This window comes from Lathyrus oleraceus, chromosome 5 (assembly GCF_024323335.1).
Source record: "Lathyrus oleraceus cultivar Zhongwan6 chromosome 5, CAAS_Psat_ZW6_1.0, whole genome shotgun sequence".
Classification (NCBI taxonomy): domain Eukaryota; kingdom Viridiplantae; phylum Streptophyta; class Magnoliopsida; order Fabales; family Fabaceae; genus Lathyrus; species Lathyrus oleraceus.
Window position 1 is genome coordinate 252,750,951 of NC_066583.1, and position 72,089 is coordinate 252,823,039.

Consider the following 72,089-nt stretch of genomic DNA (forward strand, 5'->3'; position numbering starts at 1 on the left):
AAGGGTATCGAAGTTGATCCTGCCAAGGTCAAAGCAATACAAGAGATGCTTGCGCCCAAAACTGAGAAGCAAGTCAGAGGTTTTCTCGGTCGCTTGAACTATATTTCAAGATTTATATCATGTATGACTGCCACATGTGCGCCTATATTCAAGCTCATTCAAAAAGATCAGTCTTGTGCTTGGATCGAGGATTGCCAAAAAGCTTTTGACAGTATCAAAGAATATCTGCTTGAGCCTCTGATTCTGTCTCTGCCTATTGAAGGAAGACCTTTGATCATGTATTTAACTGTGCTTGAAGACCATATGGGATGTATTCTTGGTCGGCAAGATGAATCTGGTAAGAAAGAATATGTCATTTACTACCTCAGTAAGAAGTTCACCAATTATGAGTCTCGGTATTCTATGCTTGAGAAGACATGGTGTGCTTTGGCTTGGGCTGCTAAGCGTCTGTGTTAGTATATGTTGAATCATACTACTTGATTGATATCCAAGATGGATCCAATCAAGTACATATTTGAAAAGCCTGTTTTAACTAAGAGGATTGCCCGTTGGCAGATGTTATCTGAGTATGATATTGAATACCGAGGTCAGAAAGAGATTAAAGGTAGTGTCTTGGTTGACCATTTGACTCACCAACCTATTGATGATTCTCAGTCAGTGCAATTTGATTTCCCTGGCGAAGAGATTTTGTATTTGAAGATGAAAGATTGTGATGAACCATTGCTTGAAGAAGGGCCAGAACCTAGTTCTCATTGGGGCATGGTATTTAATGGAGCTGTTAATTCTTATGGTAATGGCATTGGGGCAGTGATTATTACTCCTCAAGGCACTCATCTTCCATTTACAGCTAGAGTGACCTTCAAATTTACAAATAATATGACTGAGTATGAAGCTTGCATTATGGGGCTTGAAGAAGCCATTGATCTCAGAATCAAATATCTGACGTCTATGTAAATTTGAATTTGGTTGTTAATTAGATCAAAGATGAATGGGAGACGAATCAACTCGGTTTGATACCGTATAAAGATTATGCAAGGAGGATATCAACTTTCTTTACAAAGATTGAGTTTCATCATATCCCTCGAGATGAAAATCGGATGGCAGATGCTCTTGCAAAATTGGCTTCCATGATTGTGGTGAAGTTTTAGAATGAAGTTCCTAACCTGACTGTGATATGTCTTGATAGGCCAATTCATGTATTTATTGTTGAAGAAATAAAAGATGATAAGTCATGGTACCATGATATCAAATGTTTCCTCCAAAGTCAGATTTAGCCGCCTGAGACATCTTTGAAAGATAAGAAGATTTTCAGAAGATTAGCTGGCAACTTCTACCTGAATGGTCATGTGCTTTATAAGAGAAACTTCGATATGATTTTGCTCAGATGCGTGGATAAACACAGAGCATACTTATTGATGACAGAAGTCCATGAAAGTTCTTTGGTACTCATTCCAATGGACTTGCTATAACAAATAATATGTTGAGAGCGAGTTACTATTGGCTGACAATGGAATCTGACTGTTGCAAGTTTGTGAAGAAATGCCACAAATGTCAAATTTATGCGAGTAAGATTCATGTTCCTCCGACACTCTTGAATGTCATTTCCTTTCCATGACCCTTCTCCATGTGGGGAATTGATATGATCGGCATGATTGAGTCCAAAGCTTCGAACGAGCATCGTTTCATTTTGATGGCTATTGACTACTTTAATTCATAAATACACATCAAATCACCTTGAGAGAAGCGCTCCTTGAATCTGTCCAAACATCATCGGCATTTTCCATAAATATTATGAATTACACAATTGATTCAAAATTGAGTTGAAAATCCGAGAATGCACAAACATTTTAAAACGATTTGCACGATAAAGAAGATCAAATTCATCATAGGTAGGAGTAATAATTAATTTTAAAGACAAAATAAAATGAATATAAATATTTAAATCAATTTTACACAACTTAAGAATCAATTTTAATTGCTTTAAACACAAATAAACACTGTCTAAGTTCAGTGGATACAAATAGGGGCTAGGATAGACAATCAAGTTAAATTTTATTTACATAAATAGTTTTGATATGTCATCTACTATTATTTTTTAAGGTTTTGTCTTCTCTAGGTATGATCAGGTTTTTTGTTTCTACTTTTTTAAGGTTTTGTCTTGCCTGATATTTATGTGCTTGTTTGACACAATTGAGAGTAATTGCCCATCATGTCACTCCAACGAAAAAAAATACTCAAAATGCCACCCTTTGAAAAAAATTTCCCACAATGCCACCTTTTTTGTCCTGTAGTGACATTAATTTAATATTTTACAGGGTCCTCCATCCAAGATGGCGGACGCCCCCAGAGCTGCAGTTGGGGTCCTCCATCTGGGATGGAGTGTGCATTAAAAAATTATTTTTTTTGTTTTTTAATTTCAGAAAATATATTAAATGATTATAATAACTTTTTAATATTAAAAATTAATTAAAATATTATCTTTAATTAAAAATAAATAATTGTTTTTTTAAAAAAAATAATTTTTTTAAAACAAAAATTTACTACTTTTGATATATAATTTTTTTCATAATTAGTTATATTACCTTTTGCATATAATTTGTAATAAATATATAATACTAATTAAGAATCATTATTAATAATTATTAATTAAATCAAAAATTCGAAATTATATAATTTTTTTGTAATATTTATTATAAATATTTAATATTACGAAATATTTCGAAATTAATTGAGAAAAAGAAAAGTTTCAATTTTTTTAATAGAAAAATGAATAATTTTAATTATACTTACAATAAATTTTTTAAAAGTAAATTTATTAATATTTGTAATAAGTATATAATAATAATTAAAAATTAATATTTATAACAATTAATTAATTAATTAATTGTTTTAAAAGTAAATTGTTCTAAAATTAAAATAAATAATAAATAGTGAAGATTGAATATAATGAAGGAAATACACGAATTATAATGTTACGCTTCTAATAGAACTTGTTTTTGGAAAAAGGAAATACACGAAATATACTAAAACTTCAGACATAACTAAGTAGATTTAAAAACAATTAATTGCGACGTTGATTGGGATCTTCATCGACGAAATGACTACCAGTTCCACATCTTGCACGTACTCGAACGCGGTGACCACGACCTAATGGTTGTGTTGAGGTAGGTATAGTAGGGGCATTAGTTGATGAGGGAATGTCAGTGGTTTGAAGAATGGGTGGTTGCTCACGAAAAATTTCGAATGCCTCAAAATTTTCAAAATCCATACTAGGAGAAAAGTTATTTAATATTTGTGTGAATGAGGTTGGGTTTGGGTTTGAAGTTTCTATGGTTGCGTTGTAATAGTCGTTCACATCGGTGGTTGTTGATTGTTGATGTGTAGTAGAGTAATCAAAGTTAGGTGGTGGGATGGGTGTGTAGTTATGTGGGGGGCGTATGTATGGTTGTTGTTGGGTTTGAGAAGTGTAGTGTACTGGGTTTTGTGGTGTTTGGTATGGGTAGTTATTAGGTGTTTGTTGGGTTATTGTGTGGAAGTTTGGTTGTTGGTATGAAGTGTGTTGTGTTTGGGTTTGGTAGTTTGGTTGATGGTATTGGGTGTTTTGTGTTTGTTGTTGGTAGGGTTGTGTATATTGACCTTGTGGTTCATGTTGGGTGGAAGTTGAAGTTTGTGTATAATATTGGTTGGGAGGGATTCTTGTTCGGGGGTTTCTTAATGGTGGTCGTGGTGCAGTCGACATTTGTGATGTGTTACAATGTTGGCGGGGGTCAATAAGTAGTTGCTCAATTGACGCGTTTGTAATGGAAGATGTCGTAGCCAATTAATATATTCTTCGGTTGGCTTCATTTCTCCCTGAAACGTTACCCCAGTCAAACACAGTCGGTGTCTGTTTTCCCAAAGTTGTTGTTCGTTTCTATTCAACGTTGTGTAACTATAATCCCATGACTCTTGCATAGTCATGGTATGTTCTTCTTGTAGGCATTTAGGTGGATTGGGTATTTCTTGATAATACCCAAATTGCAATTTGACCCTATCTGATTGATGCATTTCAACGATCCAGAAGCACAAGATTGGTGTTGTTGCGCTCCAAATCAAATGATCATCATTCTCCAAGGGGGGGTATCCAAGATACGGCCTCCATATAAACTGTGATTGTATTAAAAGAAATACGTAAGTTTACCATTTATTGTTTGAGACATATTGTAATAAAAAAACTAGTCAAACCAAAATTACGTTTGTTGGCGACATGTGATCGAGCATGACACGATACCCATCAAGGTAGTGACGAGGATTTCTAGAACAATTTTTTTTCTTGTTGGTCGAAGCCCATCTAAAAAGTAGAGAAACATTAAATTGAAAGATTAACGTCTTATATGACACAGAGAACAGAAATGTAAAGAAATGGATTTTCATGGAAATATTAAGACTTACATTGATGCATATGGATGACTTGGAACTGCAGAAGTAATTGGTGCTATAAATGGTAATCGTGTAAATCCCCATGTTTGTAGTAGAATAACACACCCCCCCATACCATCAACATCAACGTCAACTGCTTTGCATATTTCCCTATATAGAAACGCTAACACAGCTGATCCCCAACTATATTCAGCACACTTACCCAAATCCTGAACAAATGGTATCCACATACTATGTACATCTTTTGCCGATTTATCAGGGAATAAAGTTAGGGAGATGCACAATATAATATAAATTCTTGTGTATATGATGAGTTCGTCATGGGAGGTATTTTCAGATATTAGAGTTTCTTCTAGTATTTGTTTTAACCAAGAGATACGAACACGTCTACCTTTAATGTGATTTTCTGGAGGTTGACGGCCCAAAAACGTGGTCCATGCACTTGCACTAATCTCGGATGGTCCTACGACGGCTCTCCCATTGACGCGTAGACCCAAAAGCATACTTACGTCTTCTAAGGTTATAGTGCACTCACCAATTGGGAAGTGAAAAGTATGAGTTTCGGGTCTCCATCGTTCAAGTAGAGCATATATGAAACTTGTATCAATAAATATATCCTTCAATTTTACGATGTTTCCAAAACCAGAGGTATCCAAAAAAGGTTGAATATAATGTGGGGCATCAATTAACTTATGATTTCGGGTTCTAAAAGCTCTTTCAGGTTCCACCTGATACACGTAGAGAAAAACAATAAACAAAATAACACATACATAATAATTTTTATTTGTTAAAAAAATAACAAAGCATATGTAAAACAATTATCAGAATGCTAAGTATCACTTACTAATGCTTGAATGTTATCACTAGTTCCCCTATGTTTATCACCCATCCAAAAAAAAGGAGTTTGAGACATATTGAGATTTGTGGTAAAAATGATAGAAGCAAGAGTTGTGGTAAAATTGAGATGATGATAGAGAAGTGAGTTGTGGTAAAAATGAAATCATGAAGGAGTATTTATAGATAACTTTTCATGATGTTTTCTACTTTTCACTTTTACATAATAATACAATTTCATCTGCAGTTCTACGAAGACTTACATACAGCTCTAATGGCCCTAAGTTAATGAAATTTAAATAATTGTCAAACATTTGACGTACATCTTCATCATTACAAATTCGAATTTCTTCATACAGTAGCATGCCATTTGAATTGATGTATGGTTTTCGATAGCGCAGAGCAACAATTTCTCTCTCAAACTCGGTAACACGAAGTATCTGAGTTTGGATGTCGTCAAAACCAAAGTTTTCCAATAATCTGATTGATATTGGATCAGAAATAACATTGTAAGAATCAACCGTTTTAGATGATTTTGGTTTAATAATGTATATTAAACCAATTAATAGAGCCATTTGGGTAGCTGATAGTATTAATTTTCTCAGGTAGAGATTCTATATTGTGTTTGATAAGACCAAACATGCAGTATATATACAAATTGGTGGACAAATGCAGAAGAAAATGCCACACGCCTAGGTCCTCCAACCAAGACGGAGGACACAAACTACACTGCACACACGCGCGCTGTCCCAGATGGAGGACCCTCACGCGCACGCCATTTGAGACGGATGACACCTTTACGTGCGCCATTCAAGACGGAGGGCACCTTCACGTGCGCCATTCAAGACGGAGGGCACATGCATGCACGCCTTTTGAAATGGCGGACCCCAATGCGCCTAGTGTCTTGTCACTTCGTCTCAAAAGCAATACTATTCATATGTAGTTTAGGTCCTCCATCTCAAATGGAGGACGCCAACTGCAGTCCAATTTCCAACCGGCTCTTATATATACATGAAGTTTTAATTTTGAGATTAAACCATACACACAATGGCTCAAAACAATATCACAGTTCAAATTCATTATAATGGTAGTATTTTTCCAGATGTTAATGTCGGGGTCATATTTCAAAACACCAACGTTCAGCAAATCAATATACACCCCAGATCCAATTACATGCGTCTAAAAGAAAGACTCGAAACCAAGCTCCAACAACAGATTACTGATATTTTTTATCGATATTCGTGTTTTAATGACGGTGTTAGCATCGTGACTTATACAACAACGAAAATAGAAGACGACAATGACGTTGGGTTAATGTTCCAGTGTCATTCAACGTATAATTTGTCAAATGTGATTGAGTTATACGTATGCTTAGTAGACAACGATGAGGGTGATCAATTAACGTATCCGACCCAAACTTCTCAATCTCATCAGTATCAAATGAGTCAAGAGACTATAATGTCGTTGCCACCAGTTCCAGAGACTATACTGTCGTTGACACCAGTTCCAGATGAGGATGTCGGGGATGATAGTGACTATGAAGAAGACAGGTACGTAGAAACGCAGAATCTTTTCAGTGGAGAAAGTGACAACTCAGACAACGATATCCCTGTGGTGCATCAAGATCAAGTGCAAGATCTGTACAATCCACCACTACACATGAGAAATCCAACATACTCACTTGACGAAGATGCATCAATTTTCGAAACCACGGAGCCACTACAGATAGAGGGGGGGTTGCTTGGCATGGAATTTAATAGCAAAGAGGAATGTGTATTCGCCATTCGCCAATTTCACATCAGAAACTGTCTTGATTATTCCGTTTATAAGTCTGATTCTAAACGACTCATAATCAAGTGTGTTAACGAAGAATGCACCTTCGCATGCAGAGCATATGTAGGGAAGGGGAGTGGTAATTGGTTGATCACTAAGGTTAGCGGTCCGCACACATGCATGTCTTCCACAATGTCTCAAGATCATACAAAACTTGACTCTAATCTAATATGTAACAGTATCAAGTCTCTAATCAACAGTGATGCCTCACTGAAAGTGAAACACATCATCGCTCATATTCGGGAGACATTCAACTACACAATCTCTTACAAAAAGGCATGGATTTCAAAGAATAAGGCTATCGCTGCTATTTATGGAAACTGGGAGACTTCATACAACGACCTGCCGCAATGGTTGTTGGTCATGAAAACATTTCTACCAGGTACTATAATAGAACTCGAGACCCTTCCTATATTTTCAAATGAAGGGACTCAAATCAGTGGTGCTAGAGTTTTTCACCGCCTTTTTTGGGCTTTCCAACCATGCATCAAGGGTTTTGCATTCTGCAAACCGGTGGTTCAAGTAGATGGCACATGGTTATATGGAAAGTACAGGGGAACTTTGTTAATGGCTGTGGCACAAGACGGAAATAGGAACATATTTCCAATAGCTTTTGCATTGGTAGAGGGTGAAACCGAAGAAGCATGGAGTTTTTTCTTGAGAAATCTTAGAATGCATGTGACACCACAACCCAACCTATGTTTGATATCAGATCGACATCAGTCAATAAAGAGTGCCTATAATAACCCGGATAATGGCTGGCAACACCCTCCATCCTCACACGTCTATTGCATCAGACACATAGCTCAAAATTTCATGAGGGAATTCCGAGACAAGGAACTTCGGAAAAAAATTATTAACATGGGTACCTTCCAAAAAATATCTTTGTTACCATATCTTAAATTAACTTCTACATACTAATTTAGTTTTCCTTTTCATTTTCAGGGTATGCACTAAATGAGGCAACATATGAATACTACAGGGGAGAGATACGTAAGGTTAACATAGAAGCGTTGCAATGGATAGACAATATTCCAAGAGAAAAATGGACAAGATCATTCGATGGAGGGAAACGTTGGGGTCATATGACTACCAACCTCGCAGAATCGATGAACTCAGTTTTAAAATCCACACGCAACCTACCTATTACCGCTTTGGTAAAATCAACATATTATCGAATGGGCACACTGTTTGGGAAAAGAGGACATGATTGGACTAAAATGTTGGGTTCTGGCAAACTGTTCACTGAAAACTGCATGAAGGGAATTGAGGAGGAAGTAATCAAATCAAATAGCCACACAGTCATGCAATTTGATCGTGAGAGATTCTGCTTCCTGGTCCAGGAGACTGTTCATCATAGTGACGGCAGACCGACTACCCATTACAACGTCGACCTTCAGAATCTTACGTGTGAGTGTGGAAGATTCCAAACGTTTCATGTCCCTTGCTCACATGTTATTGCAGCGTGTTCAAGCATAAGACAAGACTATTCTGTGCATATAGCTGACGTGTTCAAAGTTGTAAACGTATTTAAGGTCTACGAGGAAAGTTTCATCGGGATCCCGACCGAAACAAGTTGGCCACAATATGAAGGTGACACGCTATTCCACAACGACCGCATGCGGAGAAACAAGAAAGGTCGCCCAAACAGTTGTCGGATTAGAACTGAAATGGACAACGTTGAAAAAGAAAAAAGGAGGTGTGGTATTTGTCGAGAAATAGGACATATGCGCAGAAAATGTCCAACCAGGCCTGGCCCTTCTACTTAGTTATGTCTGAAGTTTTAGTATATTCAATCTTCATTATCTTTCGTGTATTTCCTTTTTCCGAAAATAAATGTTATAAATATTATTTGCTAATAATATGTCACTATTTATTATTTATTTTAATTTTAGAACAATTTACTTTTAAAACAATTAATTAATTAATTAATTGTTATAAATATTAATTTTTAATTATTATTATATACTTATTACAAATATTAGTAAATTTACTTTTAAAAAATTTATTGTAAGTATAATTAAAATTATTCATTTTTCTATTAAAAAAATTGAAACTTTTCTTTTTCTCAATTAATTTCGAAATATTTCGTAATATTAAATATTTATAATAAATATTACAAAAAAATTATATAATTTCGAATTTTTAATTAATTAATAATTATTAATAATGATTCTTAATTAGTATTATATATTTATTACAAATTATATGCAAAAGGTAATATAACTAATTAATATTAAATAATTATGAAAAAAATTATATATCAAAAGTAGTAAATTTTTGTTTTAAAAAAATTATTTTTTTTAAAAAAACAATTATTTATTTTTTAATTAAAGATAATATTTTAATTAATTTTTAATATTAAAAAGTTATTATAATCATTTAATATATTTTCTAAAATTAAAAAACAAAAAAAATAATTTTTTAATGCACACTCCATCCCAGATGGAGGACCCCAACTGCAGCTCTGGGGGCGTCCGCCATCTTGGATGGAGTACCCTGTAAAATATTAAATTAATGTCACTACAGGACAAAAAAGGTGGCATTGTGGGAATTTTTTTTCAAAGGGTGGCATTTTGAGTATTTTTTTTCGTTGGAGTGGCATGATGGGCAATTACTCCACAATTGAACCAAGTTTGGAAAAGTTCAAGTATAATATTTTTGTTATTTATATGATATAAACCTTTTTAAGATACAGCACAACTTGAGTAAAAAAAAGGCACAACACAACCTTTTCTATAAAGTTGGACAGGCATGAATAATGTTATTTTAACTCGCCATGTTTAAGTAGATAAGATGGTTGAATTATTGAAAACGTGAATCAGATATATATATTATTTTAATCACGTCACACAACATGTACATTATCTATTAAAATACTATATCTGAATAGGTCCTTTTGTTAGGAAATACTTTTTCCAGTGATCCATAACTTAGGCTTTTCTATTAAGTATACTTCAAAAAAGCATTAATCTTATCCCAATGAAGATCCTGTACATATCATATAACGAGCCTTTTGAAAGTTTTTACGCCGGTCAGATGTTTTACATCTTGCAAGCATTGTTGTCTTTGCACACTTCACCCTGTAAGAATGATTGAAAAGTGAAAAAGAACTCAAATCAGCACCAAAACTTATGTTGTGAGGCATATTAAAGTGAAATATGTTACTAACAATGGCCTGATAATGTATACCATATTTTTATATTTTGCTGTGAAACATTATTCTCTTTAAAAATTCAGATCAATCTCCAACTGAAATTCTTTTAGCGTTCGATTTTCATTGTCATCTTAATATCATTGAATTTATTCAATAGAAACATTCTATACTAAAATATGATTCTTTATGCAATTGAGTACGAGTACCTTCTTCTTTCGAGCTTCTAATATTTCTTCAATAGGCTGCCGTCCTGACCAAAATGGACAATCAAAGCATAAATTGAAAGAATATAAACATAATCATTTTGGTTAGCATAACCATAGAGGCAAGAAAGAACAACTAAAATATTAATACGTGGAAATTTTAGTGCGAAAATGTCATTTATCGGCTTTGCAGTTACCTGTAACTTGAAGACGGTACTTAGCCCAAAAACCATAAACAGAATCAGCAATTTTCCCAATCTGTGAATATTGTCAACCCCGTTAATAACATAATACAAGATGAACAAACATCGGAAAAATGTTTTGTACCACAACAGAACAAGTCCTTCAAAGTATGGTAGGAAGACTTACTGGTTCATATTTTGTAATGGCGTAAACCCAACCAAGACCAACTTGTTCATACAATCTTCTAAAGGCCTGCATAATGCCCCACAAGCACGTAACAGTTAACAAATGCATATATAAATGCAAACATTTGTCTAGCAAAGAAAAGTAAACATAGAATTTCATACTGGAGCAAAAAACATTTTCCACTCAACAGTCATATATTACTGAGATTTATCCCTTAATAGTCCTCTGCATTTAGGGATGTCTGTTTTTACTCATTCCCAACAATCAATTATTGAGGAACTAAAAATATTTCATAGATTCAGAGGCCATTGGGTTACTTTTTTTTTTTGGTTTTCACCATGAATAAATGGGATATCGCGGGTACAAATCCGCACTCCTGCATCTGATATCCCACACAGCTACCAACTGAGTTGCCTTAACGGGACTCAATATTGAATTTGAACATATACAAAAGCAATCACATCTAGATATTCATTAAGTGTCATCAATTATCATAGGTTAGTAAAGAAGACCAGGAAAGAAGCCATACTTCAACATCGGTGACAACAGTTCCATCGGATAGAATAGCATGAATTCTTCCCATAGCCTAAAAAGAAAAGGAAAATGTCATTCTACAGCATCGATAAACAAATGCAAGAGATTCTTGAAAACCTCACACATCCATGCCCCAATTAGTCCATTTCTTGTAAAGCAAGTTTTCAAATAATAAGAATCTCCATATGAAAATCACAACAGTTAACGATGTTCTTGAAAAATTAACGAACCAAAACCAAGAACAATTAGTCTTGTAAGGACAGACCGTTTGATAGTCGAGGCCGAGATTCTCCTGAGGAGAGTAATCATCTGAGCTTATATCAACAAAGTTGATGGTGCCGTAACTCTTATTCCTCTCTCGTAGCATATTCACCTAACATGAGAAAGAAAAAGAGTATTATATCAATGACATGAAACAAGGTTCAATAACTAGTGTTTACTACTATATGCATGCCAAAATATTTATTTATGAACAAAATTGGAAGAAAGATGAACCTCTCGCATGCATAGTGGACAATCTCCATCATATAGCATTTTAATCTTCCAATCTTTAGGCAACTGTTGTTCCTCCTCTTCTTTCTTAGAAATTGAGGATTCTACACTTGTTTCACTAATAGCTCGAATGTAACATTGAGACCCTGCAAAACAAAACAGAAAATTAAGCGGTTTTCAATCAGTGATAATAATAATAATAATAAGTTTGAAACCGATGATCTTCGATTGGGGATTATTACCAGGTTTACGAATAGGAAGGTGTGTCAGATGGAACTTGAGAGTGAGGTTGTGGAATGGAGCTGAAAAGAGTGGCGATGGTGGGGTGTAGGGTTTTACGAAACGGGATGCGGAAGTTGCAGCGATTCTGAAAGCCATTTCTTTGTGGAGTTGTTGTTGGAGAAGATGGAAGGTTTTTGCGTAAAGAAACGAGACTCGTATGTATGTTCGCGTTTCATTCTTAACCGCAACTGTTCGCAATACGTGGCAATTTTGGGGTCTCCCATAATCATGATACCCAGTTGGTTTTTCAGCTTTAGATTTCTGTTCTTTCACAAGGGCGAATTTGGAAATTGGACCCATTCATTTTCTTTTTTCTGTTCTTTTACCAGGGGTATAGAGCCACTCATTCCTTATTCTTCAAGTAAGTGTGATCAATTTATTTATTTTTAAATTAAAGGGCGGTAATTCATCTTTTAAAGGTGAAAAACATCTTTTAAAGATGAACACCAAAATCTTCTGGGATAGGATGCGCGTTCATATATCTCATGTCCTTGCACAATTATATTTGATGTCGGGATATGATACATAGGTTCAGGTACAAGTATCCACTACAGATACGAGCTAGGATAATTTTAGAAAAAATTAAGGTTAACGTGATTTTTTAATATTTCGAATAATATAATAGGAAGGGGTTATATCGTTAAAAAGAGGATGAAACCATATAAAAAAAGTATGACAAAATATTAAAGGCGACAAGTCTTATGAACATCCTCCTCTTTATATTCCGACTATTATTCAGTAATTATCATATTTAAGAGATATTTTTTAATCGTTTTCAACTTCTTAAACATAATAATAACCGAAACAATCCTTGTTTTAGAAATAGAAAAAGAATATCAAATGCACAAATTTTTTTTTTTAAATACACAAATTTTTTAAAGATTGCAAATACTTTAAAATTTTCCTTGTTGGTTTTTAAATACACAAATTTCTTTGTTCACAATAAATTTTTTAATATAAAAACTGTCTTCAGTAGTCGCAGATATCCGATTATACTCAAGATAAACATCTATTTTTTAGTGCACAAATACTTTTTAGAGCTAAATTCAATGTGTGCAGTACACATAATGTCCAAAAAATAAGAGGATGTGTTCCTTCAACAATCATACCAGCAACCTTGCAAACAGAGGCATTATCAATAATGATTTGAACAATATTTTCTACTCTAGCCTCATCAATTGTACGCAAAATTAGATCAGCAATATGATATTTATCTTTGTACTCACCTCCCCCATCAATAGCCTTCAAGAACATAGGCCATGAACTTGAAACTGCCATAAAGTTAATTAGTGGTCTTCTTTGGGCGTATGCAACTATGCTCACACCTTTTTCTGGCCAAGTATTTTTGATAGATTGAAGTAGCTTCATTATGTTGGCTTTCTCTCTTTGTAACATTGTAGTTCTTATGAAATTATAATTAGGAGTAAGATAGCCTGAGATACAAATGTTTACAGCATAAGGGAATGCATTAATAAAATAAGGAGTTCTAGCAACATTGAATGACAAACCAGTTGAATGAAATAGTCTAGCTATTTCATATGATAAATCATCGCTTTCCTCATTATTAAATGCATTTGCTAAAAGTCGGTCCGTTTTCTTTTCTTTTACTCATATCAATAGTCTGATTACTTGGAATGGTACTACAAGGTGTCACATCCTCGTTTGGTACCACCACCTCGGGGGGAGGTGAGACTGATTCTGATTCCTGTCTATGACGAAGGACCATCAGATCTGAGGCTAACATTCATTTCACATGAGTTGCATCGTTATTTACATTGTCACAAGGAAGAAGAGGATGGTGGTGATTTTGTTGAGGTCTTTTGAGCCCTGCGTGTAGCTCAGGGTGGACCGGTATCTCAGGGCGGACCAGTAATTAATGTGATGAATTATGAGACTTATGTACTATTCAGACTTATGTATTACTTTTTACTTCTGTATTATTTTTGACTTATCTATTATTTTTTTGACTTCTTTACTATTTTATGACTTATACAATATAATCCAAAATATAACATGAATTCAATATAATATGAAATCAATAGTCAATACAAACCAAAATATGACAATCACATTACAATTATAATCTAACATATTGCGACACTACAGGCGTAATGTGTTGCCATATCACCAAAATCGTTCTCCAACATCTGATTTAGTTTCCAATGTGCATACTCAACCCTAAAAAAATAACTTAAATCAATATATTTAATATTAAGATAAACAAACTATGGCTAATTTCAAACACTTTACCTATTAGTCGTGGTGTTGCCAAAATGCAACACTTGGTTGATCCAAGCTCCAACAAATATATGCATGTGAGGAGTCAACCATGTGTCTTTCACATAATTAAAAAATAGTCTAAAATACATACATGCCTGCTCAAGCTGTTGCATCTGTTGATGGTACTCCACCTCCTCATTAGCCCTTACAAGTTCATACCATAGTTTCTATATCGGCTCTCGAATATCATTCACAACATACTCCTTGCACTTTGCTTTCACATTTATGTTGATGCGAAATCAACAAACCAAATTAATTGTCCTTGGAAATACTATTTGAATTTCTTTTATCAAAGCAATGTCTCTATCAGTTAGAAGCACTTGTGGTCATAACCCTTGCTTAATAAACAACTGTTTCAACTTATCCATATCCAACCAAAATACTTTGTTTACTCCATTAATGTCATACCAACTACTTCAAACAAAGGTTGCTTGTAATTATTTGCCTTGTACGTATTATCCATAATCAACATACTAGAAAACATATTCAACAACTTCACTGATTCTGGGGCCCCAGAAGATATCTCTCATAACTTCAAACTCGTCTTTTTTCCTACTCCAATAAACATAATTTGAATCCTTCATCAGCTTAAACAAATGTTGCATTTGCGTTCTAGGACCCTTGATGTCTTTTTGCATATTACTCTTATGTTTATATATTTAGTTAATCCGAGTCACATTCTCTGGATCTCGTTCTTTCAATGACAACAATATGTGTCTTGGTGGAACATGACGGTTTGTCAAATCAACAATATGTTGTTGGTCATCGACATTAAGTCGACCTGCAAACGAATAACTTTCAAATATATAAGGTAAACCATGGTTGTGAAGTTCATATTTTACATCAATCTTCCAACCATAACCATCTTTTGACGGTGTTGACCTATTTTTGAATGGACAACCACATTTCTTGGTAGCACTTTGTGTTTCACTATCTCCTTCTTTGTATTTTCCGCCTCTATCACAACAAAATATAACTTTGTCACTTCTTCCTCTCTTGCTAGTTTTGGTGTCCGGACGGGTTATTATAACAAGTCACTCTATTGTTGATTCTAGCCTCTCTAGTCCACCTAGTCACCTATTCCCGTGTATTAAATTTTTCTGTAGTTGAGAATATCTTCATGGTATCTACACATGTCTGATTTTTATCGCATATCATCAAAGGCATATCCATACCTGCTAAATATAAATGTAACAAAAATTAATAAAATTTAAAAAGTAAATAAATAAAATGAGTTTCAGAACACTTCAAGGTATGATATTCGATTAAAAAAATACAACATCGGAACACTTACGGAGAAGTTATCCGGTTAATGAAAAAAAACTAAAAAAACACTTGTTAAAGTTATCAGGTTGAACATTATGAAGCGGATGACTATACAACAAGTTATTCGGTTTTGTTAACATAAAAATCAGAATGCTTCAAGTTTTCCAGTTTGATAAAAATACATACTGGATTTCGCCACTCAAGTTATCTGGTTCGCGCAACAGGGATTCTCAATTGTTGCTTTTGACTGACGTGAAAGAATAGTAAAAAAAAATTAAAGTAAAATTAACAAGGATAAATTTGGAATATTTCAAAAATTGTTGGGGGTAAGGAGATAAGTATGGAGATATATGGTAAAATTTTCCAAAAGATAGAGTGCAAGTGCCATGAATCGCCTAATTTACTAATTGTACAAACAAACAATGTTGTTTTACTCTAAGAATTTCATCTTTTAATTTCAACGTTAAGCAATGTACATATTAGCACCTACAATGGCTTCTATTGTGATTATATTGTGATTAGTTGTTTCCAAATTAGGGTTACAAACCAAATATGTGGACAAAAGCTTGGACGGGTTTTTATTAATTCTTTGTACAATTGGTGAGGCAATCAAAATGAGGTCCTATGAAGGATTTACTCACATAAAGCAATAATCTCTCTGAACTAGTATCTTTATACTTATGAATCTATTGCAAACTTTATATTATTTTATGTTTTATATTGTATATAGATTATTTTGTTGAAAAACGTTCGTAAAGTGGTATTGTGTTGAAAAACAAAATGACCCCAATAACCTAACTAAATCGTTTAAATTAACATGCGACTCAGCCAAATCCAACCCATCAAATCGTCTAAAAGAATCGGTAGAAATGGACTTACATAACTCAACCGTGGTTTGAATCCGATGACACTTTTTGACCCAAAACCACCAAACCCTGCCTGTTCTCATTTCCTAGGTAAGAATCCAGTGAAAAAATCTTGAAACTAAAAGAGTGATAATTGAGTAAACAACATTCAATTTCGATAAACTTTTTTTTAGATCTCAATGTTTTTGCAATTGCGTTTCCTTCCCTATGGTGACAACACAAAAGGGGAAAAAAAGCAAAAATTAGAACTAACATAAATTTTAACAATTGTTCCCATAGTTTTATAGATTCAAAGTATGGTAATACATTTGGTAGATTGAATCCATCCTTTAAATGCACCACACATTTGACAATTCTAAATAGACTCTCGAGGACAAATAGGTTTATTCGATAATGATTTTAGCTAAAATACAAAACATGTATGTTTTTCACATTATAAAGTTTTCGGTTTTAGAGGTTTTATTGAGTTTTTTAGACTAATCTCATATCGCTTTTGACCATATTGAGGCATAAACTTTTCAGATTTAGAGGTTTTATTGAGTTTCTTAGGCTAATCCATATCGCTTTTGACCATATTGAGGCACATAGAAGACATGGGATATTTTAAATATTATTTAAGGAAATCATGAATATGGGTTATGCAAAGAAACATGATGTGGTTAAAAATGACAGTTACATCAATATTGTCCGGTGGAGCGGAGAAAAACGGAGTTGATATGAATTACATGTTGGATTAATTTATTAATCCAAGAATTGTGACTTGTGTAATTAATGTTTTCCTTAAATAAATGATACTCTAATGTGATGATTATTTGGGTTGATGGATAATTAAATCAATGGAGTTTTATTTTAAAATTCAAAATTTAAATCCCTTTTCTCTCTCTTCATGGATATTGAGACATATCTCTTGAATGAAATGTGACTGATGGAGTAAGATGATTATAAATAGGGACCTTTAGGAAAGCAACATGACTTTTCTCATTTTTTCTTATAATTACACAAAAGTATTTTCATCATCAGAAATACACATAAGGAAGAAGGAAGAAAAGAGAGAACAATTGGAACATGTCATTCTCATTCTATATTGTATTCATTTTGATTTACCGTGATGTCGTGCGTATATAACTATTACACATAACTAAGTAGGAAGTATATATATATTTAGTATGCAAACGGTATTGTTCCAAAATGTGATATTATATTGTGATTCCAATATGATGTACAATAATAGTATATATATAGTGGTATTGGCATTACATTAACCTTAACATGATGCATGATGTAGTACCTGTTATACAGTAGCATAGCAGTGCATGATGGTAATATATATCTTTTAGTATATATGTTAATGTTTTAATAAATTTACGATATTGTTATTTACTGTGCTTAAACATATTAAAATATCAAAAGAAACTCAATATAAATGTGAATTGATTTATTATATTGATATTTTTTTTATATAATTTATTATTTTAGATTTATTATATCGGGAATTTGTTAATCACCAAAGTGGTCAAATTCATTAAAGTTTATAATTCTAAATTATGAAAAATGAATTTTGATTTGATGTTATATGAATAATATGTTTATGTTAAATGGTATTTATTATTATAAGACATATATTTATCATTCAAAGATGAATCATGACTTATAATTAATTGAAGTGTTTATTAACATACTTATTGCTTGTATATTCAAAGATAGACATGCATGTTATTTTGAGTATGATTAATTCTTTATTAAAGTATGTTCATTTAGCATCAATTTATTTTATAGAAATGTATTTATGCATCACCCAAAGGTGAATTTAGATACATGATTAAAGTTAAATTGGTTTGAATCCATGGAATTTATTCAAAGCATCAACGTATGGGCGTGTTTTTTAAATGTTTGTAGTTGCTACTAATATGTTTGCCTTGGGCAATGCAATGACAAAGTTCAATGGGTTGTACTATGCTAATTGGTTTGAAAAGATTCAGTTTCAACTGGGTGTTATGGACTTGGACATGGAATTGGTAATGTATGACAAGCCCGCAACCACCACAGAGGACAATACGGAAGATGAAAAATCTTTTTTTAGGCTTGGGAAAGGTTCAATAGGTTGTCTTTGAACTTGATTAGAATGACAATGGCTGAAAATGTTAAGCCATTTATACCCAACATTGAAAATGCAAGGGAATTTATGAAAAATGTGAAAGAGTATTCAAATTCTAAAATTACAGACAAATCTGTTGTGTGGAATTTGATGAGTGAGTTAACGACTAAAAAGTTTGAATGGTCTCAATCCATTCATGATCATGTGACTTAAATGGGAAATTTGGAAGCAAAGTTGAAGTCCTTAGGTATGGATGTGAATGAATCTTTTCTTGTACAGTTTATCATTAACTCGCTTTCTCTTCAGTTTGGACAGTTCCAAGTGAATTACAACACCATCAAAGAAGAATGGAACTTTCAAGAAATTAAGACCATGTTGGTTCAAGAAGAAGGAAGGCTAAAGAAAATGAAAGATCATTATATTCATCTCACGACTCTTGATGGAGCCAGTTGCAATAAGGTTAAACCCGACAAGAAGGACAAGAAAAAGGGCAAAGCTCCTTTAAAGGTTAATAAGGCGCGGAGTCCAAAAGGAGAAGAAATATTATTTCTGCAAGGAGAACAGACACTTCAAAAAGGATTGTCCTAAAAGGAAGACGTGGTTCGAAAAGAATGGTATGTTTTATGTTTCCATAAATTTTGAATCGCATCTTATTGAAGAACCAAATAATATTTTGTGACTTGATTCGGGTGTGACTACTCATGTGTCACATATTATACCGGGATTCCTTTTGATCCAAACCATAAAAGGAAGTGAAAAGTTTCTTTATATGTGAAACATAATGAATGCACAAATAGAGGGAATTGGGACGTATATATTGATCTTGGATATTGGTTATCATATAGATCTGAAAAGTTGTCTTTATGTACCTGGATGTGCTAGGAATTTAGTTTCTATTACAAAGTTGGATGGATTGAATTTGAATTTTAGGATTGGAAACATTGTATTTTCTTTATTTAAAGATTCATACTATTATGGTTATGGTATTTTTTAGTAGATGATTTATATCGTTTTAATATTGATGTTAATTTTAAAGAATCTTTGTTTAATATTGAACATGTTGTTGGTAGTAAGCGAAGTACAAATCATGAGAGTTCTGCTTATTTGTGGCATCAAATATTATGTCACATATCAACAAAAAAAAGAGTAACGAGGTTAATAAAAGATGAAATATTATCTCAATTGAATTTTTGTGATTGAAATATATGTTTGGATTACATTAAAAAAAACACCAAACAAATATCCAAGAGTTCATCTACAAGAAACAGTGAAATCCATGAATTGATATTTGTGATCCCTTCGTTATTCCTTCTTGGGGAGGAAAAAAGTATTTTATCACTTTTATTGATGACTTCTCACGTTATTGTTACTTGACATTAAGATTTGTTTCTTATTTTCGATAAGATTTTGATTATTCTTGTTTTCTAATTTGCATAATCTTGTTGCTGCTTGAAAGATCACTAATGTTTCTTTGTCTGATTAGTTTAGAACTTGCTCATTTTCTTTTGCTTGTTTAGAAAGCTGGTTTATCATCATAATATTATATTTTAACTATTGTGTGCTTGTCTATGCAACTTTACAATATGGAAGATTTTCTAGTCAAAACACAGAAGAAATGTTGATTATTACATAATATTTGAAACACTATTATAGTACTTTTCCTTTCCACAATAACTCTTCCTAATCATTTCTTCTGCAGTAGAATATAATGGCTTTCTCATAAACTATTTCAAAGAATCATGTCCTCAAGCAGAGGAAATCATCAGTAACATATACCTGTATGTGTTGTTCAGGTAAATAAAATATTAACTTTTCAATCCTTAAGTCCTTTAAGTTATTTTATTTCTTCATTTGAATTTAGAGTTGATTATTGGTTTTATGTTAACCAATAAAAATGTGTTTTTTTCTTCTTTCTGATAAATATTTTTTCTGATAAATTATTCTCTTATTTATGTGTGTTAGTGGATGATTTATGAGAATTTATGAGTTTTAATAACAGGAAATCAAATCAAATATTGATTATTTATTCAATACTAATTTATCATTAATAAAATTGTTTTTTTTTTACAAATTCATTGATATAATTGTTATTATTGTTACAATTTTGTTTAACTTTTGAATTTTATCATTAATATTGATTTGTTACTCTATTAATTTATCATTCATAGAATTGTTTTTTTTTTTGTCAAAACCATTAATTGAATTGTTTATTTTTTGTCAAAATAATTAATTGAATTGTTATTATTCTTACCATTCACATTTTATTTAACTTTTGAATTTGATTCATTATTGATATCTCTTTTATTAACTACTATCACTTGTTTAAATTTTTTATGAAAGGTATTGCTTACATAAATGAGTTGGAGGAAATATGGACTAGGTTAGAGGAAGTATGGACAAAACACACTATATCTCACGATATGATTGGATCCATATTTTAAAGTTCTTATAAGTTGTAATAATATTATAGAATTTGAAACAATATGGCTTGTCATGTTATTTTATTTATGAATTTGTAATCTCAAATTAGCCTTTTTTTTCAAATAGTTAGTACTTTTTTTAATCCAAATAATTAATAGTTATTTTTTATATAATAAAATAGTTAATTTTTCCATTTTTAAAATTAAAATAAGTTTTTATATTAGATTCTAATTGGGCATGCAATTTGAGTGACTTAATTACTAATTTGCTAATAATGATTTAAAAAAGTAAAAAAAAAAAATTGAATTTATTATTTGGGCTGGATTCTATATTGGCCCAACAATAAATGAAATCTGAAATAAACCGATTTAGTTACCCGAACCTATTTCAACCCGAACTGAAAAAATCGATGGTTAAATTGGTCGAAATTGGGTAATTATATGTCACACTGAGGGTTGGGCCGAATTGGGGTTTTGGGTTCGAACCCGAACCGATGCTCACCCCTAGACATTAATATCGCATCAACCCCATGTGAATTCGATAAATAAATACTTACTTTTAATGTTGATTATTGCAACCATCAACTACCTAGGGAAATAACCTTTATCTGATTCAAACTTGAATTCACATATGAGTATCAACGATAATATTTTCATAAGCCTTTTTCTATCTGTTGTGTTGCTGCGTACAAATTTTTCCTAGACAAGCTAAGTTGCTTGAGGACAAACAACAATTTTAATGCGGGGGAGTTTGATCACAAGTATTTTTACAGTTTTTATTTAGTTAATTTTCCTTATTGTCTGTGTGTTTTATCTGCATTCTACCATAAAATTGGGATAATTTCATTGTATTTCAGGTATACGGCAATTGGCATTGACTGAGGAAGAAAACATAAGAAGAAGCAAAGAAAAGCAAGAAATCAACTTCCATGATGGGCGAGTGGTTATCGACCATAATGTTTGGCATGGTCCCTTAGAGGAAACATGAATTAAGCGAAGAAGAATCCATGATTTTCTTTTCATGATAGACAGACTGTCATCAGGGATAACGCTTGTCATGACGTACAAACCTGCTCACATTGCAACAATTTCCAACATGTTTCTTTGTGGTTCTGCATGATTTATGGAGGTTTCAATTGCTGTTGGAGGGTGAACATAGCTATATATTTGTATTATAACTGATTAGAAAGTGATCCAAGCTTTATTTTGTACTAAAATTACTTTAAAATTCTGTTTTCAAGTTTATGGAAGTTTTCATTTTCACATAATTTAATCTGCTGCATTTTATATTGTTGATATTATACTCTTGGATCCAAATTCTTCTTTGGAGAATGCTTAATTTAAGAATCTTTTGTTTTATTTTAGGTCCCATTTTAGTGTTATTCATAATGCATGATATGCAGTTTTACTGTTAATTATGTCTGAGTAGATTTTGCATAGAGTCTGAGACATGAGAACCGTTATACCGATGGACCTCATATGAATTAGTTGAATACTAATTGTAATAGAATGATGTAATTGTTTTGTGATTTTTGTTTTAAAAAAGAAACATGTTTGCTATGAAAGTAGAAGCATAGAGATACCGTTTACGCGCTGAAAGGGTGAAAATGGTATCTGACTTAGAAATTCAAACGATAGATTCTAAGACTTGCGAAGCGGATCAAAATTGATTGAGCTACTACTTTTGCTTTATAAAAATATTTTTTAAATTAAAATTCATGCTGTAAAACTAGATGTTTTATGAGTTTTAAGGTCTGGTGACACGTCAACAAAAGTGGGCATTACCATTTATTTTAGTATTTTCTAAAAAAAAAAAGAATTCTTGTTACGATTAATATGATAATTCAGATGAGTAAAGTTAGGAGATAAAAGTCATACTCTTGATATCTTTTTTAATATTAAAGAAGTACAATATTTTGTGTTTTTCACGCAAACGAACTAGTTTTACATGAAGCCTTAGATACACGTAGAAACGATAGAAAATAGTACTTGATCGTTGGTCTCTTTGTATTTGATACTTTTTATACTAGTAGATTTAGCCGTATACTTGCAGATTATCTACTATTTACAAAAGCCAAAACTTCTAAAGTTAGACTAGTTAATGAGGTGCTCGAAGCTTTTTACAGAGCCTCTTGTATGGAGATTAATGTCCATAAATCTAAATTCCTCCCCTCTAAGAATTTATCTCGGACAATGGTAATGAAATTTGATGGCATGATTAACTTTTAGCATACCTTTAATAATGGTAAATATCTTGGATTTCCTTTGCTTTCTGGTAGGGTCACAAATGCGAATTTCTTGTTTATCATAGATAAAATTAATTCCTGTTTAGCTAGATGGAAAGGTAGGCTTCTTAGTAGGGTTGGGAGGGTGAATTTTGCCAAGTCTATGCATAGTTTTATTCCTATTTATACCGTGCATAATTTGTTGCTTCCATAAGGCATTTGTAGTAAGATTGATTATTGTATAAGATAGTTAGTTTATGAGGAAAATCTAGTCACTAAGTTAAACCAAAGTTTGGGAAAGTTAGACCTTCTACTAGAGTTGGTATTGGCATCACGAGAGCTCGATCTATTAATGCTTCCATGTTGGGTTAACATGTTTAAGAGTTTCTTCACAATCTTGACAGGTTATGGGTTCAGTTATTATCAGCTAGATATAATTATGTAGCCTGAATCCTAGAGGCGAATAATTACCATATAGCATAGTACACATGTCGTTCTATTACTAAAGCAGTTGAGGCTCTCAGGCCGGGTTTTATCACTAGAGTAGGGAGATGAGACATTTCTATATTGTATGATAAAAGACTCCCAATGTGACATAATTCCTTATCTGGATGAATAAGATACACACATATATATCATGGATATCTCCATATATGGTACTTAGAATTTTGGCAACATCTACATCAATCTTCCTCAGGACATAAAAATGGAGATGACTAATGTATTTACTAATTATGACTCATATGATATTTTTATTTGGGAACCTTCCGTATCAGATACGTATCCTTCCAAACTAACTTATTCTTGGTTAACTTTGGTGTCCAATCCACCTCATATACAGACAATAACTTGGTATTGGATTTGAAACCTGAAAATATTTGTCATTTTGTTTGGATCATCATGCATATGAAGTTACCTATCAACTATACATAGATCAATCATCACATGTCAATAAATGTCGCTTGTTATATATACAGTACAACTAATGAAACCATCTTACACACTCTTAAAGATTGCTCTAAGGCCATACAAGTTTAGAATAGTTTCAGTTTTCCATCTCACATTTATTTTAATGAGGGTGATATATATATATATATATATATATATATATATATATATATATATATATATATATATATATATATATATATATATATATATATATATATATATATATATATATATATATATATATATATATATATATATATATATATATATATATATATATATATATATATATATATATATATATATATATAGAGAGAGAGAGAGAGAGAGAGAGAGAGAGAGAGAGAGAGAGAGAGAGAGAGAGAGAGAGAGAGAGAGAGAGAGAGAGAGAGAGAGAGAGAGAGAGAGAGAGAGAGAGAGAGAGAGAGAGAGAGAGAGAGAGAGAGAGAGAGAGAGAGAGAGAGAGAGAGAGAGAGAGAGAGAGAGAGAGAGAGAGAGAGAGAGAGAGAGAGAGAGAGAGAGAGAGAGAGAGAGAGAGAGATGAAAATTAATGTGATCGTCAATCACAACCCTTTATTTCTCATTCGTTGTTGGGTGATTTGGAAATCTCGTAACGAAGAATCCATCAAGGACAACAGTCGCTCTCTCGGAAATATTTTTAGCCAAATAGTTACTCTTTCACAAACCCCTAGACCTATGTCTTAACACTCACCCCTAGAGAATGTGATAAAAGTCAATGTAAATGGTAGTTCTATTAGTAATTCAGGGCCATCCGAATTTGGTGGTCTTTTGAGAAACTCTTATGGAGGTTGGATCATATATTTTGCAGGAAGTTGTGGTTTCACCTCTAATATTAATATCAACCCTTAAACCATTTCTCATGGTCTTGATATTGTTTGGAATCATGGTTTTAGAAATGTGGTTTGCGAGTCTATCTCTCAAAAGCTTATGAGATTTATCCAAAAGGGTGTGCCTTCTACTAATCCTTATTCATAAAGAGTGATAACTTGTCCTTGTTCACACTTACGAGAAAAGAATACTAATGTTGATTGACTTGCTAAATTATGAGTCTCGTCCTTTCGGAAATTAAGAGTGTTTTCTGTTTATCTCTATTCTTTAATTAATATCTATTTAATCGGTTATATGAAAACTCAATTTTCAAGAACTTAATTTTTTTCTATTGATAAAAAAGTAAAAGAGTTAAGAGGTTAAAGGTGGTTCGCTGTTAATATAAAATAGTTTTACACCATCGTCCAATATAATTATAAAATTCAACCATATTATATCAGTATTTTAAAATTAAAAGTGTGATTTGAAAGAATTCACGTATTTTATTGCTTGACAATGTAAAAATATTTTACATTGTTAGTGTGTATTCTTTTTCTTAAGAGCTAATATATATATATATATATATATATATATATATATATATATATATATATATATATATATATATATATATATATATATATATATATATATATATATATATATATATATTATTTTTCCTTGATATTTTTTAGACAAACCAAAATAATTTATAATTTTTTTATTATTAATAAAATTATTCATCTTTTTCATCTATTTGTTTTCTAAAATAAATAATTAAAAATATAAACGTATATTGAAATTATTAGTACATTAGTTAAACAATTCTTATCTTTTTGTCAAGAATTATATTTTATAGGAAACTTATTTTTCTACCAAGACTGAAAAAAAAATGAAAAAAAAAGTATAAAGGAGAAAAAGTGTGATAAACCAAAATTCGCATGCTACGCACGTGTATCTTTCTTCCCAAAGCGCTCTGTTCTGAACTTGAGCAACATCATTTTCACATCAACAAACCATGGCATTCTTGTTGAACAAATCAACCCTAGCTTCTCATTTTCGATCCACATCTCAGGTATTCATTCTATTCAAATTACACATCGAATCCTAATCATTTCCATTTCATAATAACTTGGAATTTTGTTTTTTCATCTCTGATTCATTATTGTCTTAAATCGAAAGCAGAAAATCGAAGATCCCGTTTCCCTCTCGCGCCGTCAGTTCCATGTTGAACCCGGGACTCGTGAAAAAGCTGTAAGCTTCTACTTTTCCATTTTTTGTTTTTACCTAATTTTCTCTCGATTTAGGGCTTCTAGGTTACGGATTTCATTATAAATTACTTCGATTTAACCTTATATTAACCCAAATAATTTGTTGATTTTTTTATGTATATCACTTAGTAGGCATCATTTTTGTGATTTCTTTTATTTGCTGCAGCTCTTGGCAGAAGATTCAGCTCTCAAGCCATTCAAATCATATAAGCAGAGTGTAAAAAAGCTCCGGAAAATTGGGGATGTTTTAACTATTGTTGTTGTTGCAGGTATGCTATCTTCAATCCTTCTTTTGATAAAATAAATGCGGGTTTAGGGATTTGTAGCACGGATACCTCGAACACGACCCCGACACTGACACGGTGACACCAGTAATAATTTGAAAATTTGGATAAATTAAACTTAATCACAAGTGTCGGTGCAAGTGTTCCACACGGACACGAACACTGACACATCTTTTTCAGAGGTGTCGGTGCTACATAGGTGACAGAAAATTAGATGATTTTGATGTGAAGTGATGAAACCATGGCTTTGGTTTGTCATTAAAGTTTTCTAAAGGAGTCTGAAATCTGAAGCTAAAACATTTGAATGGGCCAAGGTTATTAATGGTGTATGGCATTTGATGGCCAAATAAGATGTTTGACATTAGCAAAATCCTTAGGAATTTGGAAATCCAGTATGCTTCTGTAGTTTAATTATTAATACAAGATTACTTCAAAAATAATTGGGGTTACCGAATCTCATAGATTATTAAAATTACACTATTTGGATATTTTTCTAAAAATAATGCATTGCGGGGGATGTGATTCTCTTTAATCCCGAGGGTGCATTCTTGATACATGATATTATCACAGCCAGTTTATGATTGAATCAATTGGTCATTTTTCTTACCAGTTATATGGTTCCTTTTTACATCAATAATTTCCTCATATTTTAGCAGCTTCATTAGTCACCAATATAATCACTTCCATAATTGTTGAAATTCTTAACTGTACATCTCGTTGGTTTTGAAGTTCTACAATTGGGGTACCCAGTCGAGTAGGAGGTACCCAGTAGTTCCTCATCGAGTAGTATGAGGTTCCAAGTCGAGTATTTAAGTGACGTAGTTCTTCCTCCCTGATAGCTAGCTTTTAAGTAAAGGTTTCCAAGTGCTTGGATACTTATCAGTTGGTATGAGAGCTGGTTCCCGGTGGTTCGGGAAGGGCTACTTTCAGAGAGGCTGACTGGAAAGGCAGAGTAATCAATGTAGAGTGCAGTCACCGAGATATCGGCGTTCCCAAGCATAGCTATAATAGGGACTTGGATATTATGGGGTCTCCAAGTCCCACGTATGAGATGTTCGGTGGAGCATTTTAGTAGTTTAGTTGTCCCCCCTTAAAAGTTAGCTGTTAAGGGAGGGTTCTCCAAGTGTTTGAATTGAATAAATGAGTCTATTCCTATAATAATCACTACATTGTTGACAAAATAACCTTGTATTTACTGCCAGTTAATATGTTTCAAATGTTTCTTACTTTTGTAAGGAAAGGTTTTGCTTAAAGTTGAATTCTCAGTTACTACACATTGATGGACACATTTCCCCGTCTTTGACATTGTCTACAACATAGTCAGTAATAGATGTTACTAATAACATTGAAACAGCGTTCTTGATTGACCTTATGGTGTAATTAATTTGATCCATATGTGTCGTCACTTTTATGAAGTAATAGTTAATACCTTTTTGTGTAATGTCACTTTTATGAAGTAATAGTTGATACCTTTTTGTGTTGGTCTAATATCACACATTTTAGTTCCTATCCGGTTGTATATTGCCAATTGTGCTTTGACTAGGAACTGCCTCTGTTTTTCTAGTTAATGCTAGACTCTGGCTTAAATATGATAAAATGGGTTAATTCAGATTTGATTTTACTTCCTGTGACTTATTGTGCCATACTTCTACTGTTTCACTTTTCAACATTGACTGATATTTTGTGATGTTTCAGGATGCTGTTATGAAATATATGTCAAGGCTTCTACGAGAGAAGAGGCTCGCAAACAGTAGTGTTCTGAAAGTGCAGAATGAGATGAACATTTGGATGTCAGTTTTTTTTACATTGTTTTTTTATGGCAACAATTTGGATGTTATGATAGCCATGTTAAAATAAACTGAAAGCACTAGAACCCTAATATTGCTTGTGCATGAGTAGTTTTTTCACCACTCAAGATGTGCGCGTTCTGATAATATTGATTGCCGGATCATAGTCGAGAGAGTAGTTGTGGAGTGTGTTATTTATTGTGATTCTGTAGTCAAGCTTTCACTTAAATGTTCTATGAATCTGGTGATCATATAGTAACTTACTGCTGAGCAAAGATCTTTTGCCAGTTTCTTTTATCTCGAATTTTTCATGTTTGGGAGCTAGATTTCCATTAGTCTGGCTATTCTTCATGAGAATGGTTAGTAAATGAACAATAGCCCTTGTTACACATTTAGTCTCTATACATATATTTACTGGGTTTTTTTACGGTATCAAGTTTACTGTTTTTTAAAATCGATTAAATATGACTTCGTTATGTGGCTCTATTAGTGTGAATAGCACACACAGGCTTGATTCAAATCTTGAAGGTTTTTGATTTGAATCATTAGAAAGCTTGATTTGAATAATTTTTGACAATCAATTTTTGGATTTTTGTTCTAGTTGTGTGATTCTAATCGTATTTCTTGACTCGAATTATGAAGTGCAAATTATGGGTTTTAAGTTCTTGATCTGTGTAGGAGTGTAATTGGTTTGGTTTGTATTGGTTTTTGGTTAAAAAATTGTCTTAATTGACAAGATTTTCATTGGTTTGGTTTTGGTTTTGGTTTGGTTTTTAGTGTTCTTTAAAATTAGATCCTCGGTTTGGTTTGGTTTGATTGATTAGTTTGCAATCCTTTTTTTCAGACATTATATTTATCTGTATATTCTCTGATATTATTTTTTAAGCGTATTTTATGTTATTATTTTTTCAAATAATATATTTTATATAATATATTTCATACTCTTCTTTTCAAATAATTTACAAGTTATTAATCCATACAAAATATTGATATGATTTTCATTTTATTATGAAATAAGTTCATTATCGAATATAAAAGTTGACACTTGGCATGAGAAGGTTGGGAAGAGAGTTGGAAGCTTAACACACAAATCAACATGTTTTACACTTTAAACACATATAAATACTATTTTGTAACAAGACTAGATGGAAATTCGTTGAATAAGAATAAATAAAAAAATGTTAAAAAAAAAATATAAAAATTAAAGAGAACTTGAACATGAATAAGACAACAATAATCTATAAGAATGTATGTGGTGAGAGAAATAGTGGCGGCAGACAACCATAATAGTAGTTTGGTGAGAGTAAGTATTGAAACGAAGGAAGTGTAAACAAAGATGGATAAGAATTGAACCGATACAAATTTTAGACTTAATATAGGACTAAATAAAAGATTAAGTAGGTGTTTATAGTCATTAGTCGCTTCATCGGCTTGATGATTCTTAAAAACTAAAATTGAGAATTGAACCAAACCACATTGATTTGATTTGATTTTTGAACCAAATAAAAAAACAATCATTTTTTTGTTTGATTTGAATTATTGATTTAATTGGTTTTTTCTAATCCACTTATACCCCTAAATATGTGCAGAATGTGAATTATCAATTAGATCTATTTCACTAAATCTCCCAAATCAAGACCTAAGTGATTGTTTCAAGCCATACATTGATTTTTTTTAAAAGACACACTTGTCTGTCCCCCTAAGCAACAAACCAGGCGGTTGCTCCATATACACCTTCTCTTATAAATAACTATGCAAGAAAGCATTCTTCACATCTAATTAAAACAAAAGCCATTGGTGCTTGGCGGTAAGAGATATAATAATACAAATAGATGAAAGTTTAGTCACAGGGAAAAAACATCAGTATAATCAACTCCATATGTTAAAACATATCTTTTAGCAACTACCTGTCCATTATCTGAATCATTATCTCATTCTACTCGAATTATTATTTTTGTTCCTGACTTGAATCTTAAGGTTATTTTTTTCCTTTTAATTTTTTGCATAATCTCAAGCACATATATAACCATAATTCTTTCTCTCTCTACACAAAATATTTCATTCATTACACATTTTCACACCTTTTGAAAAAACTTTGAGTTTTCTCATTCACACAAAACACCTTTTCTCAAATAAACTTAAAGAAAAACGTTTGCGCACATTATTTTCTTGGGCCTTTGGAGTTTGTTGTGAGATTGCATATGCAATTATTCATCTTCAACCACCAACATTCACCATTTTTGTTTGGTTTAGCTTCTCAACTCTTGGAGTGTGAGGTTTGTTAAGAGAAGGATTTAGGAGCTAACATATATGAAGTCTTGAGTTTTTTAGATTGACAAATCAAGTAGTGGTTGTATAGTTGGGTTTGACAATCCAGCTAGGAGAAAGAAGGTTTTCTTTTCTCCAAGAAATCTTTGGTAGAATTGAGTAAAGGTTGCTACAGTCGAAGTTAGAGTTTCTAGTTCAGATATATCAAAGGCTCGAACAAGAGACTGGTAAGGCCGAGTCATGGTCCCTGCAGACAGATGCTCAAGGCAGAATTCTTTGGAAGGTGAAATATCAAGATCGAGTGAAGATCTTTTAGGGATCAACATCATCAGTATATTAATCAAAAGAGAGGATTAGGATTGAAGCTACTTATTTTAAATTTCAGCATTATCGTGAATCATCTGATTGTATTAAACAAACGTTGTAAACAATTGTCATAGTGGAAGACTAACGAGTTTTCAATGGTTTACCATTGGAGAACTAATTAAGCGCTACCGAGGATAAATGCACTGAACCAGGCTAAATCTGGTGCACAATCTCTCTTTCCCTGTCTCATTTAACTTTCCGCATAGATTTACATGTTTAGGCTTTATCATTTTTCTAGAAATTGCATCCTACTAGGTTTTATTACCATATAAAGATTTCTGTGTAAATTTGGTTTGTGCTAGACTAAGTCTCTAAAGAATCTTCTTGGAGTTTATATGTGTAAACTTTATTCGTATAATTCTTAAACAATTAAATAAATTCGAATTACACATCTCTTGTGAATCAGAATTAGATTAATTGTCATATTGATTCTTTAACTTTATTCATCTATCTTACATATTATTTTCTGAGTATAAGTGTAAATCGTGAAACCACTTCAATTGCAAATTTTGTAAACTCCAATGCAAATCATTTTTATAAAAACTCGGGTTTTAGAAAGGAATTTTTGAAACTGGTTTTGGGGGAATGTTCTATTTAACCTCCCTTCTGGACCGTTCTACACTCATATTTCACCCAACATGTAGATCGCAACAGGTATGCTAAAAATAATGCTAATTCAAAGTTTTCAGGAGATGATTCCATGTAAAGCTTAAAGCCGGTCACAACTACTTATGTTAGTCGTCTGGAATGCAATAAGCAGTGGTTGACCCACTTGGTTAAATTTCTCCTTTAATTTATGCACAACATACACACTACTTATGTAATGTAACGACATTTCCTTGAGTAATTAATAAACATTTTCTTTTTGCTAAACTCTTTTTCTTTGTGATCATAATGAATAACCCCAAGTCTAGGGTGTTACAAACATTTTACAAGTATAACTAAAGCTCTAAGGGTGCTGTCTTAAATGATTAAATCGTACAACCAAATCAATAAAAACTCCATAGTGCAAAAGCGCATGTAAAGGAAACAAACCACAAAGAGGCAATAAATGGGCTCACCTCTCTCTGGATAGCTAGCCACTCCAAAGACCGCAGTGAATCCCATCACGTCAACCTCAAACCTAGTCTTCACACGGGGGAAGGAAAGAGGTATCGACCCTTAGCTAGACATGACCTTAGAGACTTCCAATAAAAATCTGAGTTTAACCTCGAGAAACATAGCTATCTCTGAGGTAAACAGACTCATGGTCATGCATAAACACCATAATAGGTAAAAATAATAGCAAAAAATGAAATTGAATATATACGTTGTCATACATGAACCATGCAACTTACATGCACATCAAGGCACACTGAGTAGGAGCCACCTGGAAATAAAAAGTAAATGGATTATGCATCTAGCTAATCCCCAAGGGAGGTTGACTTTACATCCATCAACGATTGATTAGGACTAATCTGCTTGCTTAATATGCACCGAGGATAAAAATGTTCCACCTGTTGCAAGGAATTTTCAAATGACTCGTGCACGATAGGGAAAAAGTTCTCCACCAACTTCAAATACTCCTTAAGTAATGCAAGATTCTTATGAGACATTTCCCTATGACTGTTTTCAAGCTTCTTTTAACCTTGTTGAGTATTTTTCAAAGATCCCTCAAGCTCATCTACCCTCTTACGGGAAGGACCCAGTTCCTAATTTTCCTCACTAAGGGTGGCCTCGATAGTAGAGAGTGTTGTATGAGTAGAATTAAAAGCCTTACTTTATTCGTCACTTCTTGCGCGAGGGACTTCATATTATCAACCAGTGTACTAGGGCATCTAACGGTTTCCATGAAGCTTCCATTTCAAGAAAGGAGGTAGAAACTTACTAAAGCTCCTCTAGATAACAATCTCGCTTAATGGTAAGAGTCTTGACACCCCCTTTTGAATCACCTATTTTCTTGGAAAATATGGTATGATATGAAGACTTCTCCATGCCCAACATCACCAAAGGCAGAGACGGCTGATGCCTGGTGAGTATAGTAGGTCTGATCAAATAGTTCCTCTTTATAGTTGTGAGTTCCCTGAGTCCTCAACGCACATGCACACACACACACACACACACACACATACACACACACACACACACACGTACACACACACACACACACACACACACATATATATATATATATATATATATATATATATATATATATATATATATATATATATATATATATATATAGAGAGAGAGAGAGAGAGAGAGAGAGAGATCTAATACGATAACACAAGAGTGGACTTATAAGGTTATCACTACGACGTCCAAGTCAGTTAGAGAGTACAAGATGAGTGAAGTGAAATCATGAGATCATAAAGTGTACCTTAAGTCTCATGTGTGTCAATTATATATGACATATAATTTTATTTGAGTTTTGAATTGTTGGGCTTAATATTTAGATCTTACCCATACTAGGCCTTTTGCCAACCCATAATTATTGTGATTCTCTTAATAGGGAATCTTCTCTTGATGGATCTTCCTTCAATGCTCTTTTTTCTGATGATGATGCTGGAAATGATCAGATCATCAATTTTGCGCCCGCTCCCTCCATAGGAACAAGGGATTCAACTCCGTGGATCTATGTCTTTGCAGGTATAAAACTGATAAATAATTGATCCCTAACCATCATAATGTTTTGATGATAACAAAATTATTAACAATAATGTATGAAAAAGTCGGTGGTAACCAAAATAAAATTATACAAGGTCTCCAACGATGACAATAAACTTGAAGACACTAAGCCTCATCAAGCCAAAGCTTTAAAGTCCATCATAATGCAAATTTTACTGATATATGTAGAAAGAAATCAGTGTCATAAAATAATGTTCAAGACTCGTGCAATGCCTATAATATATAAATATCAACTGTTAAGTGATGGTAAATACATTGAAGATATCTCAAGTTGTATCAAGTCAAGGTCTTTGGAAGATGTTAAAGTCAAAGATAATAATGTCAATACCTAAAGCTTCAAAGTAAGCTAGTATAGTCATGTCAGGTTGAACGAACTGTGTATTGTAAAGGCACAAGGAAATTCTTAGAATAACTATGGTAAAAATCACACACACATACACACACATACACACACACACGCACACACACACACACACACACACACACACACACACACACATAAAAACCAAGAGACACCTATCTTTATTTTCATAAAATCACCATTAAATCTCTTTTAGGTATACCTAGTTGTCAAAGGATTGTCCGATTGATTATGACAACTTTTTGAACTGTCTAATCGATTATATCATTGGCCTAATCGGTTAGATGGTGATGAAATACTTCTATAATTTTTCCTTAGTGCCTTTAAGAGTGTTCTTGTGCCTAAAGATAATATATTTGTTCTGAGTAAAATGGGGATTAATTTTAATTTATCAAGAGTGCATTATCTCTTGAGTAAATAATTATTTTATTGTTTGGTTAGGAGCTAAGCCGTAAAAACCCTGCTTGTTTTTTTGGGAGATTTCATGGAAGTTCTCTGTTTGATTCATGAAGATCAACCGGTGAAAATATCCATAAAAGTTCCTGAGTTCAGCCTAGTGTAAAAGCTCAGAAGGTTCGATATTAGCATAGTGTAAAATATCAGTTCAGTTCAATATCAAACCAATGTAAAATCTTGGAGACTTCATCTTGGTTAGAGTTCAGCCTAGTATAATAGCTCAGTTCGGTTTGTGGTTAGCTTGATATAAAATCTCGATTCGGTTTGGAGGATAGCCAGTTGAAAACTTGATGCTTGTCGTGACTATATATAAAATATAGTCTATCGGGTACTTGACGGCAAGTGCACAGTCCAATCGCTTTAGTTTTAAAAGATATCGATCCCACAGGAACCTATGGTCAAACTAGTGTTACTAACGTCACTATGTTTAGCTAAGGGAATGATTAGTAGAAGTTCGGGTGCAGAATAGTAAATCTAAGGGAAATTTAGTTTTAAGAAAGAATTGATGGAAGGAATCAGTATGCAACGCATTAATTGTCAGGGATTCGATAAGTCACCGGTGAATAGTTTAAATGCCAAATATCTCTCAGTAGAAAATATTTATTTAAAAAGCTTTATCTCACACTCTCGTGATTGTTGTTCGGCCTATAACTTTAAGTCAGAATGTACGCTCTCATTGTCCCATTTGAAGTTAAAATTACTTTTTGAAAATAAATAAGTTCTAATTGCTTTTAAAGTGCTCTCGTTGTTTTTAAACTCAATGCCTAATTTTTACTATCCAGCTCGAGCCTCACGCTCTCGCGATTGTTGGTTCTCACCTTAGTTAATTTCCCACTCTCGTGGCAAAATCGTATTAAATAGCTTCTCACGCTTTTGTGATAAAGTTAATTAAATTTAAATTAAAAACTTTAGCCTAAAAGATTGTTTGAGAAAAAGAATTTTCACCGGTTATTATTAAATCCCATCTAATTAAATTGTTACATACCGATACCGGTAATTTAGCCGGACATGTTAAATAAAGCAAACACGGAGCATAAACAAATCAACATTGCGGCAAACATGATTATAATAATAATTGGGCAATAATAATAATAGTTTAATAAAAACCTGGCAATTGAAGTAATAGAGTATGGCGAATCTTGGAGTACTTGAGCAGTCCTCCACAAGTCGGTAGGATTCTGCTTCTTCAATACAATTGCTTACTAAATTAAATAAAGTGTAGTAGTTCCCCGGTGTAGAAAACTACTACTATGGCTAACTGGAAAACGAAAAGGAAAAGGGAAAAAGGAAATTCTAAAAAGAATGGAAAATGAACTGAGGCAACGGAAACAAAATTGCTGAAAAGAAAATAACTAAAAAGCTAGAATGCTGTAAAAAAATCAATTGCAGAGCGTAAGTGTAGCTTTCTAATTTTTTCCAACTTTGGTCCTTTATATAGTGCCTTCATAGGTCTTGGCGGTTGAGAAATTTAAGGAAGACTGGTTGAATGAGGAATCCACGGGGGAGTCTTGCTGTTGGAGAGAATTTAGGCACGTTTGGGTGCCTCTGGCTGACTGTTTCAAAGCGTAAAATCTGGCCGTGTGACGCTCGTCATGGGCCTGTGACGGTCGTCACAGGCTGGGTCGTGACGGTCGTCATGAAGCTTGTGACGGTCGTCACATCAACAATTTCTGCATTTTGGTTTTCTGCTTTTTCCTGTGCTTTCTCATCTGTTTCTTCTTCTTTTTCTTCCTTTTCTATATTTTGCTCATTAATGCTTGGAGATTTAAATACATGCAAAAACAACTCGAATACTTGCGGAATAATCGGAATATTAATTAAAATGGTATGATCTTTGAGTGTAAATCAAGGCAAATATCTGATGCATTTTCGCGTTATCAAACTCCCATAAACTTGAACCTTTGCTTGTCCTCAAGCAAATATAATTTGAAAACAAAGTTAAACGCGAATACATTACCCATTCGTACGTGGTTGTCAGGTGGATTGTTAAGATGTCTGATATTCGAGCAAAACACTAAAGGTACTGTGACGACACGAGCATTAAGCTTTAGCGTAGATCTCTCCTTTGCACAAGCCAGTTCGAATCATGCTATTATAGCTCAACCTAGTGTCTCTCATTCCTATTTCATCCAGTTTCATTCTAGCGCAATCACATTAAGCCCTTTGCCTCCGCACGCACTTAGTGAAGTAGCCGATTAGTGACTTTGATCCTTTTCTTAGCACGTGGGTCTGGTACACTAGTGCGGTACCCCTTTTTATATCCCCTTTTTGAAGGTTGTGGGGGATCGAGCCGTAGTTCGCCCTACCGAGTCCAGTACCAGGTACCTCTGGACCAACCAACTGGGGTTTCTGTTCTTTCTTTTTGTATATCTTTGCAACCTTTTGTATGGTTCGTTTATCAATCTCTTGATAGTAACAGTATGAAGGAAATTCTTAATTTATAGGAATCAAACACTTATATTCATCGGCTCTCCATGTGGTTTGCGCTTGAGACGGTGCTGACTGCTAGTATAAACTACTAGGGGTTAATCTAGAATGGAGACTTAAGGTGTCGGTATAATGGTTATTCAAACTGATCTCGTAGAAGTGAGGGATCTAGGGTGTCGGAACGGTATCAATCTTGTTAGATCTTTCTCAGTTTTCCTAACAAAACCTCTGCAAGACAACCTATATACTCGTAGGGTATGTATTTAATCTTAAGGAGGAAATTTTTTTTTGTTATGCCAAAATGTGTATAAATGATCGATAAGGACAAACAAAATTTTTTGTATTAGCTGAAAATACTAACAATAGAAACAAGTAGAGGAGTGATAGGGATTTCCTCCCATATTTAATCAATGCATTGTCCTCAATGCGACAGTATACAGAATAAAAAGAAGGAAAATAATGTCACTACTCGTCGTTACGCTGCTGGCTTCCGCGTGCTCTGGCTCTTGCTCTTGCGCGCTCACCTCTTCCTCGCTGGGTAGGATCCAACCCTACATGCTGAGTGTACTCCTGGATGGCATCTACGCAATATGTCAGGGCACTCATCTGGTCAGAAAGCTCCGCCATCCCCTGATCATGCCAGTTTGCATAATCGTGCTGATCCCACTGTATTTGCTGGATCGCTTGCATCATTTCCGTCTGGCGTTCTTCCATTCTTTGGTTGTGTCGCAGCATCTCGACGTAGATGTTTTCCATGGAGGCGGGTCTTTGCCCGCTTCTTCGCTGTCCTCGGGAAGATGTCTCTGCAGGGTGCTCTTGAGGTGGTTGAGGCATGCCTCGGTCAAGCTCCTCCTCAACTTCATCTGCTCCATTACCAGGATTTCCTTCATTTGCCTCGGGGGAATCTAGATCAAAAATCCAATTCGCCATATCTTTCGGATATGTGCGGTTCCTGTTGGGCATGATGATGCTTCGAACTATCTTGTTTCTGACAACAGGATGGTACTTCCCGCCGTCTCTCGTTTTGATCGGGTGTGAAGCACGGCAGTAGTCGATGTCGAGGAATTCGGCTGGCAAAGCTGGCAAGTTGGCTAGCCTATCTCTTATATTCAAGCCTAATGCTATGGAGGTGATGATTCCCCCAAAACAAAACGCCTGGCCACCTCTCATGCACACAGCCTGGATGTTGGCTAGTAGGAAATGAGTGACATTGAACGTAATTGGGGCAAACACACAGTGAAGAAGGAAAAGTTCCTTGGAGTTTACCTTATGATTGCTGACTCTTCCAAAAACTGTGTGTCCCAGGACTCGGTGGAAATATCTAATGGCTGGGTTGTGAATATATGTTGTGTTAAGCGTATCCCAGCTCATGGCGTTCATGTTGGTGAGGTTGTGCCAAACTTGAAATGCTATCTCTGACCATCCGTCAGGGATACAATAGTGAATTCCTTATCCATGTCGGAAACCAAGCATTCTCGCTATCTGAGTTTGATTTAGGGAATACTCGGTTCTGAACATTCTAAATGTGGCGACTCCGGTGAGATACTGACTTGCGCCAGGTGGTGTAATATAGGAGTAGGAGCTCAGAAATTCCAGGGTCAGCGCTTCGTAGGTTGGTTGCGGTGTGGTACACAGTTGCGTCAAGCTGGAGTTTGTTAGCATCCACTCCACGCCCTCCAAAAGTCCTAACTCTGTCAGGCATTCAATATCAACATACCTCGTGGCTTGGACTGAGCGTTGGTAGAACTTGAGGTAATTGTCTCTTTGGTGTTCACCGGCTTCTCCATTTCTGAATACGGCGGTTGAGAGGTCGGGAGTAGCTCTGTCTTGACGGACCATTGATACGATTTATGAAACTTTTGGTGTTGGTGGGTGAGATGGAATATTGTGAGTTACACGCTTGAAAAAAAAAGGTAAAGAATTGAATAATGGAGAGCAGAATGGTATGAGTGTGGTGACTGATGAGGAAGAATAGAGGAAGAGCGCCTACATTTATAGGCGAGATCTCTAGATTTCGTGACGGTCGTCACAGGGGTGTGACGGTCGTCACGCGCAACGGGTGCGTAACGGTCGTCTGCAACGGTCAGGTGCTTGTAACGGTCATTTGCATGCCGTGTGACGATCGTGGTAGATCCGTGACGGTCGTCACGTCTGTGAGATGGGCGTCACACTATATGTGACGGTCGTCACACGCTGATTTTCAATTTTCTCATCAAAGGTTGCAGCAGTTTTAATTTCAGTAGCATATGATAACAATATAATATGATAACTAAGCAATTGAATTTAAAAGCATAAATGAATAGATAAATAAATATAGAAGCATAAATAAATGAGTAGCAATTGAATTAATAGATTGAAGTTAAATGTAAGATAGAAGAAAAAAAATAATAGTAACGATAACAGAGCATTAAACAAAAGTAATAAAATAAATGAACAAAGGTAATAAAATAAATGTGCTCCCTCCCCACACAAAACAAAGCAGTGTCCTCATTGCTTAGTGCGAATAGGAGAAATCAGTGGTCAGTAGTATTAGCCACGATTTTGTCCCAATGCAGCTACAACCTGGTTCAGGTGATGAAACTGCTCGACGGCTATATCCATAAGGCCTAAGATATCAAAGCGCATGATCTTTATCTCTTCTTTCACAATTGTGATGTCAACATGGAAATCATTCAGTCGGGTAAGAAACATGGCAAGATTATCAGCATATGGTGGAGGAACCAGTTCATCAATGTTATAGTAGTTGGGAGGTGTTTCAGGGTCAGATTCTTCCACATGGATATGGTCATTGATATACTCATATTTAGGCGGTGTCTCGGGAGGTGAAGGTGGATCAATAAGGTGTTCATCTAAGTCATAAAGCCAGTTATTGCGGTTGTGAACACTCGTTCTCTCATGGTTAGGCAAGGTAAATAGTCGGACCACTTCGTTATTGATTAAATAATCAAAAGTATCCGGCCCAAGGTTTCCTATGATTCTATGATCAAAGCAAAATTCGATATCCATGGGTCGGATGTTTCCAAATGGTACATGCTCGTAAAGTGGACGTCTAAGTCCGATGGCGTCTGCTATCATGGTTACTAGGCCACATATTATTATTGGGGTATGATTGTTCTTAGCAATGTGAACAAATCTTTCCATCATGAATGTCACGATATTGACATGTCAACCTTGATCGACACATAGCAAGATGAAAAGTTCATCGCATGACACTATGGTGTTGTTCTCTTCCTTACCAAACAGGGTGTGGGCCAGTATTTTATGGAAGTAGCAGATAACAGGGTTATGGATCATTTGTGAGTGCATCTCATTCGGGTTAGGGTTGGAATCTCTAGTTAAGCTACCCCAAAAGTCATCTAGGTCGATGTCATCGATTAGTTCCTCCTGGCGGGCAGTAAAAACGAAAGGGCCACTAGGAAATCCTAGGAGGTCAGCAAGGTCTCGACGGCTATAGGTGAAGTCCATGCTAAACAGCCTAAAGGATATCAACCCTTTGTTAAGTCCGTAACCATGCTCGGGGTTGTAAACCAGGGAGCTAAGGAATTCTAAGGTTAGTTCATGGTAAGTGACAAACCGTCTCTTAATAGCTGCATTCTCCCACCCTAGCTGGTTAAACATAAATATGATGCTATCTCAGATACCTAACTTATCCATGGTAGGTCCATCATAATAAATTGATAATTACATATCCTTCCGAGCTAGATAATCATACCGCCTTCTCTGAACTCTGCCTCTGAAAACTGTATCTACTTGTTGCATGATGAAAGTAAGTAAGTAACTAGTTAGTAATTTTCCTGTTTATCAGTATCCAATATGTCTAAGTTAGTAACCAGAAGCAACAAGAATGACTGCAAAGAATCAAGAAGAGGGGAGCAAAAGATAAAGAAAAAAAATCAAAGAAGGAAAATAGTTTGTAACAAAGATAACAAAAAAAAGGAAAAGGGGTGGGTTGTCTCCCACTAAGCACTTTGTTTAATGTCGTAAGTTCGACAGTAGCGTCGCGGTGTACTAGGTTTGGGGTTGAGCGGGCAGCTCTATAAGTCTGAGACTGTTCGAATAGTCTCTATTTTCAATATTATGATAATGCTTTAATCGCTGCCCGTTTACTATAAAAGGTTCACTGTTCCTACCTTTTATTTCTATCGCACCGCTTTTGAGGACTTTGGTGATCTCGAAAGGGCCGGACCACCTAGATTTAAGTTTTCCTGGAAAAAGTTTAAGTCTTGAATTGAATAGTAGCACTATGTCGCCGACATTAAACTCCTTCCTAGAAATGTGTTTGTCATGCCATCTTTTGGTTCGCTCTTTGTATATCTTGGCATTCTCATAGGCGTCCAGTCTCAGCTCTTCCAATTCGTGAATGTCCAAAATTCGTTTCTCTCCTGCGGAAGTGTAGTTTATATTTAGGGTCTTAATTTCCCAATATGCTTTGTGTTCTAATTCCACAGGGAGATGACATGATTTACCATAGACTAGTTTAAAGGGTGTGGTTCCTATTGGGGTTTTGTAAGCCGTCCTATAAACCCACAATGTTTCGTTTAGTTTAGATGACCAGTCTTTTCTGGATATTCCTATAGTCTTCTCTAGAATTTGTTTTATTTCTCGATTCGAGACTTCGACTTGCCCGCTAGTTTGTGGGTGATAAGGTGTTGCTACACGGTGTCGGACTCCATACTTCAGAAGAAGTTTTCCAAAGATATTCGATATGAAGTGGGAGCCACCGTCACTAACTACTAGTTTTGGCACACCGAATCTAGGAAAGATGATGTTCTTGAATAACTTAATTACTACTCGTGTGTCGTTTGTCGGAGAGGCTACAGCCTCGATCCATTTTGAAACATAGTCGACAACAACGAGTATGTACTTATTACCAAAAGAAGCTGGGAATGGTCCCATGAAGTCAATCCCCCATACATCGAAGACTTCTACTACTAAGATTCTTGTTTGTGGCATTTCATTGCGTCTTGAGATGTTGCCAGTGCGTTGGCACCGGTTGCATTTTATAACCGCGTTATGGGCATCTTTCCGTAGAGTGGGCCAAAAGAGGCCTGATTGCAAGATCTTAGTACAGGTCTTTGAGGTACTTGCATGCCCTCCATAGGGAGCGGAATGGCAATGAGAGATTATATCATCTATTTCATCCTCAGGAACACATCGACGGAAAATACCGTTGGTACCTCTTTTGAAGAGTAGAGGTTCATCCCAGTAGTATTATTTTAGGTCATGGAAGAATTTCTTCTTTTGTTGGTAAGATAGGTCCTGTGGAAGTATTCCTACAGCTAGGTAGTTGACAAAGTCAGCATACCATGGCAGCGTTGCATTCGCATGTATTTCTTCCACGAATTCTTCTATTTCTGTATCGTTTAATGTTAGTTCAGACATATCGCTTTCCATTTGGGCTATGACTCGTTCGTAAGGGAAATCATCATTAATTGGGATTTATTCAGGTTTATTCCCTTCGATTCGTGATAAGTGGTCCGCTACTATGTTTTCAGTACCTTTCTTATCTTTTATCTCTAACTCAAATTCTTGTAAGAGCAGGATCCATCTTAAAAGTCTTGGTTTGGCATCCTTCTTACTTAGCAGATATCTAATAGCAGCGTGGTCGGTATAGATGATAATTTTCGCCCCTACTAGGTAGGAACGGAATTTGTCTAAAGCAAACATGACGACTAAAAGTTCTTTTTCAGTGGTGGCGTAGTTCATTTGGGTTGGATCTAGTGTTCTACTTGCATAGTAAATAGCATGAAGCTTCTTATCCTTTCTTTGTCCTAGTACTGCGCCTACTGCGTAATCACTCGCATCACACATGATTTCAAAAGGTAATCTCCAATCAGGTGGTTGCATTATGGGTGCAGTGATTAAAGATGTTTTTAGTTGGTTGAACGCTGTTAAGCATTTTTCATCAAAGATGAAATCAGCGTCTTTCATTAATAAGCCCGTAAGTGGCTTGGTAATTTTCGAGAAATCTTTGATAAAACGCCGGTAGAAACCGGCGTGTCCTAAAAAGCTTCGTAATTCTCATACGGTTTTCGGAGGTTGAAGGTTCTCTATGATTTCGATCTTAGCTTTGTCTACTTCAATTCCTCTGTCAGATACCACGTGACCTAACACGATTCCTTGTTGAACCATGAAATGACATTTCTCCCAGTTCAAAACGAGGTTTACTTTTACGCATCTTTCGAGTACCATTTCAAGGTTTGATAGACATCCTTCAAAACTCTGCCCACAAATAGAAAAATCGTCCATAAAGACTTCCATGATGTCGTCTATAAAATCGGTGAAGATTTCCATCATGCATCTTTGAAATGTTGCGGGAGCGTTGCATAATCCAAATGGCATTCGTCGGTAGGCGAATGTACCATAAGGGCACGTGAAGGTAGTCTTTTCTTGGTCGTCAGGATGGATTGGGATTTGAAAGAATCCTGAATAACCGTCTAGATAACAGAAGTGAGAATGCTTAGCCAATAGTTCAAGCATTTGATCAATGAAGGATAGAGGGAAATGATATTTCCGAGTGGCTTTTTTTAGTTTTCTATAGTCAATGCACATTCTACTTCCAGTCACAACTCTTTGTGCTATAGACTCGCCCTTCTCGTTCTTAACAACTATAACACCCCCTTTCTTGGGTACTACATGAACGGGGCTAACCCATTGACTATCGGAGATCGGGTATATGATTCAAGCATTTAGAAGTTTCTTTACTTCATCCTTGACTACCGTACTTAGGATTGGGTTGATCCTTCTCTAGTGTTCTCTAGAGGTTTTACAATCTTCCTCCATTATAATGCGATGCATACAGATAGAAGGACTTATTCCTTTTAGATCGGCGATGTTATATCCTAAGCAGTTGGATATTTTCTTAGGACATCTAGTAATTTCATAGTTTCCATCTGTCCCAAGTCAGCGTTGACTATTACTGGTCTTTTCAGTTCAGTGTCTAGGAATTCGTATCTTAGGTTCTTTGGTAGTGCTTTTAATTCTAAGTCAGGTTTCTTTGGGCATGGCATGTGGTTGGGTGTAAGTGCTAAGCATTCGCTTAGACTTTCATTTTGGTATGGTTCATGCCAATTATCGTCTTCAAAGATTGGAGGGATTTGGATTTTCATTATATCAGAGTATGTGGTTTCTTGCATCTCCATCTCTCTCACGCACTCGTCTATGACATCGAGTAGATAACAGGTATCCTCTAAAGCTGGCGCTTGTAAGAATTGGGTCAAGATGAATTCAACCTTTTCCTCTCCAACTTCGAATGTCAGCTTACCTCTCTTTACGTCTATTATGGCTCCGGCGGTAGCCAAGAATGGCCTTCCTAGTATGATAGGTGTACTGGCATCTTCTTTGATGTCCATGATTATGAAGTCTGTAGGAATGTAAAATTGTCCTACACGTACTGGGACATTCTCTAGTATACCGACATGATATTTGATTGAGCGGTCAGCTAATTGAACAAACATCTTGGTCGGTCTTAATTCTCCCATACTGAGCCTTTTACAGATGGTTAAGGGCATTACACTAATGCTGGCTCCTAGATCGCATAGAGCTTTGTCTATGACGAATTTTCCAATGACGCAGGGTATGGAAAAACTACCTGGGTCTTTTAGTTTGGGAGGCATGTTATTCTGGATTGTTGCGCTACACTCTGCAGTAAGTGTAACTGTTTCATTATCCTCAATCTTTTTCTTATTGGATAGGATTTCCTTAAGAAATTTGGCATAGGAAGGCATTTGTGTGATGGATTCTGTAAAGGGTATTGTAATGTTTAGTTGCTTCAGAAGTTCAACAAATTTCCTAAATTGACTCGCAGTTTTAGAACTTTTGAGTCTTTGAGGATATAAAATGGGTGGTTTATAAGGAGGTGGAGGCACATAAGGTTTCTCTTTCTCTTCGGCCTCTTGGGTACTGTCTTCTATTTCCTTTGGTTCATTCACCTGCTCAGTTGAGGTTTTATCTGGTTTTTGGTACATGGCAGGGTTTTGGAGTCTTGGGTCTACGGGTCCGTCTATTTCTTTTCCACTCCTCAGTATGACGGCATTTGCATGTCCTTTTGGATTAGGTTGTGGCTGTCCAGGAAATGTTCCAGCTGGAGCGACTGTAGATGCTTGATGTTGAGCCACTTGTAAAATCTGTGTTTCAAGCATTTTATTGTGGGTGGCTAAGGCGTCTACTTTGCTCGCTAGTTTTTTAAGTTGCTCGCTAGTATGTATGTTTTGGTTCAAGAAGTCTTTGTTTGTTTGAGCTTGGGTAGCTATGAAGCTTTCCATCATTAATTTGAGATTTGACTTCCTAGGCATGTTAGGAGCATTATTAGCTGGCTTTTGATATCCAGGCGGAACAACTGGTGCTTGGCCAGGTGCATACAGAGCGTTGTTATTCTTATACGAGAAATTAGGATGGTTTTTCCAACCTGGGTTGTACGTATTCGAATATGGATTTCCTTATGTGTAAGTGTAGCTTTCCAATTTTTTCCAACTTTGGTCCTTTATATAATGCCTTCATAGGTCTTGGCGGTTGAGAAATTAAAGGAAGACTGGTTGAATGAGGAATCCATGGGGGAGTCTTTCTCTTGGAGAGAATTTAGGCACGTTTAGGTGCCTCTGGATGACTGTTTCAAAGCGTAAAATCTGGCCGTGTGACGCTCGTCATGGGCATGTGACGGTCGTCACAGGCTGGGTCATGACGGTCGTCACATCAACAATTTCTGCATTCTGGTTTTCTGCTTTTTCCCGTGCTTTCTCATCTGTTTCTTCTTCTTTTTCTTCCTTTTCTACATTTTGCTCATTAATGCTTGGAGATTTAAATACCTGCAAAAACAACTCGAATACTTGCGGAATAATCGAAATATTAATTAAAACGGTATGATCTTTGAGTGTAAATCAAGGCAAATATCTGATGCATTTTTCGCGTTATCAAAACTCCGTATTGGTTTGAGATCAACCATTGGAAGATCTCTGTTTAGGGAGAAGACTAATCGCTTTAGCCCTTGTTCATTGTTTGGTTGGAAGTTTACCTTAAAATTTCATTTCCTTATAAAAGGAGGTTTATGGGAAAATTCTTCTAAAATATCTCAAGATATAATGGATACTCTCAAGATCAATTCTTGGGGATAGGAGAAGTCTTTTTGGCCAAACCTGTATAAACCTCCAGTGTCATCTGTCTTCCCTATCTCTTAATTTCTTTCATTAACTTTTATTCTATTCTTGTTCTCTACTGCTTTTACTCAGTGTTTTGCAAAAAAGATTTTCAAACTATTTTATAAAAGAATTTTTTGCTAAAAATGAATTTTAAAATAGAAAACAATTTACCCCCATCTTGTGTACAAAGTCTCAAGTCCAACAAGCTCTTTTTGCTTTGGCTCATTGAATGTGGAAGTTATTGGCTTGAACAGGGAAAAGGCTCGCCCCTTAATCAACACTTGCCAGTCCGTTTTCGGTTACAATCCAAGTGATGTTGATATTATGGATCATCTCAAGCTAGGGACTTATTCTGATAGTTTCGATTGACTCATGCCATCAAATATCTTTTGGGCTGATGAGTTACCACAAAGAAGTACTATTCTTTCAGAACCGACTGATGCAGGAAAATATAGCTGGTTGGATTCTGAAATATTGGGAACCCTATCCTCTTTAGATAATCCTAAGGCATTGAGGGATGCTAACGTAAAAGTGGGTCGTCCTTCTAATTAGTTAGTTCTTCCCGTGGAATAAGGCAAAATGATTTGTAGCAGTTTCGGGGAATGTTCTATCTTTCTACTAGTTCCCGTTTACTCGAATAAGTTTGTGGCTGCCCTTGATCGGATTCGAAGAGGAGGAGTTAACTTTTTTAAAGATTTCCTCCCCTGCTGCTTCATCCCAACACGTGGGTTTTGATAAATGCGTATAACCTCTAGGCTGGTTACCGGCTTTGGAAGCCCTCCTGTCGACTATTTTTCCACATTTTTCTCGTGGTACATACTTCATGGAATAATATTTAGGATCAAGGTCATCTCACTACGTCAGGATGTTCCCCGATTTAGTGCATACACCAACATTTGGAACAATTCTCGTACTTTAAAAGTTCACTCCACCTTATGTCAGGTTCCTAATGAGCTCCATCTTCCTGTTGGTTTCCAACACTTTCCTCTAAGTACATGTACAAATAGGTTTCAAAAGTAATTTGCACGAGTTTACTTTAAATAGGGCCATCATAAGTATGTCATTTCCATGGACTTTCTTACTCCCAAAGAGATTAAGATGAAGGAAGATTTACATGCCTTATATGAGGGTCTCTAATATGAAGAGGGGTTTGGCCCTTCTGAGGTAAAACCATCCATGCAGAGGAAGCACTTGATTCATGCCCATGCTATTGTGGGAACAACTAGTCTGGAAAGAAAATATATTTTTGGTGAGGATGGAAAGTCATCCCCCATTGGCCCTTTTTTTCTTTAAATGACTTACTTTTTTCCCTTTAAGATAAGATGACTTCTATGAAGAAAATCTTCCATATGGCTCATGAACAGGAGGCTAAGTTCGGCATTACAACTTCTTTGGCTCAAACTCTTACTCCTTCTCCTACCGAATATGATGTTCCTGCCACCACTCAAGCTTCTACTTGGACGATTACCATAAGATTCAAAGACCTTCTTTCAATCCCTCATATTAGTAATAAAAGTGTTCGGAGTCAGAACCACAACCCTCTTCAAGAGGAAAATTTGGACAAGAGGGATTGACTGTCTGGGAAGCCTCTATCAAGCTTATTGCAGCCAACGTCAAATCATTTTATCCTCTTCTTAAATTGTCGACTATTTAAGAGGAAAAGAAAGTTCATGGGTCCCCATTTCCTCTTGGTGCCAGGAATATAGGGCTTCAATCTTCTCTAGAGGTGGAGAAGAAGTCTCGCGAAGAAGTTTCCACTGTTGTTGCAGAGATGCCATCTTGCACTGAAAAGGCTATAAAGACTCTTAAGTATGATAAGGAGTCTCGAGAAAAGAAGACAGAGGCCTACGAGGGATAAGGTCAACGAGACACTTGACCAAACCCTCGAAGGGGTGTACAATGCTTTCAACCAATTGGACGATCAACTTGAGGTACTTCATCCGGGTGTCTAGGTTCTTTGCTCACAACTTAATTCACAGAAGGTGGTCCAGGATGGAGCCTTGGTGGATGATGATGACGGTCAACCCTAAGGCGGTGATGCATGACTTTGTATTTTCATATAACTTGAATTGAGTGGTATGCCTTGATGTTTCCCCGCCATATGTATGAGCAACACTATTTTATTTATTTACCTTTTTCTATTCGGTATCTTAATGTCCACCGTAGTTTGTCCAAAATTCTTCGTTGCTTTCTTGTTATATTAGTGAGGTTATTCTTGACTATGTCTCTTAGCTTTGAATAACAATCACCACCTCCACCACCATAAATAATCAAGCCAAGTCATCATTCTCCCTTACAGCCTTGTTGTCTTCCCTTGGGCATGACGGTTTAAGTTATTCAGAAGCACTTGTTTTAGACTCCCTCATGAAAAATAAATTGATCAAATCTATTAGAACTAAACCTAACAAATTCAAGTTTTTGTCACTTTAGTCATCTTGGTAAACATGTTAAATTGCTATTTGTTGATTCTCATAACTCTACTTGTATTGCATGTGATATTTTACATAGTAACGTATGAACGTCTCCCGAATTGAGCTCCTTAGACCATAAATATTATGTTTTCTTGATGACTATCTGAATTATTTGTGGACTTTTTCAATTTTAAACAAATCTAGAGCTTATTCTTTTTTTCAAAAATTAAAAACACATATCAATAGTTAAAATATTCAATGAGACAATAGTAGAGAATACATGAATGATCGATTTCAAATATATTGTAAAGTTAAGAACATTCAACGTGTCTATGTGTCCAACATGCGTTGATGTAGTACACTCCAATATTTCTCCAAAAATTCCGATTGTTTCCATACACTAAATTTAACCCATAAATTGAGTTGTCGAAAAAATATTATAAGTCTTCTAAACTCAGACAAGTCCAGCACATAAAATGTGATGTCTAAGGTTGATTTCATTAGAGAGAATAATAATCTAGTTACATTAACTGATATAAGATATGTCAACTTTCCTATGCACAATCATGCACCAACCAACCCATAAGAGTTGTTTTTGGCCTCTCTTTAAAGCTCAATGCAATATATTTAATTTCCACATGACTAAGCAATCATGGATAAAGGGGTTCTGATTTTAGTCCTGAAATTGCTTGCTCCTCTGTCTCTCACCTCAGCTGGCAATCTCTGAGATGCTTTGTAAAGAGGGTTGCCAGAATCTTGTCTTAGCTGTGACTGTAACACTGGCAACATTATTACTTGATGAACTTGTCTTTGCTCGCGCTCTTTCGTGTTTAGTTTCCTGATATTAACATAATTATTGAATATAAGTATAGTTGATATGTGGAGATTGATAATAATTTTAAAAAATTACTAAATTAAACACAATCACAAGTAGCTCTGTCGATTTCAGACACAGATATTATATAGACACACATTTTTTCAAATAAATCGGTGTTATATAGCATATAACTAATAGATCTCTTAAAATATAGTACTAGTTTACATCCTTGTAAACCTAAAATCCAATGTTAGTTCTATAATCAAAAACAAAAACTGGTTTTTACCTTGTTGTATTTTGTGTCAAACTTGATTGGTTTTTTCTCCTTCACCAAATCTGGCTTATGAGCTGCTTCTGACATGTTCTGTCTCATCTTTGCTTGTTTCTTTTCCCTTATACCCTTCATAACCTCTGAAACCAACAATTAACCATTTCAATGAGTCAATCTCAAGTTAAAAATGCTCCATAGCATACAAATTCAAGGTATATTCAGTTGCAACTAACCTTGAGTTGTGATGAGTCTATAAACGTGTCCAAGAAGCAGAGTATCGTTCGGTTTAAGAAGCTTAATCCGAGTTAATCGAACTGGGTCCATGTTGATTTTGGCACCATTATTATTTTTGGGACAATTTTGAATGTCCCTGTTTGGATACATTGTGGTAGAAATAAGAAGCGCAACACAATGACCAGGATTCATTTTCATAACTTGACTAGCACTCATAGATGAACAAAACCTCTCTACTTTTCCACTTGGGTGTTGTATCACTAGTGTTGCAGCATCAATTGCTTGACAATTTCCCATCTTTTCCTTATTCCTATAATGGAAGAAACTGCAAAAGAAGATGAAAAATGAGCCAAGAGAATGTTGAAACCACTTTATATATAGCACACACTCCCTCAATCTCACAACTACTCCCTCTGTCACTTCTTTTATAAGCAAAACATTATATATATATACTCCATTTTTTAAGACTTTAATCTAAGAAACACTGACACATGACAGACACGACACATACACAGTGATTGGAGGTGGAATCAGACAAAAACATCAATCTTTCGGATACTAAACACGTTTTTAATATTAATATAGTTTAACTTAGATCTTAATTTCATATATATAAGGTCGTCTTAAATTTTCAAAAATACTATATAGATTTATCATGATTTGATTTTAAAAAAACAAATAAAGATTCTATTTTATTATATTTTAATCATAATAAATATTTTATAAGACCTTTTCATTTAACCTTGAAATTTTTTGTATTCGAAACCCGATTTACATATCCTCCAAGACGACAGTAAATATCAATGAGATATGAAACTTATTTTTCACTTTTGACAGTATGGAGGGCATAAAGAAACAGTTGGAAAATGAGAGAAAATTGCAACAGAAAGACATGGGTAAGGCATGTCAATTATTACCAAATTTGACCAAGACAAAACCATGAAAAAAAAAACTAACACGATATCAAAAAGTATGCACACGTGGCAAGCAAGGATTGGACGAATGAGAAAGTGAGGGAACAAAAGTGGGTCCCATGGTAGATGAAATGATGTGATATGCACCTCAAAAACGTTACATTCCCTAAAGTTTTGGTCCACCATGTTTTTGATTAAATGATCGACCCATATGTTTTCAATTCACTCAGTAATCAAATATATGTCCATGCATATGCATGTGATCACCTCATTTTCCTAACATCTGTTTCTGGTCGGTTTTGTTACAAAGTTATTATCATGTTTAATTCGCATGTTACCATAATGTATAATTTAATTTAATAGATATGTATATTTGTGTTAGTTTCAAAAGATTCCAACATGAATGAATAAAATAATGCATGTATCAATTGGTTACTGCTTTAACTTGGGAACAAAGATGCTGCATCAGTGGTCAAATAGCTATGATTTGTATCCCATGTTTTTCAACCACAACCACTACTGCTAATGATTATCACTGAATTTTGGATTGCATGAGGACTTAGAATTTCATCACAACTATTTAGACTTTTGAGACTATTTTTTATTTATTTTTTAATTGTTTTTTTTAATGTTTTCATTTTATCATGCTTCAAATTTGATTGAAACATGTAACTAGAAACAGAGGGTGGGAGTAAAAACAATATAGATTTGGTATTCAAATTTGACCTAACGTATATTGGTTTTTGTTTTTATAGGTACTTACCCAATATTCCTAAATTCCTTGAATATGAAACAAATCTTGTTAATATGTGTCGTTTATAATTTATTTTCATAAATTGAGTTTTTTTTTTAAGATGCACCTAATTTGATACGCATGTGTTCAATACTTTGGTGAGGGGAATTTAAGAATTAAGTTAGCATATTAACGATAAAGGAAGTGTCTAAATTTCTTTGAGGAAATGTCTAGATAAATTATTTTTAGTGTCTGAAAATAAATTTTAAAATATCAACGCAATACTTTTCTTTTAATATAGATCCTTATTGAGCAAATAATATGTGTTGTGTTTTTAAAATTATAGGAGATTCCGTCCACTCTAATTGATAGGAATATTATTTTGGTAAAGTAGTTTAATAACTGAAATTTAGAAGAAAAAAGTCAATATAAATTCTAAAATATACATTGCATTGCATTACCCGAACTCTCACAATACTCCTTAGGTAGATGTGGGTATATATTTCGAGGCCCATAAACCATTTATCTAGAATACAAGCATATCATTTTCAAAGGTTGTGTGAGATGGTATTCACTGTATCGTGTGAAACAAATATCAATTGACAACATGTTTACAAGTGTTTTTAGTAAACGATCACGAGTTTAATTCACTTAAGAGATTAATTCAAAAAATCTCAAGGACAATTTATGCAAGAGAAGAATGCAAAGAAAAACATGTGTGACTTGGATTTAAATGCTTGAATAATGATAAACCGGACGCAATCAATATGCTTTGGATGAAAATAATAAACAATAAAGAGAATAAATGACATTAAAGTAGATGCTTAAAATACAAAAGATTTGCAGAAACTTTAAAGAGTGGACGCAAGCTCACTTTTCTCACAAACTATTTCTCTCTATGACTTGGATACTTTAGTTCTAAAGAGAATTAGTGAAAAATTGTGACCTCTAACTCATACACTGAGCCTATCTTATATACTAATACAAGAGTAAACGTTGACAACTGATATATCCTAATGATCTGACATGTTTCCTACTACTTAGGTACATTTGCTCTAACTTGCTTCCACGCGTCTTCAAGGGCAAAACTGCAGAAAACCAACTACTACACTGATAATTGCATTGACAACTTCATTTTAACTCTTTAATTGGCTCTGTCGAGGGCCCTTGATCAATCCCTATGAAGTTGGGATATCTTCATATCACATAGTTTTTGGACTTAAGAATATCCTAAGTCCCCAACACCTGGTAGATGTGTCGACTTCGACACTGGCCGAAGGTCTGACTTATCAAACCTCTTTTTAAGATTCTAAACATATTTGGAAGATAATGATCATAATCTTGTGGATATGTTCCTGAGACTCCTCTAAACCATTATTCGCCTTAACTCATCTGACAAGTTAGTCAAACCACTTAGTCGACATAATTAATATGTCGAAGCTTTTGGTTAAAGTTCTTGACACTTAACATTTTCAACGTAGTTATTACAATTCTTTGTTGAATTTTTACCAACTAGAATTTCCATGCTAACAGATGTTCCGCAAAAATGTCACTTTCGATCATATGTATCAGATGAAAGAAAAACGGTGTTTTATAACTGCTCGACACTATTTTGATTAGCCCGCACATGTCATATTTAATAGATGTTTTTAGTCATCATGACTATTTTCCACCAAAATGTCACTTAACAGACGTGCATGCAGACTCTCATCATTAACTCTGATTCCCTAGGAGAATCATGGACCATGAAATTAAATGACATTTAAAAGAGATCTTTTAATTTCATTTTTCTCAAAAATAAATGCCACGTGTCCACCTCACGATCGACACTTGTCAAAATTTATTTAGAGGGAAACTGAAAAGTTTTCCTCTTCGTGGCTATTTATACATCCCTCTAACGTTCTTTTTTCTTTTCCACTGTTTTCCTTCCTGGACCCTAGAAAAAGCTTTCTGCAATTTCCATCTTTCAACTTTCACAAATTCTTTTACTACAAGCCCTCAAAAGTCAACAATGGCTTCTAGACGTATTATTAGTCATACTCTAAGCATCCCTTCTGCCGCTGATATTTCAGGGCCTATACTCGTAGATAACCGTGCCTACATCCCAGAGCCTCCTATAGAAGAGGAGAAGAGGAAAATCTTATATTCTCAGGTACTAATTCCCTATTCCATTTCAAGTAGAGTTTGTGCTTTTATGGGTCCCCTTCCTAGGCACATTAGGAAGCCTCAGGTTTTAGAAGATTTCTTCCCAATATCTCTCTCACGTGATCCCCTAGTACTTGTACATAAACCCATTGATTTATGCTTCATGAAGAACCGTGTTTTTCAATCATCTCCTCCTACTAGAAACTCCCCATACACCCTCTGGCCAGATAGGGTCCAACAAAATAAGGGACAAGTATGGAAAGATCAGGGCATTTTTGACCTGATCCAATTCTTAAGAGTTGACCCAAGGTACAACTCTCTTATGCTTGTTGCTGCCATGTGCTTTTGGGAATCCACAACTAATACATTTCACTTACCACGTGGAATGATAACCCCAACACTCTTTGACATAACAATAATTGTTGGTCTTCGACCAACTGGGGAACTTTTTGAACCTTCTAGGATCACCAAAACCAAACCTCAATTCATATTTACTCACCCTGTCTCCAACATATTCCTTGAAGACCATAAAAATACATTTTTGATAGGTGAGAGTTGTCATTGTAGGAAGATCATACTCCCATGCTGACTAATTCCACTTCTGTTGGTTTGAGCCTCACTGGTTCAAAGTCCTAACCCATTCTCCTTTAGGTGCGCTGGAAGGAGGAACATAAGTCCTTTGATGGTTCCCATACTTCCCTTGGAAGTCGTGGTTCCTGTGTGGAATGCATCTCTTGTCGAAAATGATTCGAGATGTCAATCCACCTCTGCTACCCTTCCTTGGATATGAAGGCCTGGCAGTTTCAAGACCTCTCACAAATTTCTCATTAAACACTACGCTACACCTAGGGCATAACATGACCTTGGAGTTTTTTCAGTTTTCATCGATTTAAAAAGTTAACTAGTTATTCTTCTGCCTGAGGGAATACCACTTTCATCTTTTTAGCAATGCCTTATGCAATATCTTGCTTGACTTGCTTGACTTCTGTAACACCCCGATGAAATAAGGATAATTATTTAATTTAAATTAATATAATATTTATTAATTTAATTAATTAATTGGATTATTATTATTGGATTATTATTATTATTATTATTATTATTGGAATAAAAGTTGGAATTAGAAAAGGTTCCATTTGGTAAAAAGAGTTATTTTCACGTGAAACGGGAAAAGAGACAGAAAGTGGAAAAAAAACAAGAGAACAAGGGTTGAAGGAAGGAAAAGCTTGGAGCTCCGAGATTTGCCGGATTGACTCAGGTAAGGGGGGTTTATCACGTTTAATGGGTATTATGGGATGATATGTAATGGGTAGTGATAAACCATTGATTTACCTCTGAATTGAATGATGTATGATGAAAATTGTGAAATATTGGATGAACGAAATTTGGATTATAATGGAAGGAAATTCGTAGGAATTAGAGGTAATAATGTTAGAATTTGTGAAATTGAATAAGATATGATTTGTGTTAGATGATATGAACGAATACTGTGTAAAATTGGACTGTGGAAGGTTGGATCTGAGGGATTTCGTAGCAGAGAAAGCCATTGCAGATCTGGAAATTCTGGTTTCTGGTCATACGCGTATGGCACTAGGCAATACGCGTATGAGATGGTCTGGTACGCGTATGGCACTAGGCAATACGCGTATGGATGAGGAAGATGATGTTTTGAACGTGTTTTGGTCTCTGTTGGTACGCGTATGGGGATGTAGTACGCGTAGCATACGCGTATGGGATGGTGTTACGCGTATGGGCTTTGGCTGAGAAATGGGCCATACGCGTATGGGACTAGGCGATACGCGTATGGGCAGGATTGTGATTTTCCTGAGCTGTTGTTGTGCAGTTTTTAGCTGTTCAACTGAGTAATGTAATTTAGCTGATGTACGATATATTAGGGATCATTCCCCATTGTTTTGAGTAGTATAGGTATTAGTAGAGTGTGCTAATACTGTGGTTGTTATTTGGCATGATATGATATGCTTATATGATAAAATACTGATGATGTGTGATGGTATGCATGACGCTGTGAATGTATAAGTTATGTGTGCATTTGTGAATAGACTGTTTTATGGCTTAGAGTGTGAGCATATGTCTATTCTTGAATTGTTGTTGATGATGTGGCATTGCTAGGTGATTAGCATGCATATTGTGGCCTTATGGTGGTAGCTAATTCCCATTGTGAGGAATTAGTGAGTTAGTCATTATGGACTGTTGTCGATGTTTGCATGCTAGGTGAATTAGCGTGCATAGCATAGCCCTTGGGGTGGTAGCTAATTCCCATGGTGAGGAATTAGTGAGTGAGTCACTAAGTCTCAAATGAGTGGGACTAGTGGGCTTGGTAGCCGTGCCTGGATTTGGACGGTGAGGTGAACTATATGTTCACAAATAGTCGGTAGCGCATGCATGGAGTCTCATTGCATAATATGTGTATGGCGTATAATATGAATGGATGTATTCCAATATTATACGTGTGTTCGTGTTGATATTGAGTATGAGCATGAGTTGTATTTGTATTGAGTATGATATTTGAATTGATGTGCCGTTACCGAATGTGTGATGTGATTAGGGTGATTAATGTGTTAAATTACTTAACATGACATGATATTTTATAATGCTTATTATATCGATTGAGGAACTCACCCTTACAACTATTTTTCAGGTAACGAGCAGTGATTGAGTAGAAGCTAGTCCTTGGAGTCTAGTGTAGTTCCTTAGTGGGTCATGCTCTGGTAGATGTAACATCGGGATGGGATGTTTTACTATGTTTTCATTTGGTTGTTGAACAACTTTACATGTAATGTATTACATGGTTTGAATGTTGTTAGTTTGTATCCGCTGCGTATTATGCAAATGTTTTATTTTGATTAAATAAATGAGCATGACAGGATATTTTGGAAAATGGTGTGAAATGATTGTGTGACACCCTTGAACTGCATATTTACTCTGATTGATATATATTGTTATTTTAATTAATTATTGGGGTATTTTAGAAGGGTGTTACATTAGTGGTATCAGAGCATAGTCGGTCGAGTCGAGTCGTAGTTATTCTGTTCCCCTGTACGGGATAGGTGTTGTGTAACCCTATCAGTACTTATAGTTTTAGCTTGTTGGGTTTTCAGAATAGAGATGGCTGGAAGAGGTAGAGACGATGCTGCGATTGCTGAGGCTCTGGGTATGCTAGCTGGGGTACTTGGAGGGAATCCGAATGTTGTGGGAATGGGAGCTGCTCGTCAACTGAGTGAGTTCCAGAAGAACAATCCTCCAATGTTCAAGGGAGCATACGATCCAGATGGCGCTCAGAAGTGGTTGAAGGAGATCGAGAGGATCTTCCGAGTGACTGAGTGTGCCGATAACCAGAAGGTCAGGTTCGGTACGCATATGCTGTCTGAGGAAGCAGATGATTGGTGGGTTGCTACCCGCACTGAGTTGGAAGCTGCTGGGAATGCTGAGATCACTTGGGCTGTGTTCAGAGAGAGATTTCTGAGGAAGTACTTTCCAGAGGATGTTAGAGGAAAGAAAGAGATAGAGTTCTTGGAATTGAAGCAGGGTAATCGGACTGTTACTGAGTATGCTGCTAAGTTCACAGAGCTGTCAAAGTATTACACTCCCTATAATGAGGCTACTGGGGAATTTTCAAAATGTGTGAAGTTTGAGAACGGGTTACATCCCGAGATCAAGCAGGCTATTGGGTATCAGCGGATCAGAGTGTTTTCTGACCTGGTTGACTGTTGCAGGATTTTTGAACAGGATTCCAAGGCTAGAGCAGAGAGCTATCAGCAAAGGGTTGATAGGAAAGGCAAGAATCAGAATGATCGTGGGAAACCGTATGCAGCTGGCAAAGGTTTCCAGAGACAGAGTGGGATGAAGAGGCCTAGTGGGGGAGACTCCAGTGCCCTTGCTAAGTGTTTCAGATGTGGTCAGGCTGGGCATCGTATCCATGAGTGTACCAGTAATGATAAGAAGTGTTTCAAGTGTGGAAAAGGTGGTCACTTGGCTGCAGAGTGCCGGTCGAAGAATGTGAATTGTTTCAACTGTGGAGAGGTGGGTCATATCAGTCCACAGTGTCCTAAGCCGAAGAAAGAAAATCAGTCGGGAGGCAAGGTCTTTGCTTTATCGGGTTCTGAGACTTCTGCAGATGATCGTTTGATCTGAGGTACGTGTTATATTAATGGCTTTCCTCTTGTAGCTATTATTGACACAGGTGCGACTCATTCCTTTATATCTTTGGATTGTGCTGTGAAACTTAAATTAGAGATATCTGAGATGCATGGAAGTATGGTGATTGATACTCCTGCGAAGGGTTCAGTAACTACTACTTCAGTTTGTTTAAATTGTCCTTTGAGTATTTTTGGTAGAGACTTTGGGATGGACCTAGTGTGTCTTCCACTAGTGCAGATCGATGTTATCTTGGGTATGAACTGGTTGGTGTTTAACCGAGTTTCTATCAACTGTTTTGATAAGACTGTGATCTTTCCTGAGATTGAGGAAGGAAAGAGTTTGTTTCTATCAGCAAGGCAAGTGAATGAGGCAGTAGCAGATGGGGCAGAGTTGTTTATGCTGTTAGCGACTTTGGAGGCTAAAGATAAACTGGTGATTTGCGATCTAGCCGTGGTGTGTGATTTTCCTGATGTGTTTCCGGAAGAAGTGAATGAATTGCCACCAGAGCGTGAGGTTGAGTTCTCGATTGATTTGGTACCTGGTACTAGGCCGATATCGATGGCTCCGTACCGTATCTCTGCTGTTGAGTTAACTGAATTGAAGAGCCAGTTGGAAGATCTGTTGGATAAGAAATTTATTCGTCCGAGTGTGTCACCGTGGGGTGCACCAGTGTTATTGGTTAAGAAGAAAGAAGGTACTATGAGGTTGTGTGTGGACTACAGGCAACTGAATAAAGTGACGATCAAGAATCGGTATCCTTTGCCGAGGATTGATGATTTGATGGATCAGTTGGTTGGTGCGAGTGTGTTCAGCAAAATAGATTTGAGATCGGGTTATCATCAGATACGTGTGAAAGCTGAGGATATTCAGAAGATTGCTTTCAGAACAAGGTATGGACATTATGAATATTCTGTAATGCCTTTTGGTGTGACTAATGCGCCTGGAGTATTTATGGAGTATATGAATAGGATTTTCCATCCGTACCTAGATAAGTTTGTTGTGGTGTTTATTGATGATATTTTGGTGTATTCGAAATCTGAAGAAGAGCATGCTGAGCATTTGAGAGTGGTTTTAGGAGTTCTACGAGAAAAGAAGTTATTTGCTAAATTGTCCAAGTGTGAATTTTGGTTAGAAGAGGTTAGTTTTCTTGGTCATGTGATTTCAAGAGGTGGTGTTGCTGTTGATCCTTCTAAGATAGAAGCGGTATCTAAGTGGGAAGCTCCGAAGTCAGTTTCTGAGATAAGGAGTTTTCTTGGACTTGCAGGATATTATAGGAAATTCATTGAAGGATTTTCTAAGTTGGCGTTACCGTTGACGATGTTGACTAGAAAGGGGCAAGCATTTATTTGGGACTCAAAATGTGAAGAAGGTTTCCAAGAGTTAAAGAGAAGGTTGACTACTGCTCCTATTCTGATATTACCGAGTCCGTCAGAACTATTTGAGGTTTTCTGTGATGCTTCATTGTTGGGTTTGGGTGGTGTGTTGATGCAGAATAAGCAGGTTATAGCTTATGCTTCGAGACAACTGAGGGTTCATGAGAGGAACTATCCGACACACGATTTAGAGTTGGCAGCCGTGGTATTTGTTCTGAAGTTATGGAGGCATTACTTGTATGGGTCAAGATTTGAGGTTTTCAGTGACCATAAAAGTTTAAAGTATTTGTTTGATCAGAAAGAGCTGAATATGAGACAGAGGAGATGGTTAGAGTTTCTGAAGGATTATGACTTTGGTTTGAATTACCATCCGGGTAAAGCAAACGTAGTGGCTGATGCATTGAGTCGGAAATCATTGCATATGTCTATGTTAATGGTTAAGGAATTGGATTTAATTGAGCAGTTTAGAGACTTGAGTTTGGTGTGTGAGAGTACTCACAATAGTGTTAAATTGGGAATGTTGAAGTTAACAAGTGGTATTCTGGATGAGATTAGAGAGGGTCAGAAATCCGATGTGCTTTTGGTTGATAAGTTGACTCTAGTGAATCAAGGTCAAGGTGGTGAATTCAGAGTTGGTGAGAATGGTGTTTTGAAATTTGGTAATCGGGTGTGTATTCCGGATGTTACCGAACTTAAGAAGAGTATTCTTGAGGAAGGACATCGTAGTGGTCTAAGTATTCATCCTGGAGCTACGAAGATGTATCATGATTTGAAAAAGTTATTTTGGTGGCCGGGAATGAAGAGAGAAATTGCGAGTTTTGTTTATTCTTGTTTGACTTGTCAGAAGTCAAAGATTGAGCATCAGAAGCCGTCTGGGCTAATGCAACCGTTGGCTATTCCAGAGTGGAAGTGGGATAGTATCAGTATGGATTTTGTTTCTGGTTTACCGAGGACAATTAAGAATTTTGAAGCCATTTGGGTGATTGTCGACAGATTGACAAAATCGGCTCATTTCATTCCGATCAGAATGGATTATCCGTTAGAGAGATTAGCCGAGTTGTATATTGAGAAGATTGTAAGTTTGCATGGTATTCCGTCGAGTATTGTTTCGGACAGAGATCCTAGATTTACATCGAAGTTCTGGGAAGGTTTGCAGAGGGCTTTGGGAACTAAGCTGAGATTGAGTTCTGCATATCATCCGCAGACTGATGGTCAGACTGAGAGGACGATTCAGTCACTAGAGGATCTTTTGAGAGCTTGTGTTTTAGAAAAGGGAGGTGCTTGGGATTGTTATTTACCTTTGATTGAGTTTACCTACAACAATAGCTTTCATTCGAGCATTGGTATGGCACCGTTTGAAGCTTTGTATGGTAGGAGATGTCGGACACCTTTATGTTGGTATGAGTCCGGTGAGAGTGCTGTGGTTGGACCGAAGATGGTTCAACAAACTACGGAAAAGATTAAGATGATTCAGGAGAAGATGAGAATTGCTCAGAGTCGTCAGAAGAGTTATCACGACAAAAGGAGGAAGTCACTTGATTTCCAAGAGGGAGATCATGTGTTTCTTCGTGTTACTCCGATAACTGGGGTTGGTCGAGCTTTGAAGTCGAAGAAGTTGACACCTCGATTTATTGGTCCTTATCAGATTTTGGAGAGGATAGGGGAGGTAGCCTATCGTATCGCCTTACCGCCGTCACTTGCGAATTTGCATGAGGTTTTCCATGTGTCTCAGTTGAGGAGGTACATTCATGATCCGTCGCACGTGGTCCAAGTAGATGATGTACAAGTGAGAGATAACCTGACTGTTGAAACATCACCTATGAGGATAGAGGATCGAGAGTTGAAGCAGTTGCGGGGTAAAGAGATTGCCTTGGTGAAGGTAGCTTGGGGAGGACCAGCAGGTGGCAATGTGACTTGGGAACTTGAGAGTCAGATGAAGGAGTCTTATCCGGAGTTATTCACTTGAGGTATATTTTCGAGGACGAAAACTCTTTTAGTGGGGGAGAGTTGTAACACCCCGATGAAATAAGGATAATTATTTAATTTAAATTAATATAATATTTATTAATTTAATTAATTAATTGGATTATTATTATTGGATTATTATTATTATTATTATTATTGGAATAAAAGTTGGAATTAGAAAAGGTTCCATTTGGTAAAAAGAGTTATTTTCACGTGAAAAGGGAAAAGAGACAGAAAGTGGAAAAAAAACAAGAGAACAAGGGTTGAAGGAAGGAAAAGCTTGGAGCTCCGAGATTTGCCGGATTGACTCAGGTAAGGGGGGTTTATCATCGTTTAATGGGTATTATGAGATGATATGTAATGGGTAGTGATAAACCATTGATTTACCTCTGAATTGAATGATGTATGATGAAAATTGTGAAATATTGGATGAACGAAATTTGGATTATAATGGAAGGAAATTCGTAGGAATTAGAGGTAATAATGTTAGAATTTGTGAAATTGAATAAGATATGATTTGTGTTAGATGATATGAACGAATACTGTGTAAAATTGGACTGTGGAAGGTTGGATCTGAGGGATTTCGTAGTAGAGAAAGCCATTGCAGATCTGGAAATTCTGGTTTCTGGTCATACGCGTATGGCACTAGGCAATACGCGTATGAGATGGTCTGGTACGCGTATGGCACTAGGCAATACGCGTATGGATGAGGAAGATGATGTTTTGAACGTGTTTTGGTCTCTGTTGGTACGCGTATGGGGATGTAGTACGCGTAGCATACGCGTATGGGATGGTGTTACGCGTATGGGCTTTGGCTGAGAAATGGGCCATACGCGTATGGGTCTAGGCGATACGCGTATGGGCAGGATTGTGATTTTCCTGAGCTGTTGTTGTGCAATTTTTAGCTGTTCAACTGAGTAATGTAATTTAGCTGATGTACGATATATTAGGGATCATTCCCCGTTGTTTTGAGTAGTATAGGTATTAGTAGAGTGTGCTAATACTGTGGTTGTTATTTGGCATGATATGATATGCTTATATGATAAAATACTGATGATGTGTGATGGTATGCATGACGCTGTGAATGTATAAGTTATGTGTGCATTTGTGAATAGACTGTTTTATGGCTTAGAGTGTGAGCATATGTCTATTCTTGAATTGTTGTTGATGATGTGGCATTGCTAGGTGATTAGCATGCATATTGTGGCCTTATGGTGGTAGCTAATTCCCATTGTGAGGAATTAGTGAGTTAGTCATTATGGACTGTTGTCGATGTTTGCATGCTAGGTGAATTAGCGTGCATAGCATAGCCCTTGGGGTGGTAGCTAATTCCCATGGTGAGGAATTAGTGAGTGAGTCACTAAGTCTCAAATGAGTGGGACTAGTGGGCTTGGTAGCCGTGCCTGGATTTGGACGGTGAGGTGAACTATATGTTCACAAATAGTCGGTACCGCATGCATGGAGTCTCATTGCATAATATGTGTATGGCGTATAATATGAATGGATGTATTCCAATATTATACGTGTGTTCGTGTTGATATTGAGTATGAGCATGAGTTGTATTTGTATTGAGTATGATATTTGAATTGATGTGCCGTTACCGAATGTGTGATGTGATTAGGGTGATTAATGTGTTAAATTACTTAACATGACATGATATTTTATAATGCTTATTATATCGATTGAGGAACTCACCCTTACAACTATTTTTCAGGTAACGAGCAGTGATTGAGTAGAAGCTAGTCCTTGGAGTCTAGTGTAGTTCCTTAGTGGGTCATGCTCTGGTAGATGTAACATCGGGATGGGATGTTTTACTATGTTTTCATTTGGTTGTTGAACAACTTTACATGTAATGTATTACATGGTTTGAATGTTGTTAGTTTGTATCCGCTGCGTATTATGCAAATGTTTTATTTTGATTAAATAAATGAGCATGACAGGATATTTTGGAAAATGGTGTGAAATGATTGTGTGACATCCTTGAACTGCATATTTACTCTGATTGATATATATTGTTATTTTAATTAATTATTGGGGTATTTTAGAAGGGTGTTACAACTTCCATGTCTAAACCCTCAGTAGCTTTGACCATTAGGGTTTCGATGGGCTCAGCAAAATGTGCCTTTTTGACTTGGAGGGGATTGGAGTCCACTTGCATCGAAGCCTTGGGTTTCTCTCCGAACTGAATCTTGCCTTCCTTGAGCGCTTTTTGTACCAAGTCTTTGAAAAGAAAACATTGGGAAGTTTTATGGTCTAATAAATTGCCATACTTACAAGCACATATCCTTTTCCTTTGTTATAATAAGGGAGTTTTAAGCCCAAAGGCACTATAATCTATCCTAAGTAACCAACAAATAAAAAATCTCATCACATTTTGTTATATCAAAAGTATATGTCTTTGTAACGAACTTATCGTTTTTATTGGGTTTGACGGGATTTTTCCCATTCGAAGGTTTTAAAACTTTACAGACATATGGAGGCCATGACTTTAATTCTGCCACATGGACCTTGCTCTCTTTAACGCATTCATCGAATAATTTCACTCCAAATAACCATCTGTTTCTACATAGACGTCCTTTTCTTTTTGTTATATTTATTCGATTTGGCTTTCTCAGCTTTTAATCGATCGACTTGCTTTGAGAAGTCTAAACATGTTCAAGAGGTCATCAATTGACTCAAGTATTTTACGCCTAATGCTAACCAGTTCATTAAGGATAATTTTTTACTGGCCCATGTAGAATTGTTCATGAAACACTCTTTTTAGTTGGCTCCAATCATGTATGGAATGAGGAGGGAGTGTGGTGAACCATGTGAATGTGTTTTTTGTCAGAGAATTTAGAAAGTATTTCATCTTCAAATTCTCACTATTAGCTAAGTCCCCTGCCTCAGTCTGACATCTGGCGACATGTTTGACCATAGAGTCATTCGTTTCACCAGAAAATTTGGGGAATTTCCATCCTCAAGGGAGTCCCGTCTATCGAATGTATTGTGACAATGGTGACACGAAGTTAGGCCTATGAAGGCTAATGTTAAGGTCATTTTGGACTAGGATCTATTCGACCATGTTCACTATATTGTTCCCCCCCAAAGTTATTTTATTGGACATTTGTTAGTATTTGGTCGACATCTTGGTGTCTATTTACCATTATTAGCCTTGGGTTATTTTGGCCTATGTATGCCTCATCCTCTATATGTATGGGAAGTTTCGTATGTCAAAGTCCCATTTGTTGCTTCCTTTGGTTGACAGAGGCTTTCCCTTTGTCAAATGTCTCTACGTGCATGACATTTGAGATTTGAGGAGTTGACCTCGCTTGCACCGATTAGATAATAGTTCATAATTTTGGTTGGTGTTATGAATCAGGGAATTGAACATCATACCAATCTATTGGGTCAACATGTTAACCATTTCGTGGTTACTTTCATACATTTGTTGCCTCATAGATATGAGGGATGCCGTATTCAAAGTCGACGTCGTTTGGGGGCATAGTTTGATCCTCCTGATAGTGGTGTCATTCGACTGGGGTTATCTATTAACGAACCTGAGGCAGAATAAGGGATATGGTGGCCCAACAACCATTGTTTTATTTGCATAAGTCGACGCATTGGAATGCAGGTCTGTCATAATCGTTGTTGGCATACCATATGGGTATTCTTTATTTCCCATAGTAAGTGTAAAACTTGGAAGGAATGGTAACATAGGATCCTCCAAAGTTAGTCTTACGACCGTGAGGTTAAATGGGAGACTCCCTGGTTTTGAGGGAATTTCCCCTTATGTCGGGGTCGACGAAATTGGTATCGACGACACCACGGGAGCATCGCTCTATCAGGAGTTAGAATAGCCACATCTCTAGTCATCAATCCGACTAGTTGTTCTACTGCATTTTGAGAATTGTTATGTGAGTTAGAAGTAAGGTTATCTGTAGATGGACATGTCGTCTTAGGCAGAGCTCTTCCACTTCTTAAATGCATACACACATAAATACCAAAAACATTTCATGCATGAAGAATAATTTATAAAAGAAAATAAAATAATTATAAATTTAAAAATTTCGCACAAACGTCCCACTGGGCGTGCCAATTTGTTTACCCCTGTTTTTGGTAAACAACCGTTAGTCTTTTATTGAAGTTACTTGTAGGATTGATTAGTGAATCCTAGGACCTATGAGCATTAATTCTTAAAAGAGTGTTTGGTTGTTTGTTGTAAATGTAGAATAGATTCTAACTTTGCAAGAAAATAAATACAATAACTTGTAAAGAAAAGTAAGAGATTTTGACTGTGTCGAGATCCTTGTAAAATGTAACTTAAAAGGCAAGTAAATTGCTAAAAATAAATGTGAAAAACAAGAAAAGAACTTTGCTTAAATATGTAAATGATGGTGTGCATGGTCATACAGGCTTGCTCAATGATTCGTTTCTCACTCTTGTTTGGGTACTTTGAGTTTTTAGAGTTTTTTTAATGATATTGTCACCCTGAATTCTAACACTAGAATCCCTATGTATACTAATACATAGATAACTAATTATCTACAACAACTCTATTCCTAGTGATCGACATGTATCTACTTGTATGATTTACACCCTTCTAGTTTGTCTCCGCGTGTCTTTAATGCATTGATAGGAACAAAAGACAGTTAATCAATATGATCTCATTGTTTCACTCCAACTGCCACTGTCGACCGATAGTCATTGTCGAATTCCTGAGAATGTCACCCTTCATAGTCTGAAAAAACATGCTAAATTCCCATTTTTGTTTTTAACAGAACTGTTTCAACACCCTTTGACTAAGGATTATTCTTGTCAAAATGCCATCACACATTATTACTTTATCAAATAATTTCCGAATCTCTTTTCTCGTGTCAAGTTTAATGATATCGAAATGTCATACCAATCATCATTTAAAAGAATGTGTTTGAATTTCAATATTCAAAAATATGTATCTGAAGATTAAAAATCGAAAATATATTTTATTGTAATGAGTGCTTATTTTTCAGATGAATTTGAATCGCAGTAGCATGTGACGCGTCCGGATTTTAAACTCTAACATGTTGTAAGAGAGATATTTTCCATTTTTCACTGCACTGCAAAAATTCATTAGTGTGCAATCCTTTGATATTCATTGAAAATGCGAGGAACGTTGTTTAATATGCATGTGGGCCAGGTGGACACCCTCACCGAAATTGAAAGATGACATATAATGAGTAGGTGTCGCATGGTTGAGCTTTAAAGCATGTTTTCGTCACAAAAGATGAAGCATGCAATTCCGGTCCAATCTTCCCTTTCTTGTTTAAGGCCGGTGATATTTCACTTCTTATGATATCATTATCCTCTTAGAGCACGAATATGCTACTCTGGATTCACACACTGTTTTATTGTTTGCTTCAAATGAATACACACAATCATTTGGTTTAAGGCACCTTGAATCATTACAGATGCATATTAAGGAGTGCTAGCAAACATGAAAAGTAAAGTTCAAAAGTTTAATTATGTATCAAATCTTTGTGATGTCGTGTTTTATCTTGGCTTACTTATGCCATGTGTTTTAACTATCTTTGAATAGTTTTATTTTACATTCTAAAATAAATATTTAATAAAACTGATTTTTTTCTAAAATATTTATAATTTTATAATTTTGATATTTACAAAATTATTTAAAAAATCTAACTAATTCAAAACTATTACACTTTATATCAAACTACATTTATCATTTTTTTAAAGACGTTTAATATGGACTCGGTTTAAAAGGAGACTATACTATTTTTAATAAATTTTTATAAATAAATATTTTATTAAAAATATTAACCATCCATCTTTAGATCGATTTTGTGAATCATATTCGACACATTTTATTTTTAATTTGTTTTTAAAATAAATAAATAAAACGAAAATGTCCACTTTTTATTAACCTTATTTTCCAATAATTAATATTATTCACTACATGTTAAATTAGTTGTTTACTTGAATTTAGTCATACTATTTTCTTCTAACAATAATATTTTTTAAAAATAAATATAAAGCTAAATTACAGTTTTGTTTCATCTACTATGATATGCTTACGAAATAAGTTCTTTCTATTTTATTTTTAAATAATGTTGGTCCTCCATCCTTAATTTTAATTCAAAAAATATTGAGATGTAAATGTCTTTTTAATACATGGTAATTTTTTGATGATGTGGCATAAAATTTATAAATTTTTTATGATTCATGTCATTTTGTAAATAAATTATTAATTAATATTTGTACTGGTAAAAAAAGTACATCTGTTATTGTTCATTTTGATTGTTTGCATTTGGTAAAACAACATGGATAGTACAAGATGTATTTTGGTGAAAATATAACATGTGAGACAATGTGTTCTAGCATTTGGTTCAATCTCTAGTCAATAAATCTGAGTGTGATTTTGTTTGATTCCAAGAAAATTGTTAATCTAAATCAGTTTGAAAAAAGATTTTATTAAATCATATTCCATTAAGGTTGAAGAAGATTTAATTGGATATGAATTAACTGAAAGATTTGGATTTGATTTATATAATAAGATTTGATTTGATTGGATTTGCATATGTCTTGAAGGAAGATTTACTGAGATATATTTTGTCTAAAATTGTGCAAAATTTGATATGCAATGGTTGATTGAAGATTTATATTCAAAGAAGAAATCTGATTGGATTTGTTTTAATTACAATATTTGGAATTGCACTCGATGAAAAAATCTCCTATCTGAATTATAGATGATTTAAAGCGTGATTCAGTTTTTGGCAAGATATTTATTCTGAATCCTTTAATTGAGAAGTTAGAATTATGATGTATGTCAAATAAATATTTTATTTGATTTGTTTAAGATTCAAAATACTGTTTCGTGGACAAATGTCAAGCCAAATATTCCAGCATGTGTACAACATCTGACCTTCGTCAGCAGGCCATGATGGGTGTTGTTCTGAGCGCACTGTCAAATTGTGATTCAAGCATATCTGTTGTTATATTTTAGCAATGTATTTATTAGATTTGTTTGGTTGATTAAAAGATTAAATCAAATCAGTTAGAGGTTTAAATTTGAATTCAAACAAATCAATTTTTTTTGGAGGTTGTTGAAAAACAAATAAAAATTAAATCCTCTACAAATATGGACGTGGTCATATATTTAACACATTGGAGAAAAGCCCATAAGATTGCATTGATATTTAAGAAGACTCAAACCTAACGTTTCAAATGTGCAAGCATTGAAGATCATTGTGTTAGGATTTTTATTTTTGAGTTTTTTATTTGTATTGTTGTTTGTGCACCACTCTATCGTGTCCTTTCATATCCAAAGGCAAAGAGTTTGGTTTGTCTAATACACTTTGTACTAATTATTTTAGAGAGTGGATTTCCTTTCTTGGGTTGGAAGCCCCCCAGATGTTGGTGTTGTTGCACTGAACTAGGTTAACAATTCTCTCGTATTCTTTATTTGCTTTATGATTTATTATTATGTTTTCTATTATCTGTTAATTTTGATATAAGATGTTGAACACATTGACTTATGCACCTGGTCCAACATTTATCCTCTTGAGAACATAATTTCAATTGGAATTAGAGCCGACACCATGTTCTGTTTGGTGTGTTAAAGGGTTCTTATTTTGTTCAAGATGGAGAATTCAAAGGAGGAGCAGTCCATCAACAAAAGATTCTTTATGATATTAAGAATCCTCCAAAGAATAGAGTTGAAGACAATTATGAAGATTGTGAAGACCACATAGATTATGATACTGAAGAAAATCACAGGCTTGCTAAGATCTTTAGTAACATCATGAGAAAACTTGATATGAGATCTGAGAATAATGTCTCTACAAATGTTCAAGACAACCAACAACACAATTTCAAGATATGTAACTTTCAACTTAAAGAAATAGGCGGTGTAAATCTCAACTGGATCCAATGTATTAAAATTAAATATGTTGGACATATTCAAGTTGAATGCTCAAGTTTTCCAAGAAAATAAAGAAGAATCTACAATGTCACTAATGATGAGAAAGGTGAATCTAATCAAGTAATCAATATTGTGGCCTTCAAAGACATGAAAGATGTTATACATACTGGTGAGCCGTAAAATTTTAAAAGTATATATGTTACTCCAATTCAGAAAATAGAATGCACAATCTCAGGTAACATGTATCAACATCCTATCACACATGATTACCAGTGCATTAAGTTTCTCTTCTCCATTCCATTGTACTATTGTAAAATGTATGGTAGTCAACTACATCATCAACATATGTATTCTCAGTGGAATGAGAAGTCTAAAAGGAATCATTAACAAGTTTGGCGTGGCAAACCTAAAATTCTTTTTCATATTTCTTGTACCTCTCACAAGGTATTTTCTGGTGAAGATTGTTATTTTGACAGTAGCTGCAATAGACCCTTGATATGAGGAAGAAACTATGTTACTCTTGGTGATTCTACTACAAGACTGAAATGTACTAAGAGGAAGATGATTACTCCCTACATTATGATGAAAAATGTTGAAGAACATGTTCCAGACAAGGATGACATTTTAGGTACATAAACTAAGTTGGCACATAAAGTCTAGGAGTATAAGGAACTTATTGCAGAGAAATATGTTATATGTATGTCTGATCTCAAAATGAAGAAAGTAAAATTTATGACATGTGTCAAGTTGGGAAGTAAACCATAACGTCATATAAGATGTTTAAACATCTTACTCGTGTTTTTGATTTACCACTTATGGACTTTATGAGACTCATGGAAGGCATTGTCATTGAAGGGAAGGATGATGGTTAGGACGGAGGTCCTCCCAACATTGAACAACCAACTGTGATTCAGAAGAAGAAGCTAAATAAAATTAGTGATTATGACATTATTATTCCTATTGAGGTTCCTCTTAGTGTGTTGAATTTCAGTTATAAGCTGCATATTAGGAAACATGTCCCAAACATTGTTCCCCATAATATTCCATATTTTGATAAGTCTGATCTAGATGTTGGTAAAAATGTTATTTATTTTCCACTCATGTATGAGCTTGTAAGAAATCATCCCCTCATTTAAAAGATTATTGCTGATGAGATCCGGTAAAATCAAAATGTTGATAAAGATGTGCCTGACATCCTGGTTGACATGTGTGAAACATAGTCTCAAATTCATAAGGAGAATGATTATGTGACCCCTGAGAATAGTTATATGAGTGAAAATGATCATGTCGATGAAGATTTTGAGGTTGATATTAGTGTAGCCCATGTTGATGTTGTTAATAACAATAAAACTAAAAGGAAACATGCATCAAAAGGAAAGAATGCTCATGCTCTAGAAGATATGGAGGAAGACGTTAATAACAACTTGAATGACATAGAGGTGCATCTAAATAAGAAAAGTAATGAGAGTATTACTAGAAATAAGGGATAACTTATAGTATAAGACCATGCTCAAACCAAAGGGTTTGACTTTGATGAAACTTTTACTCCTATTGATCATCTTAAAGCCATCAAAATGTTTCTAGGCCTGTTTTGTTTCCTTATCTTCACACGTTATCAAATGGATGTGAAATTTTCCTTCCTCAATAGGTACTTGAATATGGAAGTCAAACAGGATGTTAGTAGTTATGTCACTAACATGGATGGTGATTATGTGGATGTCTGTTAGGATGCTAAATATTGATGTCAACAACATCTCTACTATTTCCTTTGCCAAGTTCTAGAGTCAATCTGAAAGGATGTTAGGAACAAGGAAATTATTGAATAATTATGACATCCCAAAGAAGATATCTAAGAAAAGGCATGAAAACTATGTTGTAGTTATGAAAGCTCACAGAGTGTCTATGAAAGGCATAACAATTAAAGGAAAGGCCAATGGTAAGTATGAAGGTGTTTCTTCTCTTGACAAGCCTAAGGATTCTCAAGATGGTAATAAAGATGTCAACGAGGATATGACATAGAACCTGTATGACATGTTGGTGATTGATTTTCCCACTCATATGAAGGATGAGCAAGTTGCCAATCTCGATGAACAAGATATGGTACTCAATGATATACCACTTTATATGATTGTACTAGTTGATGTTCCAAATACAAGAGATAAGGATATTGAGATTAAGAAGGACAATACTACAAATGGAAAGTCTGTGGAAAGTAAAGATGTTGAGAAGAAGTCTCTAAAGAGAAAGCTTGTACACTCAAATGACTCTGAGACAAGTGTTGAAGAAGATGTCTGGGACATTGTGTCCACCATAAGGAGAAAGGTTGGTGGAAAGAGGATTTTTGTGAATGTTCTTGATGCTCCCTATATAATGTGTCATTCCATTATGAAACAAGTGTTCAGAAATGGAAATATGTTTTTCTAAGAAGGATTGCCTATGAAAGAGAGACGCGCACATATGCTCTTGATTATAAATAGATTATGGAGTTTCTAGAAACGGCTGGGTTAGTGAAAACTGTAACTGATGTTGGTCATTGCTATGAAAAGTTAGTCAAGGAATTCAATGTGAACATTACTAGTGAGTGTAATGTTGAAGGCAATAAGAAGTATAGAAAGGTTTATGATAGAGGAAAGTGTTGAAAGTTTTCACTTTCAATTATTAATGATTATTTGGGAAGAAGCAAGTCTACAAGGTTTGATAAGGTTCTCTCTATTGACAAGATTATGACCAAGGAAAAGGAAGTTTTCAGTAAGGAAGAAGAGGAAACTGCAAGTGAGGATGAATAAGAACATTATTTTGAAGCACTAGAGTATAATGAAATTATGGAGCTTCTTAGGGATGTTAAGTTGTTGAAGACAATGTTGAATGTTGGGTCTGGTTATCCTAAGTTGATAAAGGAATTTGTGGTTAAAAATGATGGTATTCCTTATGGGTTGTTGAATTTCAGTTGTGAGTTGTTTGTTGGGAAAGATGTCATAGACACTAGTCTTCTATATGTTCATGTTACTAATGAATCTGGTTTTGGTAATATGCTAAGTCTGCAATAAGAAGAAATTTATTATTGTATCACTGGTTTTACGTACCAGGTAG

The 72,089-nt window shown here is 35.1% G+C and overlaps 3 protein-coding genes across 3 annotated transcripts; 1 reads left to right on the plus strand and 2 right to left on the minus strand.

Moving 5' to 3' along the window:
* Positions 1–9,891: 9,891 nt before the first annotated feature.
* LOC127083591 (uncharacterized protein At5g50100, chloroplastic) lies at positions 9,892–12,460 on the minus strand. Its single transcript, XM_051023903.1, has 8 exons — positions 12,084–12,460; positions 11,845–11,987; positions 11,615–11,722; positions 11,345–11,401; positions 10,816–10,881; positions 10,644–10,704; positions 10,450–10,493; positions 9,892–10,169 (listed from the first exon to the last, which is right to left on the minus strand). The coding sequence occupies exons 1-8, from the start codon at positions 12,421–12,423 to the stop codon at positions 10,131–10,133; spliced, it is 858 nt and encodes a 285-aa protein (XP_050879860.1). The 5' UTR covers positions 12,424–12,460; the 3' UTR covers positions 9,892–10,130.
* A 13,447-nt stretch (positions 12,461–25,907) lies between these two features.
* On the plus strand, positions 25,908–28,693 carry LOC127083593 (succinate dehydrogenase subunit 7B, mitochondrial). Its single transcript, XM_051023904.1, has 4 exons — positions 25,908–26,129; positions 26,240–26,308; positions 26,492–26,594; positions 28,305–28,693. The coding sequence occupies exons 1-4, from the start codon at positions 26,073–26,075 to the stop codon at positions 28,361–28,363; spliced, it is 288 nt and encodes a 95-aa protein (XP_050879861.1). The 5' UTR covers positions 25,908–26,072; the 3' UTR covers positions 28,364–28,693.
* A 20,040-nt stretch (positions 28,694–48,733) lies between these two features.
* Positions 48,734–50,236, minus strand: LOC127083594 (uncharacterized). Its single transcript, XM_051023905.1, has 3 exons — positions 49,811–50,236; positions 49,593–49,717; positions 48,734–49,327 (listed from the first exon to the last, which is right to left on the minus strand). The coding sequence occupies exons 1-3, from the start codon at positions 50,106–50,108 to the stop codon at positions 49,199–49,201; spliced, it is 552 nt and encodes a 183-aa protein (XP_050879862.1). The 5' UTR covers positions 50,109–50,236; the 3' UTR covers positions 48,734–49,198.
* Between the last annotated feature and the right edge of the window lie 21,853 nt (positions 50,237–72,089).

Excerpts from the sequence above, each read along its gene's own strand:
- LOC127083593 (XM_051023904.1), top strand. The coding sequence starts at position 26,073 with ATGGCATTCTTGTTGAACAAATCAACCCTAGCTTCTCATTTTCGATCC. Across the intron at positions 26,309-26,491 it reads CCGGGACTCGTGAAAAAGCT|CTCTTGGCAGAAGATTCAGC; the intron begins GTAAGCTTCTAC and ends TATTTGCTGCAG. Across the intron at positions 26,595-28,304 it reads AACTATTGTTGTTGTTGCAG|GATGCTGTTATGAAATATAT; the intron begins GTATGCTATCTT and ends GTGATGTTTCAG.
- LOC127083591 (XM_051023903.1), bottom strand. The coding sequence starts at position 12,423 with ATGGGTCCAATTTCCAAATTCGCCCTTGTGAAAGAACAGAAATCTAAA. Across the intron at positions 11,988-12,083 it reads CCTTCCTATTCGTAAACCTG|GGTCTCAATGTTACATTCGA; the intron begins GTAATAATCCCC and ends TTTGTTTTGCAG. Across the intron at positions 10,882-11,344 it reads CTGTTGTCACCGATGTTGAA|GCCTTTAGAAGATTGTATGA; the intron begins GTATGGCTTCTT and ends GGCATTATGCAG.
- LOC127083594 (XM_051023905.1), bottom strand. The coding sequence starts at position 50,108 with ATGGGAAATTGTCAAGCAATTGATGCTGCAACACTAGTGATACAACAC. Across the intron at positions 49,718-49,810 it reads TAGACTCATCACAACTCAAG|AGGTTATGAAGGGTATAAGG; the intron begins GTTAGTTGCAAC and ends TGTTGGTTTCAG. Across the intron at positions 49,328-49,592 it reads TTGACACAAAATACAACAAG|GAAACTAAACACGAAAGAGC; the intron begins GTAAAAACCAGT and ends TGTTAATATCAG.